Below are 63,528 nucleotides of genomic sequence, written 5' to 3'. Positions count from 1 at the left end.
TGATAGTGTCTCATGTCTATGTTGTGTCACGGGATGTGTTATGAGTTTCTAGCGTGCAGAGTGCCCGGTAGCTCTATATTTGGGTCAGTGTGTATGTGTGCTGGGATTATCCTGGAGTTTTTAGTCCTCGTCTCAGCCTGGATGACCTTCTCTCTCCGGTAGAGTGACACACTAATCCAGACAGCAGGGTCTGACAAACATGTGAACTCATCAGCCTTCAGCATCATGCACAAACTTGACACCGTACATATGGTAAAAACAGTTGCGGTGTTGATTCAGAAATCACGCTTGAAGGGACAGTTAACATAAAAATAGAAAGTCTGTCATCATTCACTCTACCTCATGTCGTACCAAACCTGCATGACACTTATTTTTTTCTGTGGAACACGAAAGAATATGTATTAAAGAATGCTGCGACGCAAATGACATTGGACCCCATGTATGGACAGTTTTTCCCCAAAATATCTTCTTTTGTGTCCTGCAGTCAAAAGAATGTCTTACAGATGTGCAATGGACATAATAGCATGTAAATGATGACATAATTTCAATTTTTGGGTTAACTATCCATTTCCGCTGTTGTGCACAAAGATCATGGTCTTTACTTTAAAACTTTCTTAAAAAAAACGTTCAACTTTAAGACCGCAAATGTGGAGCTATTGTCAACCCAGCTAACATGGAACTTGGCTAACATTCTGTCTCTTTGGCTAAAGTTCCCTCAAAGTTATGAATGAACAAATGTTCTTCCAGTAACGTTAATACAATGTTCGTTCATAGTTATCTGGTCTAATGTTCTCAAATCGTTAGCAAAAACGTTATTTGGTCGGTGCCAATAGCGCCGTGGGCAGCACGACCACATATAGCGCAGTTGCTTCGGGCGTCCCGAGTTCGAGTCCTGGCTCGTGGACTTTTCCCGATCCTGTCCCCCTCTCTCTCTCTCTCCAACTTTGCTTCCTGTCAACTAACCATCCTATCATAATAAAAGGCAAAAAAAATAATATTTTTTTTTTTAAGATTTATGGAACATTTTAGGTTTTTCTTTGACATCTTAATCTCAAATGTAACGCAAACCGCTGAAAAACATGTAAGTCGCTGAAAAACAGATGCAACTGTCAAAGACCAGCTTGAAGCAAATTTTTTTGGTAAACAAACCATTTAAAAAGCAGCACAGTGAAATTAATTTTTTTGGGGGAATGTGACAGTTATCTATAAGAAGATAGAAAGAAATCTGTAGTAGAGGCAAAGGCTGACCTTCAAATTGGGGATATCGTGGGACAGGTACAGCATGGAAGAGGGGGTTTTGGGCTCGATTTAGCTCCTCCTAAATGGCACAAGGCAGGCCCAGCCCAAAGGAGGAAGCTGGTAGTCAACGAGGTGCGAAAGCAGGAGGAGAGGATGAGATGTATAAAGGCCATTTCCCAGGCCAAGCAGGGAGACGGGATGAGATGGGAGAGTGTGGAACAACGCAAAATGGACTGGCAAGACCTTTGGTCAATGGAAGAGAGTAGGATCAGTTTCCTTATTAGGTCAACATATGATGTTCTCCCATCACCGCAGAACCTAAACCTCTGGGTAGGAGAGGATCCATCTTGTCCTTTGTGTTCATCACCTGCCACATTAAGGCACATTTTGACAGGATGTAAGGTGGCTCTTAGCCAGGGTCGGTTTACTTGGCGCCATGACCAAGTATTGCGATGTTTGGCTTTAGCATTGGAAGGCAAGCGTAGTATGACCAATAAATTGCCGCCTGTTCTAGCAAAACATTACACGCAGAAGACAATATTCCTCCGCCCAGGCGAGCAACCACCAAGAAAAGGTGCTAACACCAATTCTCGCCCAGGACAACTGGAAGCTGCTAGGGACTGGAAGATGCTGGTTGATCTTGATCAACGGCTTATTTTTCCACCTGAGATTGCCACCACTAACCTAAGACCAGATATTGTTTTGTGGTCTGGATCAGCACGCATTGTTCAACTGATAGAGTTAACAGTGCCATGGGAGGATGCGGTAGATGAGGCATATGAGAGGAAGAAACTGCGGTATGCTCATCTGGCCACTGAAGCAGAACAGCGAGGATGGAGAGTCCAGGTTTATCCAGTGGAAGTGGGTTGTCGTGGTTTTGTGGCACACTCTACAACCCGGTTCCTCAGAGACGTCGGATTCAGTGGCCAAGAGTTGCGTCGTACAGCAAAGAACTTATCTGAAGCAGCAGAAAGGAGCAGCAACTGGCTGTGGTTGAGACGGAAAGATTCTAGCTGGCTGTGTACAGGCCGCCATGCTACGGTTTCGTAGAATTCTTGAAAACTTGAAAGGTCTGTTGGTTTATTTGTATAGGTTGTATAGTATTTACAGTCATTACGTTCCTGTGTATATTGCGTGAATGACGGGTGGTTGGGCAGATATTGTGTTTTGCGGTAGGTGGTATGCCATACGGAACCGTTGCCACTGAAACTGCATATTAACGCACCAGTGGGGCTCGACAGCCTTAGTCAAACGGGTTGGCGCGTATGGTTGGGTTGCGGAGAGATTGTGAGATTATGGTTAGGTCTCAGCAGCAACTGTTGGTTTATTTGTATAGGTTGTATAGTATTTACAGTCATTACGTTCCTGTATATATTGCGTGAATGACGGGTGGTTGGGCAGATATTGTGTTTTGTGGTAGGTGGTATGCCATACGGAACCGTTGCCACTGAAACTGCATATTAGCGCACCGGTGGGGCTCGACAGCCTTAGTCAAACGGGTTGGCGCGTATGGTTGGGTTGCGGTGAGATTGTGGTTAGGTCTCAGCAGCAACTGTTGGTTTATTCGTATAGGTTGTATAGTATTCACAGTCATTACGTTCCTGTGTATATTGCGTGGATGACGGGTGGTTGGGCAGATATTGTGTTTTGTGGTAGGTGGTATGCCATACGGAACCGTTGCCACTGAAACTGCATATTAACGCACCAGTGGGGCTCGACAGCCTTAGTCAAACGGGTTGGCGCGTATGGTTGGGTTGCGGAGAGATTGTGAGATTGTGGTTAGGTCTCAGCAGCAAGAGGGAAGTAGAGGTCAGTAAGCTGGGCTGAGTTGAGTGGGGGACGGAGGGGGGTGACTCTGGGACGCCAGAGTCACTGTCGAGCCCTCTTGAGGTGTCGTGGGCTAGTCGACGAAACACTGAGGACGGAAGGTGCCCACTTGAAGACCCTAGAGATGTTCCCTACTCCGCTCAATCCAGAGGGTTGTTATGGGGGGACCGCACTGTGGTTGCAGCCGTTGTGTGTGCTGACGCGCAATACACTGTATTAACACCAGACTGAAAATTCACGTCACCAGATGGAAAGAATGGATGGAGAAGCATAGGTTACTGTAAAGCTACGTCTTAGTTGGTGATTATCTTGGCGAAAGCCGAGTACAAATCAGCATGAAGTTTTAACATCTACTCTCGTGTAATGGAAACAGTCCAATCAACTAATGCTCTGTATCTGTGCAGTAGTTTGACCTATTTGTTAATGTTCCTGAAAATCCTGCAGGGAAATTAATAGGAGGACATGATTTTAAACAAGAGCTTTTCAAGCTTTACAAGCATTTCAAGTGAGTATTTGAGTTTACTGTAGTGTAAGTACTTCTCTCAGTACAGACTATTGTACTGTACAAGTACTGTACTATTTCAGTCTAGAAACAAAATTTCAAAGTATTGAGAGTTCCACAGGGTCATGTGGCCGAATCATTGTCTGGGACAACATCATTACGTAACATTGTTCATGGCATGCAGCTATCAGAGTGGAAGCACATTACAGCACAGGCATTGTATTAATCTCTCTTAAGAAAAGGAAATGTCTATGAAATACGAGAGAATCAAATATGACTTTTTGTACCTAACATTCTGCTTTATGAATCAGTGTTATTTGTTCTGTAAATAGCAGCATAAAAACAAAGTGTTAATAAGTAACAAAGTGTTACTAGGAACTGACCGTTTAATTTAGCAGCTTTAATCCTTAGTCAGATAAATGACACAGGCATGAACTTTTCTAAACCAATTAGAGTCTTTTAAAGTATACAGTGTATTCAATGAAGCTGTAATCTCTCCCTCGGGGGAAAAACAGAGAATGACTGGAAGTCTTTTCACTCCATAATTAGGGGCCTTGTGTGAGAGAAGGACACTAGCACACTGTTCGAACAAAAGCAGAATGTACAATGCAAATCACTCAGCAAGCTCCATGAGAAACATCTGATCTATGTTATTTAATGGGCTTTAGAAGGAATGATGGAAAACAATCATCCACAAATACACACATAGAGGTGTTGTTCTACAATCTGCTCTACAATTACTGGTAGAACATTTGTTCATAACTTTGATAGAATCTTGCCAGAACGTTAGCCAAAAGATTCTGAGAACGTCCCTGTTTGCAGGGTTAATGCCTATCTTTACTTTGAGTTTCATGTTCTGAAAAACATCTAGTTTTTTTTTATGTTTCAAAAACTTTTTTCTTGGTTATGTGAATGTTGAAGGAATACAAACATTCCATTTTATAATTTTAGGAACAATAATAACAATAATAATAATTCATTACATTTATATAGCGCTTTTCTCTTCACTCAAAGCGCTTTACATGGAAGGGGGGAATCTCCTCTACCACCACCAATGTGTAGCATCCACCTGGATGATGCGACTGCAGCCATTTTGCACCAAACGCTCACCACACACCAGCTTACTGGTGGAGAGGAGACAGTGATGAAGCCAATGAGGATATATGGGGATGATTAGGAGGCCATGATGGATAGAGGCCACTGGGCAAATTTGGCCCAAATTTGGGGTTACACCCCTACTCGTTTCGAAAGACATCCTGGGATTTTTAATGACCACACAGAGTCAGGACCTCGATTTAACATCTCATCCAAAGGACGGTGCTCTTTGACAGTATACAGGTCCTTCTCAAAAAATTAGCATATTGTGATAAAAGTTCATTATTTTCCATAATGTCATGATAAAATTTAAACTTTCATATATTTTAGATTCATTGCACACCAACTGAAATATTTCAGGTCTTTTATTGTTTTAATACTGATGATTTTGGCATACAGCTCATGAAAACCCAAAATTCATATCTCAAAAAATTAGCATATTTAATCCGACCAATAAAAGAAGTGTTTTTAATACAAAAAAAGTCAACCTTCAAATAATTATGTTCAGTTATGCACTCAATACTTGGTTGGGAATCCTTTTGCAGAAATGACTGTTTCAATGCGGCGTGGCATGGAGGCAATCAGCCTGTGGCACTGCTGAGGTGTTATGGAGGCCCAGGATGCTTCGATAGCGGCCTTAAGCTCATCCAGAGTGTTGGGTCTTGCGTCTCTCAACTTTCTCTTCACAATATCCCACAGATTCTCTATGGGGTTCAGGTCAGGAGAGTTGGCAGGCCAATTGAGCACAGTAATACCATGGTCAGTAAACCATTTTCCAGTGGTTTTGGCACTGTGAGCAGGTGCCAGGTCGTGCTGAAAAATTAAATCTTCATCTCCATAAAGCTTTTCAGCAGATGGAAGCATGAAGTGCTCCAAAATCTCCTGATAGCTAGCTGCATTGGCCCTGCCCTTGATAAAACACAGTGGACCAACACCAGCAGCTGACATGGCACCCCAGACCATCACTGACTGTGGGTACTTGACACTGGACTTCAGGCATTTTGGCATTTCCTTCTCCCCGGTCTTCCTCCAGACTCTGGCACCTTGATTTCCGAATGACAAGCAAAATTTGCTTTCATCTGAAAAAAGTACTTTGTACCACTGAGCAACAGTCCAGTGCTGCTTCTCTGTAGCCCAGGTCAGGCGCTTCTGCCACTGTTTCTGGTTCAAAAGTGGCTTGACCTGGGGAATGCGGCACCTGTAGCCCATTTCCTGCACACGCCTGTGCACGGTGGCTCTGGATGTTTCTAAGATTGTCCTTCTCCACAATCTTCCTGAGGGTCCGGTCACCTCTTCTCGTTGTGCAGCGTTTTTTGCCACACTTTTCCTTCCCACAGACTTCCCACTGATGTGCCTTGATTCAGCACTCTGGGAACAGCCTTTTTGTTCAGAAATTTCTTTGTGTCTTAGCCTCTTGCTTGAGGGTGTCAATGATGGCCTCCTGGACAGCATTCAGGTCGGCAGTCTTACCCATGATTGCGGTTTTGAGTAATGAAACAGGCTGGGAGTTTTTAAAAGCCTCAGGAATCTTTTGCAGGTGTTTCGAGTTAATTAGTTGATTCAAATGATTAGGTTAATAGCTCGTTTAGAGACCCTTTTCATGACATGCTATTTTTTTGAGATGGGAATTTTGGGTTTTCATGAGCTGTGTGCCAAAATCATCAGTATTCAAACAATAAAAAACCTGAAATATTTCAGTTGGTGTGCAATGAATCTAAAATATCTGAAAGTTTAATTTTTATCATTACATTATGGAAAATAATTAACTTTATCACAATATGCTAATTTTTTGAGAAGGACCTGTATACTGGGGTGTTGGGACCCACAGAGACCACAGGGTGAGCGCCCCCTGCTGGCCTCACTAACACCTCTTCCAGCAGCAACCTGGTTTTCTCAGGTGGTCTCCCTTCCAGGTACTAACCAGGCTCAGCCCTGCTTAGCTTCAGCGGGCGACCAGTCTTGGGCTACAGGGTGATATGGCTGCTGGCAACATTACTTCTTAATGTTCTAACAACATTCTGAAACTAAAAATGTTATATACGAATATCCAACTACATCGTTACAGAACAAACGTTCCATGAATGATGCATGCATAATGTTTTTGTGCTTACATTTTGAGAACATTTTTAAAGCTCAGATAACTGTGAACAAATGTTCTATTAACATTATTGGAGGCACATTTGTTCATAACCTTGCCAGAATGTTAGCCAAAGTTCTAAGAGAGTTCCCTGTTTGGAGGGTTAATCACTTTTACTTGTGTTTCATGTTTTAGCACATCATCAGATGGAACAGAAGTAATCCAGCAAAAATATTTGGAGAAAATATCATAATTTAAAAAACAACATATTATATGTACAGAATTAATGTGCTCGGTAAAAAAAAAAAAATCATATAAATCATGAAGGGATGATTAATTCCAAATTTTTTCATCATAGACACAGTAGAAGAGCCAACACTTTCCAAAAAACTTGACCTCTATTCACTAATTTGATAGCCACAGCTCAATCCCATCCGCACTGATGTGTGCTTCCCTACTAAATGATAAAATTTTAGTAGGGATTTTAGGTCACAACATTTTAGGTCAATCTCTAAATGCTAAAGCTCACACAGTGCTATACCATCACATGCAGGAAAGCTTACTTGTGCCCAGCAACAGCGACAACGCATCACTTCCCACACTTGATCCAGCTGTCAGAGGAAATCTCCAAGTCAGAGATCAATCGTACAGTAGAATAAATAGACTGGTAATGATGGGGAAAGGCTTCCTATGAAACCTTTGTAACATTCCTCAAAGATTGTAAACATATTCGACAGAGAACAGCAGAAGAGAAGAGCAGGTGTGCTCTGAAAAGGCGTCCTTTTTGTTAAGCTGATTATAAGTTGAGGAGGTGGAAAACCCACGTGGATGAGAAAGGCTCGTAGTAACAGTGTTGCTTTAAGTATTTGTCACTGGTAAACCTATTAAGGGACAAAAATAGTGAGGTGAAAGCTTTGGAACCTAAACAACATCTGTCTGTTTATAAGCGGCTGTTTAATTGTGTGCATGGTTTTATGTCAGAACTGAAGTCTGGATGCTTACGATTTGGAACTAATTGAACTATTTTATGGCATCTCATACCCATAATCATCTTCAGCCTTGTGGGTGACTGTAATAATAAAAATAAAAAAAATCAACATTTTAAATCAATATAATTTTTTTTCAGAGATAACAAAAACTGTAATTTTATCTCTCTAAAAAAGCTCAGCATTGTACATACTAGTCAAAGGTTGAATTTGTCTCATGAAACGTTTAATATAAACTAATCCTAATGCTTAAAGTCTGCATGAAACGCAAGTTACAAGTATTTTGTTTCTATTGTAACACATCCCCAAAAAAAAAAAATGTAGGGCAGGATTTTTTTTTCCCTTTGGGAATTGATTGGATCATTGGATCAGAATTGATTGGATTTGCTATAGACCTTATTCACAACAGCGCTATTTTTGATTTTTTACAGGAATGAAAGCGAGGATGTGAGGGATAGACATACATCTCTTCCGTGGGTTGTACTGTTATTTTACGTGTTTCTGAATTGTTCTGCTGATGAAACACTGCGAATATATATTTCCAAGAAATTTCAGACCCACAAAAATCTCCAGAAAACATGAGTTATGGAAAATTATAAGTGATCTAGGAGCTTATGCATCTTTTTACAGCGGATGCCATTGAAAACACAGCAAGTCTCCCTCACAGCCTCACTTTCATGCCTATGGCGCTGCTCTGAATAAGGTCTATTGCTCATGTGAGTGACAGCTTGCCCTGCCCTCCCCCGTAACACATCATCAGAGAAGACTGCAAGTGGGAGGGTGAGTAAAAAGTTTTTTTTTATTAAAGGGGTGGTTGATTATGATTTCACTTTTCTAACTTTAGATAGTGTGTAATGTTGCTGTTTGAGAATAAACAACATCTGCAAAGTTACGACGTTCAAAGTTCAAAGCAAAGGGAGATATTTTATTTTACAGAAACTGCTTTTTAAGAACTACAACAAACGGCTGGGGACTACACGACATTCCTCACGGGTTAGTGACATCACTAACCCTAAAATTTACATAAACCCCACCCCCGGAACAAGATTTACAGATTATCAAGACAGAATAGGCTAGTTGCACGTGGCCGCCATGTTGGATTTACAATCAGCGAGTGTGCGGTTGGACACTTCCGGTTTCGCTTTACGCCGGTGCAGGGTGCCGGAGAAAGACGAAAATGATCTCTTATAGTTGTTTTATAGAATCAATTATATCACTTAAAATACTACTAAGATATATATTACTATCACACGAGCAAATGGCAATTAAATGCACAGATGCAGTCAGATTAATGAATGAAATACAACTGTTCACGAACAAAAGATTGTCTTGGACTCATGCTGCACTCGCTATACGCATCACGCTATATGCTAACCAATGACTAAAAGATAACTACACAAGTTACATAAATTCATCAACTAACCATTCAGAAATGTTGTCTACATGTTGTCACTTCTTCTTGAGTCTCTCCAACTTTCTGACTCCAGATTGAACATAAAAGGCTATTTTTTTTTAAATTTTCAGTGCATGTGTGTCATAGCTGCTGACACACACAAGCTCTTTAAGCTCCGCCCTCTGTGCCGGGAGCAGCAGCTCATTTACATTTAAAGGGACATACACACAAACGGTGCGTTTGCTCACCCTCAAAAAGTGACAATTTTAACATGCTATATAAAAATATCTGTGGGTTATTTTGAGCTAAAACTTCACATACACACTCTGGGGACATCAGAGATTTATTTTACATCTTGTGAAAGGGGCATTATACCACCCCTTTAAAGATTACAAGGGTGCGTAATTGCACGGAAAAATAGTGTGCATGGAAAATAATTAATACTACAATAATCCATAAAAAGGAAATTTGGATTTCATAGTGACTGTAAAAGATTGTGAGGGAAAAGCGGCCAACAAGTGTCCAGCTACTTGAGGACTTTTCATATTGTTAAAAATAATTAAGAAATGGTTTCACTGTTGATTTGTGTTTTAAAGTAGATTTTTAAAAGACTTCTCCTAACTTGTTATTATGTAGAGATTTAGAGTTTTAGAGAGTATTTATACTTTGTTATTATACTTAATAGAGTACACACACACGCGCGCGCGCGCACGGACCCGCAAACACACACACACACGCACGCACGCACGCACGCACGCACGCACACACACACACACACACACACACACACACACACACACACACACACACACACACACACACACACACACACACACACACACACACACACACACACACACACACACACACACACACACGTGTTACATTAATCTCAGTCCGGGTTTTTTCATAACTGTTTTGTGTTCCGGCTGCGTGTAGAAGCAAACATGGCGGCTGAGGGAGATGTGGATTTGGACCTGGAAGCTGATGAGAACTGCACGGGAAAACCAACAGAAAAGCCCCGAAAACATGATAGTGGAGCTGCTGATTTGGAAAAGGTTACCGACTATGCGGAGGAAAAAGAAATATCCAGCTCGGATTTGGAAACGGTGAGTTCACCGAAGTATCAGCAGCGAATGAAGATAACCTGGCTAGCTGAGTAAATTCACCATGTGCGGCAGGAGTGGGCAGTAGATTTCCGTATTAACACATAACTATGGTGCATCCTCTGCAATCACACAAATTATGATTAAGTTTTAGTATTGTCATTTTTCAGCAGTGCTCAGCCGGGTTTGTTGGTTTGCTACCAAGTGAGCACTGAAGTTAGACCTAACTTACCCTTTCAAAATGACCATTAAAGCATTATGTGTTCCTTAAAAGGAGATGCTCAAAAATCTTAAGTAGTATGAGGAATAAATGAGTTATGTTATGAATTTTAATGCGTATTTGACGTGCTTTTTTAAAGGCCATGTCCGTGATTGGAGACAGAAGATCCAGAGAGCAAAAGGCGAAACAGGAACGGTGGGAAATTTTGATCCCTCATCATCTTGTTTCAACAATAAAATAAATATTTTAGCAACAGAGGTTAATAAATGACCGTTACGACAAACCTCCTTTCTGTCACTTCCACAGAGAAAAAGAACTGGCCAAAGTAACAATAAAGAAGGAAGATGTGGAGCTCATTGTAAGTAAACAGAAGTGTATTTTTATCCGAGATTCATGAACCTGTTTACTTTAACATTGAAATAAAGAAACATGATAATGTCATCCTGATAGATGGGAGAGATGGAGATTCCCCGATCAGTGGCGGAGCGCAGTCTGAGGGAACACATGGGAAATGTGGTGGAGGCTTTGATTGCTCTGACCAATTGAGTGGATGAGACTGCTTTGAGATGTATGGACACATTGGACTGCCTTCTTCGTGCTCATGATCAACCCCTTTTCACACTGTATTTAGTCTCTAATAAAGGAACCTTTTTAAAAAAGTGTTAAACAGTACAACTTACCTCTTTTCATTTCTTAGAAGCTCCAGCCTCCTTTTTGGTCATGCATTCCAGATGAATAAATTGGATCAGGGTTTCTGCACAGTTTTTAAAGTCAAATTTAAGGCTTTATAAGACCTGAAGAAATAAAAATTAATACTGTACATTAGGGGTGTGCAATATTGACAAAACAAATTTTATTGTGATATTTCCAAAGTTTTGTTGATTATAATGTGTTTTTGTGCTGGTACCATGGCTGGTTTGGAACTGTTGTTGATAGCTGACTCACGAAGATATTCATATTCTATGCACTGGTCAGTTTACAGCAGTGACAGAAATTAACATTTTTATTAAGGGGCAATATTTGCCACCTTAAATTGATTTTCACGGGCATTTTTACCTATATAAGGGCATTTTTTCTAAATGTAGTAGATGAATGCGTCATCTTTTATTTCAAATTCTAACATTAAAATTACATTATATCAGAATAACAGTATACGGCTGTTCCCAGTCAATTTATATTATCAACAAAATCCATCTTTGCAGTGAAGAGGTGACACAGAAGCTGCATCAGAAGTGGCATTACTATATGTACACAGCATTTACAATTAACAAGATTTTTTTATTCAATATTTAAATATGAAATTATTTCTAATTTGAACTTTACAATTTATGGGTATTTTAAATATGAAACTAAAACCGCCAGTTGGTGGCAGCAAGTCCCTGTCTAAAGAGAGTTGAGGGAGTCATTCATTCAAATGATTTGTTCAAACGGCTGATTCATTCGGGAAAGAAGCAAGTGATGAGCCATTGAATCATTAATTAAACTGATTCGTTCAAAACGCAGAATCAGTCAGTAAAAAATAAATAAATAATCGCTGTCTTTTGCAAGGTTCTGTAGCGTGCAACTGTTTCATTTTTATTTTTTCTGTCGGCAAAATAAAGGAACAACAAACAATATGGAGTCCAAAATGTAACACAATATTAACTTGATCACTTAACTGTAGTATAAATATCACATTTCACAATTGTGCAGGGGAAAATGGCACCTCTGCTCGTGATATTGTAATATAACTACATAATATTAAATAAATATAAGACAAAAACTCTTTTGGGGACATAACTGCACGCATCACATAGTGAAAGCACGAGTGACAAATGCAGACATCAAAAGTCTCCCGGAAGTTCCGGGAGTCTCCCGCATATTGATAGCGGCTCCCTGATGCTTGCAAATTAGTTCGAATCAACCCGAGCAAGAGCGCGCACATACTGGGCACCAAACCGTGTAGCACGCGCACGGCAGAGAGGAAGAGAGCGAGAGACCTTCTGTGTGTGCCTCATGAAGCGCATGTAAGCGTGCATAAGATGTAAGCGTGCCTAAGTCAAAGTGTCATCCAAAGTGTAAGACCCCTCACAAGTAAAAATATGCCTTTTTATGGCCTTAAATATTTCAAATCTAATTTAAGACTTAAGGAAACCTGGAGATCAGTGTCATAGTAATTTATTACCATAAAACAAAGTAATTTTTTTTTCCATTAGAAACAAAGAAACTAAAGAGTACGAATTCTGTACACATGAAACATCTAGATGTACACAATCTAAATGCAATAAAGATTTAATGGATTTATGAGGTTTCTCCAACACTTGCATGTAAAATAAATGTGATGTGGGGGAAGGGGAGTTTAAAAGTGTCCTTGTTTGAGCTGAATTTGCTCTTCTAGCATTAATAACAGGATTATGTCTTCCTCTTATGCACTGTTGGCCGATCGAACACGTCCCTCACGCCCCCTGCCTTCTGTTTGAAGAACTTGCTGTTCTGAGCGCTCTCCTGAGCCCAAGCAGAGTCAAATGAAGTGGTGTCCTGATCCACCAGATGTGTGTATTTAGTGCGTCCAGAACGTCCAAAGTTTTTGACCTACAAAGTACATTGAATAATCAGTTATAATAGTATAAACACGGATGCTAGACTACTAAAGTTATGGGCCCAAAATGTGACAAAGCAGGTTTGCTAGAAGGTAGTACTACATTTAACTGCTAACTACTAAATTGAACAGACAATATCCCACATGATTTAGTCTGCTTTAACCACCTCTTTTTTTTCTTTTTTACAATTGACCACAAACTCGCATTCCAATCAACAACCATGGGAATTAACGGTCTTTTCCTTTTTCGATAATCCTTTTCACTCAGATGTATGTCAGAATACATCAGAAAAGATCTGCCGCTACTTCAATTTCATTGCAACTGCAAAATCTGAGATCTGATTGGCAGTGGTACTAATTTCCAAAATCTGATTAAGTATTTAACATTGCTACCTTTGGAAAACTAATAGCGCTTTTCCAATGCATGGTACGGTACGGTTCGGTACGGCATGCTTTGCCGCTTTTCCACTGCATGGTACGGTACGTACGGCTCGCTTTAAATGGTACCACCTCTGTTGAGGTTCCAAGCGTACCGTACCAATACTAAAATGTGACGTGGAAGCACTGTAGATCACTGATTGGTCAGACAGACAGAGTAATTACTGGCGGCATTGTATTTGCGAGACATCAAACCCGCTAGATTTAAATATCCAGTAACAGCCTCCAGTGTTTTAAAACTACTTGCTTGACTTGCTTGAAGAAGAAAAACTTCCAAAAAAGAAATGGCTGAAACGTGGTCAGTGGACGAGAAGCGCAGACGTTCCTCTTGTTGGTTGCAGAGGAGCGGATAAACTATAACGATCAGTCATAATCCCACCCACTTTGAAGCGGTACTAACTGCAGCGGAAAAGCAACCGAGCTAAAGCGAACTGAGCCGTGCCGCGCGGTACCACACAGTGGAAAAGTGAAGCGAGCCGAACCATGCCGAGCCGATCCGTACTGAGCCGTACCATGCAGTGGAAAAGCGCCATAACCCAACTCCGAAAATAAACTGATCTGAGGAATAAACTATACAGCTATAGAATGGCATTTATTTCTAAACCAGTATGATGCATTCAAAGACATGGCACTGACCTGCATGACTTTGGGTAAGATTGTTTTGTTGAAATGGTCCTCAAGAGTTGGAGCACTAAAGTCTCTCCTGAAGACATCTTGCTCTTCATCCTGCAGAAAAGATGAAATGTATATCAGACAAAACAACAAATTATAGCAATCTGGTAATGATGATCTGCTTATCACTCACCATGAAGAAAGCTCCTCTGTGATAATACTTCTGCAGAAACTTGTATTTGCCCTTTGATGCTTTGTTAGTGACAACTTTTCCATTTGTACGCAGTTCTGCTCTGCGCTCTTCCTCGGTAAGACTGTGAAACCTCTCGATTTCTGCTTTCTCTTTCTCCATTCTGTAATTTAAAGAAATGCCAATGTCAAATTTTGAACGACTTTTTTTTTTTTTAAATAATGTAATGTTTATGTTGTTGTTGTGAAAATGATGAGTACTCACGCTTCTCTGCATTCTCTGTCCCTCTTAATACGCTTCAGTTCTCTCACTTTCCAGGCCTCATATTCCTCCTCTTCATTTTCTCCATCTGTATCCAGTGCATCAAGAGCAGCCAGCGTACGTTTGTTCTCCTCAAACTCTTTCTTGGCCTCTTCCTCTACAATCTTCAGTGTGTAGCGGCGTCTCTCTTCAACTTGTTTTTTGGCTTCGACTTCCAGTTCCTTCTGTTTCTGCTCCTCTGCTTCTCGTTCTGCGACTGTCACCCTGTCCTTCCTAAAATGTCACATTGATGAAAAATTTTAGTATCATTAAAATTTAGTAATTTTAGTATAAGCTTTTATTATATTTTCATTTATCAAGGGTCAGCTGTCAACTGTCTAGCTTTATATATCTCAGTGTTAGACAGCACAAGATTAAAATAACATTCACCGGCACTGTAAAGCATGTAATGTAACAGCTGCCTGTTTGCTGAATAAACAGCCCCAATATACTTCAAGCGCAAATCGAAGAACGAACCGATGTGACGTCATTTCCAACAAAATCAGACAAAAAGAAACTTCGTTTGGAGTTCGAAACAGCTAAGGTAAACGCCTTTGTACTATCATTGGTCTTTTGCGATTACGTAATAGGTAGGTGTGAGTGGAGGCTCCGCCTTCATTCAAGTGAATATCTTTTCCAATTAATTTCTCCTCACGAATCCGTTGCGATCAGACATGACTCGCAAGTGAACAGACACACTGGAGAGCTGCTTTATAGAAAATGAAATTGTACTTCTGATGAAACGAGATACTGACACTACTTTTCATGTTTAATATGGTAATGCAAATTGATTTTAAGCAATCTCTTGTATAAAGTGCTATATAAATAAACGTGACTTCACTAGAGTGCTGAATTGCAGAGCTCATGCAAACATTCACATTGCTATAATAATATGCTTTTCTTATACTTTATTTAAAATGCTTGCGGTTTTCTCAATTTTCTTGTGTGTTTATTTTGTTATTGAGAGGAAAGCACACAGCACATATTTACATATTCATCTAAACGCTGCTCTCAGCAAAGTGGGCGGTGTCAAATGTTCGATATCAGTACATTGCTGCTTACGTATTTCAAATTTAGTTTTACCCATAAACGAAGAACGAAAAAGAACTTCGCCGTGAGTATATTGGGGCATTTAGAGAGGGGCACATATTGTGCCCTTTTACAAAATCTTGATTTTGCTTCTGGAGTCTACTAGAATAGGATTTTATGCTTGAATGTTCAAAAACAATTTTTTCACATTATTGCAGCACCTCTCTTCCCAGTCTGTCAGTAAAGCTCCGTTTAGTTCCTGTATCTATGAAGCCCCTCCTTCCAATAAGCACTATGTGCTCTGATTGGTCAGCTGGATCAGTGTGTTGTGATTGGTCAACTGCTTTAAACATTTTGGAAAAGTCACACCCCTTACCATAACCGTAAATTTCAACACAACTAACTATCTCAACCAGGGGCCTGTACCATGATGGTAGTTGAACAAACTCAGGGTTACAGGATTAGTTTAGAGTTGACAAAACCAAACCAATCCAACCAGGCTTTGTTGGTACCATGATGCCGATCATCAACTTTCTCTGTCAACTCAGGCTTTGATCCTGAGTTTAGGAGTTTAAGTGTGACATCAGTAGCGAACAGCCAATCACATGTTGAGAAAGAGTGAAACTGAGATTAATTTCTCGCGAGAGAGGCAGCGCAATTCACTTATTAAATTAAAGTATTAAAATTGGAAGAATTTAAACAAATTTACAGAGCAAGAAGAAAACTGTTCTCTATGAAAGAGGACAACTAAAAGAAAAAATCTCGCTACTGTATATCAGTGCAATTAAAAGTTGTGAAATTTTTTTTACATGTAGTCATTTTATAGCTTCATCTATTGATGCTAAAGCGTATTTATATTACACCTTTATATATTTATTAATTTAAACCGCGTAATAATAATTGATGAACTAAAATTGTACATGTGTGATTGATAAAGGGTATAATAATTACATAAATAATATCTAAATCATACAAATTTATTATTCTAAATAAGCATCACTAAAAACTAGGGATGGGCATGATTAATCGACGATCGATTATTGATCATTAAGAATTTCGTCGATCAGGTTAATTTGTTATCGATTATCATTTAACTAATGCTGCTGCGTTGCGTAGTGTGAGTGGAAAGTGAACGTGTTCCCCGGGCTGGTCAAGTTAGTGCGGAGGTACCTGTGCATCCGGCAACGTCAGTCCCCTCAGACCGGGTGTTTTCAGCGGCTGGACAGAAGTCTTGTTTACACTCGACGCGTCCGCACGAGCGCGAAGGTGAGCGCGGCAAAAATGACGTCATTGCGGTATTCGGTGTTTCACAGACGAGGCGCGTCGAGTATAAACGCCTCGTCTGTTTGGGGAGGTGCGCGAGCAGTCTGCGGAGACTCGCGCTGCAGAGCCAGGCGAAAGTGTAAACGAGGCTTGACGGTCAGGTTGCGGTCGCGTCTGACCCCAGATCATGTCATCAATGATGCAATGCAATGATCTTTCTCAACAAAAATCAGTAGACTGGTGTAGAAGTTGTATGTGAGTTACTAGTTATTTTTTATGAGGCTTTGTTAAGTGGCCTAGCCTAATTGATTGTTACTGTAGGTAGGCTAATCTCTCACCCTCTTTCTCGACTCCGTTCTCGGATAGTTTTGAGTTACATTTTGACAAAACCTGTCAGATCTAAGAATTATTATGTTTTTGGTTAAGTTATTGTTTAACATGATTTTTTTTTATTATTTATTATTTTGGAACAAACGAGGGTCTCTGTTTAAGAACGCCAACTCGCAGCTGCGGGTTCCGTTGCTTTCGAGCACCGCCGCGCATATATCTTCAAGTTTAGCCTAACCGAACGTCCAGTTTTACTGCCACAAGTTGATCATCTTGTAATAAAGATCTAATCGAGGAAAAACACACTGTATGTTTGTATTTTCATTGCATTTTTTAATTTATAAAAAGTTAAATAAATAATGAATTTGAATATAAAAATATTAATGATTAATCGATAGTCGATCGTTAATTCTCCCGACGATCGACTAAGAAAATTTAATCGAATGCCCATCCCTACTAAAAACCAGACGATTTTGTCTTTAAAATCATTTGCTATGTAGTGACCTTTAATTTGGAGTAGAAACAGGTGGAGTGACTTTATCGCATCAGTCATGTGACACTTTGCTCACAGCTGATTGGTCCAAGTTCAGTTTGCAACCTCTTAACTAGAACATAACCTGCCCCAGACCAGGTTAGCCGTGGAGCGCAAGTTACTATGGCGATGAACACTACTAAAAATCAAACCACTGTCATGGTCCCTAAAACCCAGGGTTGACGCAAACTAAACTGAAACATAGCTGGCTAGCCACCTAAACCGGCTTCATGGTATAGGCCCCAGGCCTCGTCCCCTTTATTTGCGTATTCCTTGGGCAGGAATTATTTAAATGAGGATTATTATGACGTGCTCCTTCGCCAGAAGAAAACTCAAGACTACAATCAAGGCATTTCAGGGAGTTCAGAAACAGTGCTTACTGATATAGAGAATAACTTCTTTTGGAGGGGAAATTGTGCTTTGTAGTTTTGCAGTATTTTTTCAAGCTCAAACGGAAACATTACACACATTGAATATGTTAAAAAAAACTAAAAACAAAACCCATAATAGGTTCTTTTTAAGATTAATTAAGAGAAACTCACTTGCGAATGAACACCGGTTTTAACCGAGGCTCAGCTTCATCCTCGCTGTCTGTGTATTCCTCATACTCTGACTCGGATTCAGACTCCTCACCAGACTTCCCCTCCTCCTCCACCTCCATGATCTCCATCTCCTCATTCTTCTTCTCTTGTGCACGCTGACGCATCATTGCTCTCCTCCTCTCAATTTCCTATACAGAAGAAATAACACCACTTATTTGTAACCTCATTTAATGCATATACAAGTCTTTTGTTTTCCTAAATATTTTGTTCAATTGACCCACTTCATCATCAACTTCCTCCTCCTCTTCATCTTCGCTGCTCTCCTCTCGCTCCGGGTGCCAGGTTCCTTCATCCGAGTCATCACTGCTTTGAACAATCAGCTCTGGCTCTGCTATCTGCCTGTGTCTAGCAAGCCTGTGGAAGTCATAACAGTGCATTTCACATTTACCGGTCCCCAGTACAAGAATAATATTTTATATAACATATATTGTTTTGCACAGATAGATAAGCTAGTATACCTTTCTTCAACATCTTCGGAGACTCGATTCAAGAGACGTCGAAGACGAGGATCAGATTTCTCCTCCTCTTCAACTTCCATTTCTGCTTCAGCCTCTTTACCTTTCTTAACAAACTGGAAATCCTCCTCTTCTTCATCTGAGGACTCCATTGGGGCATAATCTGGACGCTTACCCGACACATATCGCTTCACCTTCACCTTCTCCATAGAAAGCTCACCTGAAATTAAATAAAAACAAAACAATGATGATATTGTCATAAGCTGTGTGTCAAGTTATTGTGCAAAATGTTATTTGCTTTTCGCTTCATGCTCTCTCAGACATGAGTAACATTTAGAGCATGTTTCCACAACCACCACTAGACTCAATATACGAAAATACTCAGAATATGGGGTTACAGGTCTAATTACAGGGGTTTTATTATGTTTGAGACGAATATTTCCATTATAATGATTTCGTAAATTACATGCTAATAGTCAAAGCTAACTGTTTCTCAGTTTCTCCGAGAAATACCTTTTTCATTGCGGATCGGCACAGCTCCTGCCGTCGACTGAATCGGCGGCTGCTTGGAATTTAATGCGTTTGGTCCAGACATTTTGGACAGTTCAAGTATGTCCCTTTACACGTGAAGAATAAACGGTCGATGGAAGTCTGCGTAAAAATCCTGTTTACAGTTCTTTATCCACTAACATGGACGTCCCGGAAATATGAAGGTAACTGGCGGACGTAAAGTTCCCCCGCGGAAACACTGACCTTTTTAGTAGTTCCTACCTTTATTCACTTTTAATATAAACGACACAGTATTATTCATTTTCTCCTGTCCTTTTCTTTTGGTGGTGACTGATAAGTTATCAGATGTATAATAATAATCAGGTAAAAGTGATGCATTTTGTAAATATAATTGTATTTAGTAATTATTATACATATTCATATTGATATTAACTTTTATTTATTCTTTATCGAACATTTACTATGGAAACCAGTTACATGTTTGAAGCAGTTTTTTATTCTAAAATCATACAGTAATTATACTCTCTTCTTGCTCAAAATAATATCTCCTTCAAACAGTGCTAGAAGCTTATAGGATGGTTTAATCATCTCATTATTATTTTAAATTGAATTTAAAACCCACTGTGGTTGTTTTCACAAAGATACCAAGTCTAAAAGACTCTTGTACAGTTTTATTGTAGAAACAATAACTGTATATTTATAACAGTAACTATCTGAAAACTAAACTATATATATATATACATATATATATATATATGTATATATATATATTACAATACATATTGATACATTTCTGAAATAATACACAACACTTATCACATTTAACAAAACTTTAATTGAATTTCATAACTGTGCAAGTATTGTACACATTATTATTGTAATTATTATTAAATAATAAAATGATCTAATTGAAAAAAAAAATCTAACAATCTTTATATTAAAGGGACAGTTAAAAATTTTAATTCAGTCATCCTTTACCTACGCGGATGTTATTCTAACTCTGTATGACTTAACTAAGTGGAACACAAAAGGAAATTTCATTCTTCCTTTGTATAAATACACAAGAATCTCATACAGGTTTGGAGCAACCTCAGGGCAGGTAATGGTGACAGAATGATCATTTTTGCTGAACTGTCCCTTTAGGTTAAAGAGCATTCCATGTTGAGCAGTTGCGTCAAAAACACATCAGAACTGCACTCCTCTCTCCAAAAACAGCTGCTGCATTTTCTCCTCAAGTGCTGGATTGGTGCCACGAAGCCCTTTTGCCACCTGAGATGCCCATACAAAGTATTCTTGAACCCTTTCTGCCGTCCAACCTGTCAACATAGATGCAAGGCAGCCTTTTTACACTAACGGTAAAATTACATATTTAGAATATACTCATGCTTACGCAAATCTCCTGAGCAGTAGTTTCAATTTCTCACTTGTGGGAGTGCAACGATTGAGGTCCCGTAAATTATACAACTTGTCAGCTAGTTTAACCAGCTTGGCCTGATGACTGCGATGTGGCGCATGCACCACTTGCAGGCGTTTTCTTTCCTCTTTTGGCAGCGACTTGTCGTCTGTCACCTCCTGGACAATTCTTGCCACTGTTGTTCCAAACACACACTCCAGCTCATCAAAAGTTGTGTCAGTGTCCTCTACTGTGTCATGAAGCAATGCTGCCTGTATCAAAAGTGCACAGTTCAATCACATCAGTGCATTTGCAAACTTCCATTAGCCTCTGTAATAATCATTGCATGGCTCATGAAATAAACCTCTTGTTATTTCTCTAAAGATTACATTTATTTATAGATGAAGCACAAACGGTACCTTAAAAGTCACACAGAACATATATCTGACTCACTTGTAAAACTTCGATATCTGTGATTCCACCCTCATGACTTAAAATCCTTGCCACCCCTGTAAAGATAAGAAGAGCAGCTTATTTTCTGGAGTGAGACGTATTATACATAATTTGAAGTGAAGTGCCCCAGTTTATAGTACCTATGGGGTGATTGATATATGGTGTGGCATCAGGATCCTTACGGCGCTGATTACGATGTTTCTCTGCAGCAAAGTTGACCGTTTCCAGCAGCAATGCAGTCGACGATGAATTCATAGTTACTTTAAAGAAGAATAAGAGAGTGCACAGTCTGATAATTGTGTCTATAAATAGATTGGCCAGAATATACAGGTAACATATGTATTAAAACCGTGGACAATGTTACATTACACCTATGATGTTTGTGTATTGACTGCTGGTGTATTGTGTCCGCAAATCTAAGATGTCCGTACTGGAACAAGCGTCGCGATATTCGATTCGTGAAAGAATGGTTCGTTTGAGTCAAATCTTTTCAATGAATCAGTTCACCGGTTTACAATTGTGTACCGAATATTTGACAGGTGGTTCAAAAAACAAGTCATTTAACATGTTATTGTATTAATTTTATCAACAATAATTATATTTTTTAAAGAGTGCAAAAAGATTTTTAGCCAAGTGATGAGTATCATCGTAAAGAAGAAACATAAGTGATGTCATCACCTGAAACGCCAAAAGTACGTTTAACAAAGAATATTTTGTTTATTGTAAACAAATTAAGGTTGTAACTTGTAAATAACTTTTATGGTAAATTATGGCTACAACTGGACCAGATCGAATGAAATTACAACAAACATCGAAAAACGTAAAGGTGCAGCACATGCCACATCGGAAGACCACGGAACTGAGAAAAGGAATCACTGAATTGGTTTTGCTGTTCGAAAGAATCGATTTGGGGAATTGAATCGGACTTTCACTAAGCGAGCGTCATATAGCAAAAGCACTTCCGGAAAAAGGTAGACGAGGTATTATACGAATTCTCTGCCCTTTGTGTACATGCTAATTAAACGGAATTCGGATAACTACAAAAATGCTATTATTGTAGATAAGTTGGGATGTGGGGTTGGACGTTCCGATCGGTTTATAAACTGTGGAAACAAATGACAGTTTGAGCTGCTGGATAAAAAATCAGCTTTAAAATTCAGTCTCCACAGATCTAAGTGCCATTAATGTTATCCTGAAATGTTTGACAGGTTTATCCAGCTGCGGATAGTGTGGTAGGATCTCTCCATATGGCACAGACAGAGAGGAGAGATGCTCCTGAGCTGCCTGATTTCTCTCTGCTCAAAAGACTAGCCAGAGACCAGCTCATCTTCCTCCTTGAACAGGTGACATGGCCACCACCATTCGTTTCTTTAAATGCAAAGAAGTACTTTTCATTTAATAATTCTATTGTATGTTCCGCAGTTGCCAGGGAAGAAGGATTTATTTATCGATGCAGATTTAATGAGCCCTCTTGATCGAATAGCAAATGTCACAATCTTGAAGGTATGATAACATGTATGAAATTTTGGTTAAAAATTTGGCACTCTGTCTTTCTAAATGACTAGTAATTTATATCCTCTTGAAATATGATTGATATACAAATATGTAGTTGCAGCCTTATAATTCTAACAAGTCTACGCTTGATTTTTCCTTTTAGCAACATGAAGTCGACAAATTGTACAAAGTTGAGCGCAAGCCAATTGTCAGCAGTTCAGACCAGTAAGTAAACTTTAGTTCTTAACAATTGAAAAGAGTTTTGGTTTTATACATGCCTTATACATAATCAATAATTTTCACAGGCTGTGCTTCCTGATACGTCCTCGAATACAAACTGTGAAGTGGATTTCAGGTTGGCACTGTTTGCTGTTACATAGTGATAAATAATCTATTTAAAAAAAGCAGGAGTATAGTTTAATAGTTTGTCTTAACTCCGTTACAGAGTTAGTCAATTCAGATAAGACGGCCGGAAGATTCAGAAGATATAAGATCATATTTACTCCACAAAAGGTAACCAGTGATCTGAGATTTATGTTAAATTTTGCAAATACTTTATTTTGTTGTCCGATTCTAATGTTATCATACAACTTTACAGTTTTATGCATGTGATACGGTTTTGGAGGAGCAGGGAGTCTATGGAGGTGGGTTAAGTGTGCTTAGTTTTTCTAGCTTTGTTAACGCATCTCCTAAAACAGACATTAACTATGTTGTTCTTTTAATAGACGTTACAACCGATGAGTGGAATTTCTACATTCTTCCTCTGGATGATGATATCCTGAGTTTAGAGCTGCCTGAGTTCTTCAGAGATAACTTTCTGGTAATGCTGTTCTGGATGCTATGTACATATCTTTAGAGCTAAGAAAATCTTTTGTTTTGTAATGTTTCCTCAGTTTTAGTGCGATTTTTACCTCTTTTGAGATTTCTAGTATGAATGACAAGTATTCTTGATATTATTCTTGAAGGAATATTATTGATTTACGACACCAGAATTCAAAAGTTTGGTGGCAGAAAGATTTTTTAAAATGTTTTATTGGCAGTTATTTGATGAACAAAAGCAAAAATCATTAATCTTTTGAAATATTGAAATAAATATTTTCCTGTAATTGCAAAGCCATGGTCTTCAGTGTCACACGATCCTTCAGAAATCATTCTAGTATGCTGATTTGCTGCTCAAGAAACATTTCATATTAGTATTAGTGCTGCACTGATTATTTAATGAATAGAAAGTTCATTTATATGAAATCAGCATCATATTTTATAACATTATAAGTGTCTTCACTGTCACTTCTTATTCATTTATTGTGCCCTTGCTGAATAAAAGTATTAATTTCTTTAAAAATTATAATAATTAACCCAAACTTTTGACCAGTAGTGCAATTTTTGATAAATGATCATTGATATTTATGTGATTTGTCAGGAGGGAGACCAGCGCTGGGTGACCACTGCAGGAAGTGCTCTAAATCTTTTACAGTCTGTCTATGGTTCATTTTCAAAGATTTATGGGATTGGTAGATGTGCCAAGGTGAGGATTTGCTACAAAACCCAAAGATTAAGAGATTTTGGTGAATGAAAATCAAGGTAGTCTTTCGTTTCATATGTCTCTTGTTATGTAGATGGTGTATGAATCCTGGAGGGAGCTAATGGAGGAGGGGGAACAGAGAACAAGGCAACCTGAATTCGCAAAAGTCTTTCTTATTGACAGAGGTCAGTTATTTAAAATGAAAATAAATGTACCCATTTGATGTATTCTTATAGTTTTTTGAAACTTGAAAATAAAGCTTTTATCCTGTCCACTGGGTTTTACTGTTTTAGATGTGGACTTTGTTACTCCTCTCTGCTCTCAAGTTGTTTATGAGGGATTAGTAGATGACATTTTCAGAATAAAATGTGGTAAGTAGCCATTGTTTTTATTATGGAGTCTTCGTGTCTTAATAAGAAATTGTTCAAAGCATATTTAATGAAAACATCACCAGCTGAACAGTTAGTTCTGACATCTGCAAGTTCATCCTTTGTCACGTCATTTTTTATTTTGTTACTAGGTAGTGTGGAGTTTGGACCTGATGTCACTTCCTCTGACAAGAGTATAAAAGTGATGCTTAACTCTCAAGATAAAGTAAGAGTCATATAGACTTTATTAAATTGAAAGTGGTTAGAAACTTCTATTTAAAAAAAAATGACCCTGCTTGTTTTAATTCATCAGGTGTTCAATGAAATAAGGAACGAGCATTTCTCTAATGTGTTTGGCTTTTTAAGTCAGAAGGCCAAAAATCTTCAAACAGCATATGATGTAAGTGTCTACTGCAGTTGGCATGTGTTTCAGAGCGCATTAGTGTAAAGAAAACAGGATACATTTCAGCATATTCTGAGTGTGACGATTATCAACAAAATGTGTGTGAATTGGTAACAGAAACGGCGTGGGATGGACATCCAGCAGATGAAGGCGTTTGTTGCAGATGAACTGAAAGGCCTGAAACAGGAACATCGTCTTCTCAGTTTGCGTAAGTTTTGTATACACTACTGCTCAAAAGTTTGGGGTCAATGACATTTTTTAGAAAATAATAATTATTACGTATTTCAGCAAGTATGCGTTAAATTGATTGAAAGTAGCAGTAAAGTTACAAAAGATTTCTATTTCAAATGGTTTTCTTTTGAACTGTCTATTCATCATAGAATCCTGAAAACAATTTCACAGTTTTCCACAAAAATATATATTATATGTATTAAGCAGCATGACTGTTTTCAACATTGATAGTAATAAGATATGTGTCTTGAGCAGCAAATCATCATATTAGAATGATTTCTGAAGGATTATGTGACACTGAAGACTGGAGTGATGATGCTGAGAATTATGCGTCGCTATCACAGGAATACATTCTAATAAAATAGAAACAGTTATTTTAAATTGTCATATTATTTCACAATTGTACTGCATTTTTTTAAAAATCAAAGTTAAATATTTCCTCTGGCCTCATTCATAGAGCAAATCTTGTTAGTTAAGTAGCATTGCTTGAAAACAGTTTCTTAGTAATAAATAAAAGAACATGCTTTCATGTTCTTCCACTAGATATTGGTGCTAGTGAATCGATGATGAAGAAGAAAACAAAGCAAGACTTCCAGGAATTGTTGAAGACAGAACATTGTAAGTTGTCTTGATAAATGGGAGCTCATGATGTACAATTTCTACATAAAAATCTACACCACGGCACTGTAACCTCACCCATTTCTATATTTCCGCCCTTTATAAAAATCCAGCTTTACTTGAAGGTTTTGAGATCCGTGAATGCATCACCTGCATTGAAGAACATATCAACAGACAGGTATAAAAAAATAAAGATTTATTTTTATAAGACACTGGCAGGGCTTGACATTAACACCCGGCAACCCTCCAAATGTTTAATGCAGTCACTTCTACTAGCCACTTTGGCGGATTGAATTTTATATATATATACATTTTTCAATTGTAGTCTTTTAAAAAGGCATTTGAAATAAAAAAACTAAGTGCAAAGTAGTGTTGACAAAAATATCCATTTTTCAATAAATATCGATACTGAAATATCTGAAATGCTTCCAATACTCATTTTCCACCGAATAGATACACGATACCAGCTGTGCTTTCTCGCTCTCGCATCTCTCCGACGGCGAGTCACACACAACCCAATCTCCCCTCACTCACTTTATTCATTTGCTCCGGGTGAATGTTGTTGCTGTCACAGGGCTTGAATTACGGTGGGCGATTGCACGTATTGTGTTTTCACAACGTAATTTGTTCTCACACCCAAAGTGTGCGCACATAAAGCTATCTCTCATTATTGAGTTAGTATCACTTAAACAGTCAAATACGCACAACATAATGTCAAAATGCTTGGCGAGTATTCACATATGTTTTAAGTGAACGTAAACAGTTGAGAAAAAAAAACGCAGGTGTAACAGTATAATGGATCCGTGTTTCAGGTCTTAAAGTGACAGCAGCCTAATAAACCTGCTGCCACATTATGAGATAATATTAAAAATATCTATATGGGAGTTTTCTCCATGTTATTGATGTCAAAATGGTGGCCAGTGAAAATGCTGAGTGGCTAGTAACTTTGGAAAACCACTAGGCACAGTGGCTGGTGAGCAAAAAAGTTAATGTCAAGCCCTGGTATAATAACACTACTACAATCATATTGATGCTTGATTTAAAGAATGAGAAAACTCTGTCTATCAGGTGTCAATGATTGAAAGCCTTAGACTCCTTTGCCTGTTGTCCATCACAGAAAATGGTGAGACAGACTTACTCTTGAATGAAAGTTTTATGGCTCAAGTTGTTTATTCCAACAATTGCTTTTAAATATTGCATTTAATTATCCAACAGGCCTTCTGTCTAAAGACTATCGATCTCTTAAAGCTCAGTACCTTCAGGTATGTTATGATTTGGAATTGTACATTTGTGAACTTTTCATTTACATGACCCTTTATAAAGCCATATTTTTACTTAATAACAATGTCTCTAAAGTAAGCGTTTAAGTGAATCATAGGAAATTATTGAAGATGTTTTTGAGATTTTGGTTTATTTGTTGTTACTATATGTTGTCTCTTGTTCAGAGTTATGGTATAGAGCACCTGCTGACGTTTGCAAACCTGAAGCAGCTGGGTCTACTGGAAGAACAGCAAGCTGGAGAAACACTGACAGTCATGGAGAGTAAAGTAGGGAAACTTGTCAATGACAAGACTGCAGGTGAGAATCTTGAGAATCTCACTCTCTCCATCTCCCTCGCTCTCATATTTATTACATTGGCTATAATGTGCACATATTGTACATGCACTGGATAGTTACTTATGGTTTCTGTCCAGGGAAGCTGACAGATGCTTTCTCCTCACTGGCTAAGAAGAGCAATTTTCGAGCTCTGAGTAAAAAACTGACTCTGGTTAGTAAATATGTCCAGTTTTTTTAATTACTAAAAAATAAATTTATACAAAATTATCATAATCATCCGATCTACGTGTACAGGTACCAAAGTCTGGGGAGGAATATGATCTTCGCGTTCCACGAGACATGGCATATATTTTTAGTGGTGCTTATATTCCACTGAGCTGCAAACTTATCGAACAGGTTAGCTTTCCAAAAAGGCTTTGACTGATTGGCCAATATTTTTTTCTCTGTCTTGCTGAAAAACTTACAGTGTTTGCTTCTGGACTGTGCTCCTCGCAGGTGTTGGAGAGAGATGGTTGGACTGGTCTAGAGGAGGTCTCCCGTATGCTAAATGGACAGGAATTTGCTGTAACAGGTTTGAACAAAGTATTTGTTTGTATAAAGCTTTAAGAGTCAAAGGCCCACCTATTTAGGCTGATATGTATATCTAGTGAAATATGTCAGTTTAATATTTATCTTTATTTCTTTTTTAACATTTTAATTAAGATTATTTTAATATAACTGAATATAAATAATCCTCATAAGACGTATTGGGGGCTTAGAAATTGAGTTTTTTGCTCCTATCAAGCTTGCCTTTTACCCCTCTTTTCCCCATTTTTGTTTCAGGTGGCAGTAGTAGTTCAGAAGCCAGGACCAAAACTGATGCTCAAAGGATCGTTCTAGTGATGTTCCTTGGTGGCTGCACCTTCTCTGAGATCTCTGCACTACGGTTCCTTGGCAAAGAAAGAGGTGAAATACTCCTGAATGTTTTTTTTTGTGTTTTTATAGTTACTTATTAGTAAGTAATATTATATTTAAGTTTATATATTAGTATGCCTATAATTTATTAGTATTATTGATATATTATATATACATAAATATATAAGTAAGTGAACAAATTGAATATTTGATTAACAAAATTGTCCATTTGAAAGGTTGCAGATTCATAGTGCTAACTACAGCCATCACAAACAGTGCGCGGCTTCTGGAAGCATTACTGGATAACCACCCTTGAGTCTGTGACAACATTCAACAAGAGGACACTTTATGACTGATCCTAGGACAGCAAAAAGGACAAAATGTGTACTAATCATCCTGGCCATTTATATCTCCCAAAAACAAATGGATTGTTAAAAGGGGATGACAATAAAATGTGTTCAGGTATAGTTCACCCAAAAACTTTCATGTTCCAAACCTGGATGACTTCCCTTTTTTGCAGAACATTATAGAAGATATTTTGAACATTATTCATAACCAAAATGCTTTGGTTACCATTGACGTTTATACTATGGACAAAAAAACAGTGAGACATTTCTCAAAATTCTTTTATGATTTCACAGAAAAAAAGGGGAATAAATGATGACAGAATTGTCGGTTTGAGTGAACTATCCCCATTGTCTAGGAAGGTATATGAATTATGAACGGAGAAGTGGCAAACATAGGATACTAAATTGCACTTTTTAAAGTTTTTAAAAAAACTTTGTTTAGACTGTGGCAAGAACTGTAATAACTGATTTAAGACTGAACAATAAACAGTTACTGGTGTCAAGTGAATCTTTTATCTCCAGTTAACTATTAGTGAAGTGGCCCTGTTTAGCTGTGTATTTTGAAGTCAAAATTAATTAGTTTATTGTTTCAAAAGCACAAAAATATGGCATACAATAATGATTGGCACACTTCACAGATATGGATGGTACTTGTACACTTTGTTGTGAGACAATAGATATGCTTAATATTATCTATTATTTAACATAACATTTACCAAACTGAAAAAACCCCACCAAATGTCGGTACAGTTAATCAGAAAACGAATATAGAAATTTAATGCAAATAGTGCATAAACAATTAAACAATATATTTCTTATACAATATCGTGAATAAATGGAAAAATCAGGAGCGGTCACTTGAAAATGTTTCTGAGCTCATGGTGAAACAATCCGCGTCTGTTGTGTGACAAATCTTCACGCATGCGCAGGTATGCTCTAACCAGCCAATCATACGAGCGGCGCTGTTTTGATGCATATTTGAATCAGACAAACGGAAACGGTTACGAGTGCGAGGATTGTACAGTCATTCCTTTATAAAATAAAAATAAACAAGCGAAAAGCCTTGTATTGGGGTTCTAGGATGAGGAAGAGGTAAGTATGTTTACTGATATGTTATATTTTTGGAGTGTTTTTCTACGAATATGGAGACAGATTTTAGCATTTGTGTGACTTAAATTGATCAATTGAAGTTTGAGCAGTAACGTTAACGTTAGATAGTTTTGAATATGACATCCATTGTATGTTAACTTAATCAAAACACGCGATCAAAATGGCATTTGACTCCTGAGATTAACGCGGTAACGTTAATGTTATTGACAGCAGGTGTTTTTAGGACATTTGACTGACTTAGCTCGTATGGGTGGGTCTCTATTCGTACGTTAAGTTAACTTTAATGCCTTTAGCAAACATTATATATAAGTTAACGTTAATGCTCAGTAGAGCAGTATAATGTTAGTACATGTGCACAAAACGTTTTACATTTTGTAACCACCTGAAATTACAAAACGAAAGATTTGTGAAGTTAACGTTATATATAAAAATGATTTAAGTAATAACTTCTGTTACTGAATGTTTTGAATTAATGTTATCACTCTTGGATCATAGCACATATCTGTCAATTAATGGATGTTTATCAATAATTTATTCTTATGTTCTTTCTCTCTGTGATTTTAGTGAGGTGATTGCTGCAGAATCAGTGGCATGTCTGAATAAAGCTCTCTGCCATCTGAAGGATATCTGGGAGGAAATTGGCATCCCTGAGGATCAGCGGTTAGAAAGAACAAATGTGGTTAAGAATCATATCAAAGTGAGTGTTGAATGTACTTGTGCAACATGGATCCTATGAAATATTTTTCAGTTATAAACTAATAAAAGATGTACTGTAGGGTCTCCTTGACATGATGATTGCCGAGGAAGAGAGTCTGCGTACACGTCTAATGACCAGTATTGACATGTGTCATAAAGAGCTGAGTAAATTGTGCTCGGAACTGCAGCTTCCCCCATTTCAGGCAAGTAGGCTATTTCACATGGATACAATCTTTAGATGAGCCCATGTTAACCTCAAAGATCTCATGAAATTGCCTGACTAGATTTCTTTCTTGTGTTAATGTATTTCCTATTGAAATGGAAATTTTGAGAGACAAAAAGGAGTTCTTTTTATTTTTTACAAAATCTACAGAACGGCGTAACAGAAATGTCTTAAAAAAACTTTTTTTGTGGTTCCTAATCATTTTAGGAGGAGAGGAGTAGCACTGTGCTCCAGCAGGAAAAAGACCTCCGGACCCGCGTTGAAGTGTTGTTAGAAGAGAAAAATCAGAGAATGCAAGCGCTCAAAGCCTTAACCGAGCAGGATCAGGATCTCTGTGACCTTCTCTGCTCACAGACGTTTTCTATCTCTGACAATTCTGTTCCTTCTCTGGAACAGCTGGAGAATTTCCGTCAGCACATCTCCTGTCTCACTGCTGAGAAAGTATAACATTAAGTCTTTGTTTTAAACACTAGACTTTTTATTTATAAAAGTCATTGTGATTTATGAAAGTATTGTAATGTAAAAATTTTTTTTTTTATCTTTTAAGGAGCGGAGACATAACGAATTTGTCACATTGAAGAAGAAGATAATACTTTGCATGGATGATCTGGATCAGTTGCCTGAGACTAGTTTTGAAAAGGATGTTGTATGTGAAGATGAGGAGAGTTTTTGCCTGTCTAAAGAAAACATTGATTCGCTCAAAGTCCTTCTTCACCAGGTAACAATATAAACCTAGTCTAGCAAACTATAAACTTAAGCATTAACAACTGTATAATAGATTATTTTGATATTTTAGTTGGAGAGCAGAAAGGCTGAGAATGAACATGTCTGTGGCTCCTATCGGGAGAAGATCCAGGAACTGTGGGAAAGGTTGCAGATTCCACAGGAAGAGCGTGATGCGATTTCTGAACACATGACCCTGTCAAGGAAAAGGAATATGGAAGCTGTTAGTAACCGTTTTGATTTTCTGCTTTTCTTTTTCCTTTCTTCAGTTATACAATGCTGCATTAATTAAGGCTTTTAAATCGCTAACCATTGCATTGAACACACAAGTTAAATTTTAATGTCCTCTACTTCCAGTTACTAGCTGAGGTCCAACGTCTTGAAGAACTGAAGTTTAAAAATATGCGAAATGTTACCGAGGCCATCCGGAAGGAGATCGCTGTGCTCTGGGATAAGTGCTTTTATAGTGCTGACCAGCGGCAAGCTTTTGTGCCTTATTATGTTGGTAAGTTGTAAATTACACCATTGACTGTTCGAAATCTGCCTGTCATTTTCTGAAAATTTAAAGATTTAAGGGCTGCCTTTTCTCTCAGATGATTTTAGTGAGGAACTCTTGAGCTTACATGATGCAGAAAATGTGGGACTAAAACAGTATTACGAGGATCATAAAGAACTCTTTGAAGGTGTTCACAAATGGGATGAGAGCTGGAGACTTTTCTTAGAGCTTGAAGTAAGTTAAACTGGCTGAAAATCTTTGTCAAATGTGTTTGCATTAACTAACACTGCACGTTTTGTGGTAGGAAAAGGCCAAAGATCCATCCAGATTCACCAACAGAGGAGGAAACCTTCTAAAGGAGGAGAAACAACGGGCTGATCTGGTCAAAGGTCTCCCCAAGGTAATTATATACACACTACCGTGCAAAAGTTTGGGGTCAGTTTTAAAGAAATTAATACTTGCATTCAGGATGCATTAAATGTAATGTTTCACATTGTTACAAAGACTTCTATTTCAATGAAATGCTGTTCTTTTAAACTTTCTTTTCATCCAAGAATCCTGAAAATGTTTCACAGTTTCCACAAAATTAAGCAGCACAATTTTTTTCATTGATAATTGTAAGAAATGTTTTTAATAAGATATGTCTTACAAGATATTAAATATGTTCTTAATAAGAGTGATTTCTGAAGGACCATGAGACACTAAAGACTGGAGTAATGACTTCTGAAAACTCAGACTTGACATCACAGGAATAAATGACATTTTAAAGCATTAAAATAGTAAACAGTTATTTTAAGTTGTAATTATATTTCATATATATAACTGTTTTACTGTATTTTGATCAAATAAATAAACCCATGGTAAGCATTAGAGTCTTCTTTCAAAATTCTAAAAAAAATCTTGCCGTCCCCAAATGTTTGAATAGTAGTGTACATTTTACATTATAAAGCTAAGTAACGGAGTATCTCTTATTTAGCTTGAAAAGAAACTGAAGGCTGAGATTGAACAGTGGGAACAAGAACAGAACAGAGAGTTCCTGGTGAATGGCCAGAAGTTCATGCAGTTTGTTACTGATCAATGGGAGACTTACCGGCAGGAGAAGGAACGGGAAAAGCAGGAGCGGGTATGTACTTCACATTACTGGGCATAAGAAAATATGTACTCTAGACTAGAGCTGTGAATCCGCATCAACCAAATCTACAGAGTCGTTTGTACTTGTGAATGAATACATTACTAGGGAATGACCGGTTTAAACATTAAACCCATGAGAGAGATTTAGTTGTAGATTTTAGTAACACAAGAACTGTCTTGCAGCAACTGAAGAAGAGCAAGCAGACAGAGGAGGACATGGTCTATGGCACTGTGGTCCGGACACCGACTAAACGAAGATTTCTGGGCAACACAACACCTTGCAAAGCTCGAAAGGCAAGTACAATGGGAATTTATTTCCTGATGAAAACAGCATATTTAAAGTCCATGTGAAACCTAGTTCACAGTCCACTTTACTTGTAATGTGACATTTCTGAGTGAAAAAAAGTATTGCATTAGAAAACGTACTGAAAAATGCGTGTTTATACTGACTTTAAGTAATATTCTCATTACACAACACACCGTGGTGCACTGTACATTTTAAATGAATGCATGGCATTTGCAGTATTAACTGCAGTCTTTTCCTCAGCTAAATGCTACCTCCAGTACTGGCACTTCTAACAGCACTATCCGATCTGTCTTTGGGGGTACCGTCTGTAATTCTCCTATATCGCGCCCTCCAATATCTGCTAGCAAGGTCAGTGCATGCATGGCTATAATAAAACTATTGTTCTCAAGCTTTTAATTAACTAATTCGTACAATCATTTACTGATTAACTTGGGTAGTGTTACATTTCCTCTTCCCTTATATGTCTTATTTCAAAGCAGGGTAATGCAGTGAGGACTCCAGGCCAAAGCAAACCTCCTCATCAAGGTTTGATAGAACGCAATAAGGAAAATATCTGTCATCTAACTAGCGCCAGGACTGGGATGATGAAGGTGCCAGCTAGTCCACAGCGTAACTTCAGCATTAACTCTGTTGCAAGCACCTATTCAGAATTTCAGGTAAACTCCTGATCTTCTTCAGTAACTCAGTCTGGTCAAAGAGAGCAAGAGCTTGAACTTAAATGTCTTTTAAGTTGTATAAATTCCTATATAAATATTGGTGTTACTGGCACAATGTTTTACTAATTAAAAAAACTTGTTTCTAAAGCAAGTTGTCAAGGCTGAATCCATATAATCAAGGTTTGTTTGAGATGATGTATTTCCAAACAACCTAAATTTGGCAACTGCATGGTTTAAACAATGCACCACTTAAACAACAGTTTATTGGCTAACACTGTTTAAACTTTATTCTGTACTGTATAATATTAATAACACCTCTTTTAAAAAGTATGTAAGGGATAATGTGCATTCAGATTATTGAAAAATAAACCCTGACAGGGTGATCAGGACTCTTACAGTCTTGTAATGACTTGCTAACTGTATTATGTTAACTGAATATTTACCAAATTTGATCTAATATTGTATCTTTTATACAATATTGTCAAATTTTATTTATTATATTTACATTACCTCTGACTTTTGTAATGTTTTAATTTGCGGTGGGACATGCTTTATATGTTAAATGGCCAATTCATTATTTTATATCCTGAGATGTATCATAGGACGGCATTGTGTAAATAAAACCAAAATAAATAAGTAAATAAAATAAAAAACAACAATGAATGCATTTGCCTCTACAGTGGTGGATATATTAATATATGATTACTTAGTTTTCTCTTTTACATCCTCTTGTCCTCTCTTTGAACTGGACTGTTTTCTCCTAATCCACACTCACACTAACCAAGATTAGCTTTATTTACAAATCAGTCTAATGCCTTTCTGCCATTATCTGTCGCTCTTTTTGTTACAGTATATGACAGTTTTCATATTGTTTTCTAGGCTGTAAATATAATCAGTATCTATTATGAATACCCACTGTTCAAATCCACATTCAGAACATATTAACCAGTTAAAAATCTCTTAATGTGTGATTTTCTTGTCACAGCGAGACCTCTCCAAGTCATCTAAAGCAAAACACGTGCCTGAAATCCTGAACTCAACCATCATTCAACTTTAACTCTACCGCATGCAACACTTTGTGTTATTAGGACTGGGATCTTTACATGATGTTTGTGGGTTCTTGTTCTGTATAGCTATAGCTATGCATTTTATATGTAAATGAAGGTAATATATATTTAAATGTTTATGAGGGATTCTACATGTATGTTCACTTTAACACTAGAACAAGCCCTGCTTTATTTGTACTTGTACTTTAACAAATGAATGTGCATTTTAATGTTACAACTGGTCCGCTATCTCAAACCAATTAAGACATTAAAAAATGAAATACTTTATAGTTCTTTCTCAGTATTAGCTACTTTGTCAAAATCACAGTTTTTATGCTTTTGAATGTTTTGCACAATGTAAAAAAAATAATAATCTTTATTGGATTCTTTATAGTATTGTACATTTTACTACATAAAAATTCACATTTGAACATTCTGTGAATCCTGTCATTATCTTATTCAAACTATTCCTTATGTTCGCAATATCTAGGATTTTTTTCATCTTAAATTGTGGTTTTCTTCCAAACAAGTTACTATTTAATTTATGGACTTAAGTTATTATATTTCTCAAGCATGTAAATTCACATCCAGTTGTTCTTTATCTATTTGTTAGCAACTTACATAAAAAAAAGCAAATTCAGAAAATGCATAATAATAATCTTTCCTTTTTCAAAAAGTTATTGCTATGACTTTTCTATTTGTATTTTTTGTGCAGAAAACTGGTTAGTTGGGGGTTAAGTGTGGTTACTATCCATAAATATTCGAAATAAAATTAAAGAGCAGTCTTTTGAACTACTTTGTTGATTTTAAACTTCTGTATGTGTGTATATATTTATATTTATACACACAAATATATAATTGTGTATGTAAATTTACAAATATGAACCCCAACTCTATTTCTAATATGTGAAATTACTGGATACATTATGGACTCTTTAAAATAAAAATGCTTCCAATATTTGTGTGGTTAATTTGTACATGCAATTATTTATTATTTACTTTTTTTCTATTCTTAGTCTTAAGTAACGTTAGGTTATAAAAAAGGACTAAAACGGACTAAAATGGAATAAAATATAGAATGCATATAGTAGTTTGAAAACGAGAAGCGTTTTACCTAAATAAAATAACATTTGCCATGTTTATTTTATTGTTATGATGACATATTCTTTAATAATTGCGGGAAAAAATAAAATCAGTTAGTCAAATATTTACGTCCTGGGGAGAGGCGGAGTCACTCTGTAACCCGGAAGCAGATTGAGGTGAATGACGCGAACCTTTAGGGTCGAATGGACAGACGGTAGAAATATGGCGGGTGTCAAGAGCAATAGCTTAGGCAATCATTCCAGTAATAAAATCTTCTGGATCACGTCCGTCCAAGGACCTGCGTTCATTTTTATCTGTGTACTGTTGGCCGAGCCCGGGCGAGCTACGACGCACTGGGTGGTGACGGAGGACGGCAAAATCCAACAGCAGGTAAGCAACTGTGTCGTGTTTAGTCACTCCATCGCTCTCTAGATCATATTTACAAGACAAGAAAGACGAGAGAGCCTCAACAATCACTTTCTGATCTGATTGTTACCCACTAACACAGCTTTACACAGCTGTCAGACTGATGCGTGCGTTGACAGCTGTTGTCTGCTGCTTATCATGATATCACAGCGCTCTCTTGTGTACTGATTCAATAACACTGTTCTAATCATCAGCCTGATTTGGCTGCCTGATGTCATCTAACCTGTGACCTAATATCTATCAGATAGTGACTCTTGCTCTAAAGCATGTGTGTGCATTGATTCTGCCTTTGCCTTTCACACGCTCTTTCGTTTTCAGGTGGACTCTCCTCTTAACTTGAAACATCCCCATCATTTAGTTCTTTTCATGCAACAAGAGACTCGTGTGAACTACCTCAAGAAGTTAGAGGTGATGTTAAGCCTCACATTCAACATAGCCTAAAAGGATCTTTTATAATGTGCCTGTGCTCTAAAGTAAGCATGCTTCCCTAAACTATTAGCCTGACAGTGAATCATTGTACATTTTGCAGAAGCAACTAGTTGCTCAGAAGATTCATATTGAAGAGAACGAGGACCGGGATACTGGTTTAGAGCAGCGGCATTACAAAGAAGATGCTGACTGTGTCACAGCTAAGGTTCCTCTGGGAGACTTAGATCTCTATGATGGCACTTTTATATCCCTGGAAAGCAAAGACATAAAGTAAGTGTTTGCTTATGGAGGAAAGGTTTCCTCAGGTTTTTTTGATTTTTATTATTTTTTTTAATGTAATGAACATTTCAGTTGTTGTTATCACATACGTCATTCCATTTTGATTGTTGTGGTTTTCTAGTCCAGAGGATTTTTTGGATCCGATGTCAGCTCTACCTACAGACCTGGAAAAACCTGACTGCGCAAAAATTCTCGATCTCCCTTACAGCATTCATGCATTTCAGCACCTCAGGGTGAGTGTTTTGAATGTTTTAAGCCGGACCCTCACACATATCTTTCTCTTATTCTCTCACATCTACACTCATTGTCTTTGTCGCTCTGGTTTTTCTCTCTAAGGGTGTCCAAGAGAAGGTAAACCTAACATCACCCTTGCTTTCAAAGGATGACCCAATCTTTGCCTCCCTGCCTCTTAAGCTAGGGCAGAGTATGGATGAGGTTGGGCATCAGATACACCAGGCCCTATTAAAAGTAAGTTGATTTGCTTGATTTCTATTCTTCTGGGTTTCCACAATCATGGAAATCCTTGAAATGTTACAGTTATTTCTAAGCCTAGAAAAGTCTGGAATTTTTGGTCCCACTTTATATAATGTGTCTTTAACTACTATGTACTAACAATGAAATGAATCATTTGATACAATTAAATTGTGCGCATGCATGTTTTTACATTGTACTTCTATCTAAACAAATACATGCATGTAATTACAGCTGTAATTAATTTCTGTAAATGCATATATAGCCTAATTACACTGTTGACCTTCCCTTACCATTTAATACAGCCTTAAACTTACCCATACCACCAAACCTGTCCTTAGCCTTACCCGTATCCCACCTCAGCAAAAGTTTTTAATTACAATACAATATGAACACTATAAGTAATTTGTACTTATTTTTTGATGTAAGTACATAGTAGTTAAGGACACCTAGTATAAGTGTGACCAAATTTTATATAGTGACTGGAAATCTTTGTTGTTATGTTCTCCTCTAATGTAATATGATGATTCTTCTTAAAATGCAAGCAGCATCAATATGCGAGAATGAGGGAAGCAGCCTTTGTGACACAAAGCTAATAGTTTCTTTTGGCAGTGGTTCTAAACCGGTTTGGCCATGTTTTTAGGAATTTAAACCAAGAAAATGTATTTCTCAAAAATGACACACACACACACACACGCGCACACACACGCACACACACACACACACACACACACCCACCCACCCACCGTCCCAGTTTAATTAACATGCACATACATTGAAAGAGTATCACTAACACTGATAAAAAAGAAAAGGAAAAACAGTATAATAAGGTCAGGCTATTAAATGGCAGTCACAAACTAATTTATGTTGTGTTAGTAAGTATGTAAAGTTAGTAAGCTACCACAATCATTAAAAATATAGAAAATAACCAAAAATACCACTTTATTTTACATTTTTGTTGAGGTTACAGAAAATACAGTTACTATGGTACATACACAACACTTACACAAACTGTTTATGAAACATATGGACACTAATCCTGATGAATTGAATGAACATCATACCTGCATGCAAATCTCTCCCAGCTAGCTAACACACAACATACCAGTTATGTAATTTATTGGTACTTTTTGGTAATTTTGTAAGTACCACGTTGCATGCTCGTAATTTCATTCCCTGTTAATATATGATATATATATGAAGTGATATACAGCACGCCATTTGAAGATTGCGCACCGTGAGCACAGTGCAACGTCTGACAGGACAGGAAAGTTAGTTTTTCTGAGGTGAGAATTTTTATTGAAGTTACGAAAATAACATTAGAATAATGACAATGTCATATAGCCTGACAACATCTCATCAGATACTGAATCAGGACAACGCATTTTTCTCAGGCACACTTTACTTAAACTGCGTCTGACAGAAGAGTCAAGAGCTTTCACGCACGTCTTTTAAAATAAAAGTCTTGCATCAGTGAAACATTTGAATTAGGTTGTTTTTGTTTCTTTGACTACACACCCTCTCAAAATGGTCTTGCGACAATCCGGTCTTATGGTACACAAAGTGCTTTACTTTACACTTCGGTTATTAGAAAGTTGCTCTTCCAACCACATTAAATTATTAAATATTGGTACAATACTTTTTAATGGACAGTATTAGGGGTTTTAGTTTATTTATATCGGTTTTGGTTAATATTGGATATTTAATTGTGCATTCTCAATTTCTCATATCCCTAATTTTTACATTTAACCAACTCAAATTTTCATAAAGTTCATCTTTAATAACACTAATAATTTAATAACATTGTGAAATGTAATTTTTAGCAGATCTCAAAATGAATTCCCCTTTTTTATAATGTAAATTATAATGATGTGATGCTCTTATAGTGTTTGAAATTATTCATTTTGATTATTTATTTAGACAGAATAGTAGATCATTTTAATATCGGCCATTTATCAGCCAACTACTTGCTTTATTGAAGACATTAATAAAAAATTTTTTTTTAACTTATTTATTCTTAGGATTGGTACCTGAAATACAAATGTAAATCTATGAAAATGTACTCATAAGTGGAGAAGTTATTGAAATTCTTTAGTGGAAACTGGAATCTCTTCATTTTCCTCTATGATTGCAGTCTATAAACTTTCACAGATAACAGCAGAAGTCATCTGAAATTGTCATCCCTGAAGATTAATGATGACCGTCTTGCTTTTCTTTTTCAAGAATTCCTCTTCATGGGTGCTTTATAACTTGGCCTCTTTCTACTGGCGGATAAAGAATGAACCCAGGCGAACTGTGGACTGTGTGGTCCGTGCCCTCCATTTTTCTCCAAGGTAACTGGAAATGACACATTGATACAAATGGCAGATGTATCGCGTGCATAGCGTATCGACAGTGAAATGGGTCTTTCGTCACCTGCACAAAGAACTGCACAAATTGTGTCATCTTGTTTTGCATAAATTTTCATGTATTTCCACTTTTTTTTGTTTTTTTTTTGCAGGCAGCACAAAGACGTTGCTCTCATCAATATGGCGAACGTGCTTCACAGAGCACACTTCTCAGCTGACGCAGCCATCCTTGCCCACGCGGCTCTGGATCTCACCACTGATCTGCTAACCAGCCATTACACCCTGGGCAACATTTACGCTGTGAGTGCAGCGTTGTGAAGAAGAGGGATAGCTTCGTGAAAATGCATTTTAAAAATGTTTTTGAACTTCCTCATAATCCTCTGTGCTCACACTTTCTGCTGGACAGGAAATGGCAGTTTTGGTTTAGTATCTGATTTCCTTGTTTTGTATCAAATGCCACTCAGTCCCTTTTACATCTCTCTCCTTCCTCCTGTGTCTCTGGTAGATGTTGGGGGAGTATAATCACTCGGTGCTGTGCTATGAGCAGGCCCTGCAGGCTCAGCCAGGCTTTGAACAGGCCCTGAGGAGGAAACATGCCGTTCTCTGTCAGCAGAAGCTGGAGCAGCGGCTTGAGGCTCAACACCGGTAACATTTGTTTTCTCATGGACTGTCACTCTTTTTCTATGCAATCTCATTAGTAAAACCTTCAGAGTATGAAGTAGCCTTGTTACTGCTAATGAGTGGCTCCTCATACACTGTTTATAATGAGGAATTGATTTTGGATCATCGCAGAGCCGTTCAACAGGGGATCCGTGACCTCTAGGGTTGTACTGCAGGTCTCAAACCAGTGATCTATATCTGATTGTTAAATGACTGGATTGATCATGCCGTCATAAAAATTGAATCCACCGCGCTTCTGAATTGGTATTCCCCAGTATTCCTTTGCATTCTATTGAATTAAAAAGAAATCATCTGATTTTAATGAGAAAACCTTACCTAACGAATCAGCGCTTTTAAGTCTGAAGACTCCCTGTACATTCTTACAAGGCAAATGTCCTAAACAATGAATGGTTTAAAAGTGCTGTATGTGACTTTTTCACTCTACTAAAGCAGATATTTAGAAAACATGCGGAATTCACATACTCGTTTCTCTAAAAAACGCTTATACAGCCAGTTATTTTACTTTGAAATGTGCTTTCCGTGTCAGAATGTCTGGTTTTTTTGTTGTGGTCTGTGTGATCTCGCCACACTGCCACTTTTGACACCCAGTTGGCAGGAAACACAGCGTATTGCAACCAGCAAACAAACTGGGTCAGAGATTGTAGATTCTACCCAACCTAAAAAGCCTCTGTGTCCATCCAAAAATCTCTATGAAGGAGAGCATATTAAAAAGCGGATAAATCAACTCAACAACTTACAGTCTGTAAGTCTCCTCGACTTTCATTGTAAATTGCGCTCGTTCCTGTTGCGTGTCCTCAAACTGGCAACCCGCGTGAGCACCAAGTCTGAGGTGGAAACAACAAACTCTGATACCTTTAATTCCCAACTTTAATTTGCTTAAAGTAGGGCATTTTCCCCACTTATTAAAAGTTACGTTCATTTTCATTACAGTAGCGAACATCAGATCTGCTGATGGACGAGACACCTCAACATTTGTATTACAAATGTCAAAATGATTCTTCTGAAATCCGATTACAGATTTATGCTTTGTAAGGCTTCTGCATACAGTTATTCACTGTGGTTATGTAGATGTTGTGTTATATAATATTGTTTTTATTTGTATAGTAACTGTAAACAGTTTTCAATAACATGTATTTCGAAGCAGTAAAGATAATGACGTAAACATTGGTTAAATGAATTATTAGCTCAACAATATATACAAATAACACTGAATTCATATGATTGAGCATAAAGTTACTTGTTTCTTGTAGATGTTGTCTTACAAACTAAAAACCACATATTCGGTAGTAGATATTTTGTCAATATTGACACAATATTTTTTGTTTCAGTCAATATTTTGGTAGTTGCAACAAATAAACGGACTAGAATGACTACTGTTCTGCATTTCTTAAATTCAAATTTTAACATTTGGAGTGATAAAAGTAACTTATAAATGTTCTCATGTTGATGACAAGGAAGGGAGCACAAGTGAATTTGAGTTTGTGCTAAAACAAAAAAAAAACACTGTGCAAGTGTGAAATGAACGCACATCTTCTTTCACTGTTTGTGCAGGTCTTTACAACGCACCCTGAATGAACTGAAGGAGTACCAGAAGCAACACGATCATTACCTGCGGCAGCAGGAGATGCTGGACAAGCACAAGCTCATTCAGGAGGAGCAAATCCTGAGAAACATCATCCACGAGACCCAGATGGCTAAAGAAGCACAACTCGGTTAGACGGCTTATCTTCACCTTTCAGTTCCATTCATACAGTTTCTGTTACATAGATCCACAAACTCAAGGTCCTATATAAGATTGCGCAATATACTGGATAAACAACTTTCGCAAGCCTGCCAGATCTTGTTGACGCCAGGTTTATTGTCTCTCCTTGTTGCTCGCATGAATGTGCATAAGAGGAATGTGATTTTTTTTGTTTCAGGGAATCACCAAATGTGTCATATGGGCCAGCAGAAGTTCACCCTGCACTGCCCATTTGATTTGCCTGTACGGTATCACCGTGGAGAAGTGTTTGAAAATGTCCACTACATTCAGGTGAGATTGAAAACATGTCACAATACTGATATAATGTTGGTTGTAACTTCCGGTTCACGTGCACTTTTAATAGTGATACTACATATTAAGCAATTTTCTGACTCTTAAACATCATCACTGCACAGCTGTCTAGAGCAGTGGTTCTCAACCTTTTTGGTGTCTGATTAGCTGAAATAAAAAATTTTATAAACGTTTTATAAACAAGTTCATGAAAGCAATATCTCCTGCTTGTGCGATATTACTTTAGATGCATTCTCTGACATGTTGTGTGTGTTTGTAGTTCGGTGAGGAGGTGTCGATAGCCAACAGTGTTGCTCTGGTGTCCGAGTTGAGTGTGAATGAGAGTCACAGTCCTCAGCAGTCCTACACTGTGTCTTTAGGCCGGGAACCTGCAGCCCACTGGGACAAGGAGATCACCTCTACTGATGTAAGATCTGATGAAAGTTTGAAAGAAAGATGAAAATTCTGTGAAATGGGTTTAAATATAGTCCAGAGCTGATAAGCACTCTTATGGTTAGTTTATTTTATATATATATATATATATATATATATATATATGTACCCTGATCAGCCACAACTTTAAAACCACTGAGAGGTAAAGTGAATTATCTTGATTATATTGTTACAATGGCATAGGGATGGGATTGATTAAGCAAATTATTGAATTCCATGTATTAGAAACAGGAAAAATAAACTGAGTGATTTTGACAAGGGCCAAATAGTGATGGTTAGCTAGACGACTAGGGCAGAGCATCTCCAAAACGGCATCCAACCAAAAGTGCATCCAACCAAAAGTGGTGCAAGGAAGGACAACCGGTGAACTAGCGTCAAGGCTATTAGTAGTGAACTAGTGAAGGCTAGCCCGTCTGGTCTGATCACACAGAAGACCTCCTATAGGCCAAAAACTTAATGTTGCCCATAATAGTTGCCCATGATAGAAAGATGTAAGAACACACAGTGCATCGTAGTTTTCTGTATATGGATCACCGTAGCCACAGACCAAATTCCCCAGATCTCAATCCAATCGAGCACCTGTGTGATGTGCTGGACCAAAAAATCTGATCAGTAGGAGCCCCACATCGCTACTTGTCGGACATAAAGGATCTGCTGCTAATGTATTGGTACCAGATAACACAGGACACATTCAGAGGTCTTGTGGAGTACATGCCTCAATGAATTAGAGCTGTTCTGGCAGTACGAGGGGGACTTGCACAATATTAGGGAGGTGGTTTTATGCTGTGGCTGATCAGTGTATGTTAGAAAACAATATAAAGGTGTGTTCACACTATGTTTGGAGTTATTACATTACAATTACATTATTCTGTTTTTTTCTGTCATTATTCATTATTGACCATTGTAACGCCATGTGAAGACAAATTGTGGTAGCTTCAGCAGTAAAATGTAGTTCAGTAGTTATCTCTGAATTTTTCTGTTTAACAATTCCAACAATTGGTAATGTCTTAATAATGCAAGCATAATCTGAAAAATAAACGAAAAACAGTTGATAACTAACTAATTTCCTACTAAAGACAAATGAACAATAGCATTTTAAGACATTTGCATAACTTCATTTTGCCTATTGATTACTTAAATTTTGCTAATTAATTTTGTGTTGATAATGTTGCCACAGAAACGCATAATCCCCATTTCTGAGGAAGTAAAGCTCAGTGTAGAAAGTCCAGGTTGTCATGTAATCTAGTAATTACTGTAATTGGTGTGAAAGCACCATTTTTCTGTACTGTCCTGTATATCTAGAGGTCACATTCTCTCTGGTTGTTGTGTGTGAACAGGAGAGTCAGACGGTGCTGTGGCCCAGGAGGTCTGACTGTGCACAACGATTCCCCACAATTCCTCCTGTGCACCTACTTCCCACCTATTACCTGGTCCCCGAGTCCCGCAACATTAAGTAAGACACGTGGAACTCTTATGTTACATTTCATCAGTATAAACCACTGACACAATGTATAGTAGCATAACCTTTCCAGATGTTACATCATTTATTATAATTGATGATTTATTATGACGCTATTTTAAGGGCAGAAAGCTTTAGAGTTTTGGCTGGATTTGGAAGCTGGAAACCAGGTCTGGTGTATTTTTATTTCTCTGAATTGTATTAATTAGCTTTTTATCGTTGTTACCAGGGCTCTGAATATCCTCTTGGACAGCAAAAGTCCTCCACTACCAGAAAAGACACCAGACTGTAGCTTTAAAAGTCTTGTCACCGCTAGAGACCCGCTGGACTCTCTGGCCTGGGCATTGCAGAAGGAGCTGCCAGACAAACATGCTGCCGAGGTATAGGCCGCTGGCAACACGTTCCGTGTAAAAGAAGTTCTGTACCACACCCTTAGTTTAGCTGAGCTATTTGTGTGGGTAGATGTTTGTGTGGGTATTTAGGAGTGTTGTGTTTTCTCAGGTGAGTCATTCTGTGTATGTGTGTGTGTGTGTTTTGTGCAGGTGCTGCTGAAGCGCAGTGGTGGGAGGAGTTTGGAGCAAACCGGAGCACTCATTGCTCAGGCCCTGGACAAGGTAAAGGAATCAAGGTTGCATATGGCTAATGTCGAGTGCATTAGCAGTTGCACAATTTGCTTTGTGTCGATAATTGGAGACCAAATTACTCCATTGAAATGTAAATTAAAGATTTAAACATTTGATTTAAAAAAATGTGTAAAAAAGATTTGGTAACACTTTATTTCGATAGTCTACTTTAGACATTCTACTAACTATAAGTAACTTTTCAGCTACATGTCAACTAACTGTCATTAGAGTATTAGTAGACTGTCTGCTTAATATCTGCTAACACTTTATTTTGTTGGTCCCCCAGTAGATATTCTACTGACTATAAGTAACTTAGCAACTACAAGTCAACTTGTTCTCCTAACCCGAACCCTAACACCTAACCCTAACCTAACAATCTACTACACTCTTCTAATACTCTAATGAGAGTTAGTTGACATGTAGTTGAAAAGTTACTTATAGTTAGTAGAATGTCTAAAGTGACTTTCGAAATAAAGTGTATCCAAAGATTAGACTAATAGTGTAAGGATGGACAGTGTGGAGCTGTACAGATAGAATTGAAGAATCAATCAATTTAAAATGAAAATGTAGAAAGTAATAGATATATACCCTAATGTCATTCCACACCCATATACTGTTCATTTTTTTCATAGTTACAATTGACTGTTCAGCTAGAACAGCTACTGTTCATTAATTTATTAAAAAAAAATCTTATTAACCCAAGCATTTAAATGGTGGTATATATGGTACACACATAGGTGGTGAATGGTGTTTTTATGGTGATGAATTGGCCTTTTAGGAACTGAACAGCAATCTTGATAGGGAACATTTCAATGTGAAGAGCCTTTAAAAACATTTGTGTATGTGTGTTCCACTGAATAAATATTGGAACCTAATGCAGGTGAGTAAATAATGACAGACGTTTCATTTTTGGTTGGATTAACATCTTAGAAATTGTTATCAATTGGAAAGTCTCTTTCTCTCAGATGAGTGGACCACTGTGGTTGATGCAGAATGAGGCAGGTCTTTTCTGGCGTGCTAAAGGAAATGGCTCACAAGCATTGCTGTGTCTGCGTCAGGCGCTCCATTCTACCCCTCCTCAGCACAGAGACATGCCTCTGGTCAACACTGCCAACCTGCTGCTGCACTACGGCCTGCATGAAGAGGCTCATGAACTGCTGCAACAAGCCCTGCAGATCAACCGCTCTGAGGTACGTACTGACACTGACCTACAATGGAGACCGTTGAACAACACGCCTGTTATAGTGCAGACTTCAACCACCCACTTCACACTGTAAGTGATTACATTACTAGATTTCAGTGTAGACAGCTTGTTGATTATCTTATTTTGACATGACACCAAAGACTATAGATATGCAAAGACGGTTCACTCATATCACAATGAATGGAGGAAACGGCAACATGCTGTAAGGGGATTTACAGTTTAGGACCCATGGACCAGATGTTTGAAAGAAGATCCGGAGTCATAATTATTATAAATTGAAGAAAAATTATACTGAAGATCAGTGTTGGGAACGTTACTTTAAAAAAGTAATTAGTTATAGTTACTCACTACTTGTTCCAAAAAGTCACTGAGTTAGTAACCGAATTACTCTATAATAAAAGTAACTCGTTACCAGGGAAAGTAACTATTTGCGTTACTGTTAAAAAAAAGTTGCTATATGTCAAAGACTTTGGATTTTTTTGAGCAGTTTTCAAAAGTCAGTTGAAATGAGTAGAACAGACAGGTGTTTGTACATAACTTTTGATATTTATTGCACGTCGACAGACAGCAAGAGGTTTATCCTGCACTTCAAGTATTATCTATGTAAGATAAGTAAACAGTTACACCATATAAAGTGTTAAATGCACTTTATATGGTGTAGCTGTTTACTTATCTTACATATATAATACTTGAAGTGCAGGATAAACACTTTATATGGTGTAACTGTTTACTTATCTTACATATATAATACTTGAAGTGCAGGATAAACTTCTTGCTGTCTGTCGACGTGCAATAAATATCGAAAGTTATGGAAATTAAAAGTTAGCAAATTAAATCAAACTCTCTCAACCTGAGACAACTGGTCAAGTAAACAACCTGTACTTCCAAGTGTTTTGTTCACAACAAAAGTAAACTTTTAAACAACACAAAAGTGTGTTTAGCTCTGTAGTCTTATTCTTAATTAAATAAATCAAACTCCCAATGTCAGACAACTGGTCTGGTAGACATTCTGTACTTCAAGTATTTTCTTCAAAAGTTTACAGTTAAATAATATAAAGCGTGTTTGCACTAACTGTAGCAAATTAAATAAATCAAACTCTAACAACGCCATGTGTTGCCTTTTAATTCTTTATTAAATAAGAGATCTAGCGCTAAAATGAGTAGTTTCTGAAATCAAGCTGAGCGCTCGTTACCTAACGCTGTTCTTTTAAACGGCGTTATTTCAAACACTGCTGAAGATAGTTTACAGTTTCATCAGCAGAAGTCAGCTTCAAGACTCCCACATGAGTTCGTAGGCCGCCCCGCTTACAGTTACAAAGATCACAGCAGTTATACCCTACACCAAGGTCTAAGATACGTCCTTGCTTCAGTTTGCAGTTTGTGATTGGCTAAGAAATAGATAAACATAGTAATGTTCCACACATATACAGATAGACTGAAGCATATCTCCATCAATTATGCAGCTGACACTCAGAACCTGAAGTTAGGCACAACGTGACCAATCCAATTTGGATTGCTGGGCGCCAACATGTCCAGAACAACAACTCAGTCAATCTTCAATAATGCCAGTGGTTCCTTAACCTGTAAGCAAGAAGACTAACACACACACCGACACACAGCTTTTCCAAGGTTGGATTTGGCCAGGCTCTAACTATAAATAGGAGGGTCATCTCAAAACATCAAGATAACGCGTTCTTTCTCTCAAGGAGAGCTACACTTTAGTCTAACTGGAAAGTAAGGCTTTAACAAAGAAATGGTCCCTTAAACAATTGGCTTCAATGTTTTAACGTGTTGAAGACCTCTCTCAAACACAAAACAAGTCCATATCTCATTTCTGGAAGCCGGGCTAAATAAGCACCGTTACTGCATTCAGATATCAAATACAGACATTAAAGAAAATATGAAAAGAACATTTCAGCGATCACACTGGTAACTTCTATAACAAAGTAAAATCTCCAGAGAAGTCATTCAACTCATTTGATATTTAGAAGGAAACATTGATTAATACCTTGATTATTATCACTCATTACATGTACATTGAAGCAGCAGTGGATTCCAATCCACCCCCTTCAGTGCAATATGGCAGATTACACCGTCCATGATCTCCCATGTTTCCTCTCCATCTCTGTACATCTCTGTTGGTGGCATTGTTTGTGAAAATGTACATAAGTCTATTTACTTCTTCTAACTATCATTGGTTGCGTTAATTTACAGTGTCACATGCCTGCACGTTGAGCGTGATTTTTCTCCAATGAGGGGTCTACAGCACTTGTATTATTGCACTGATATTGGCTATTAGCTGTGAGCAGACAGTGTTGATCAATGTATTGGAGGAAACAGCGACCATAAATGTAAAGAGAAAAAGTTGCTTGTCAGATTTAACTAACAAGCAACCATATTTTTAAAATAGGCCCAAAAAAACAGCCCATGATTAAAAAAAAAAAAAAAAAAGACTTACCAAAAAAGGAAGCCCACAGTCACCTATTACAAGAGGACTTGGCATCTCTGGTCTAGTTCATGGCTGAACTAATTAGTGCAAAAAAGTTGTGAAAATAAGTGCATGTGTTAGGTGGCCACATAGTCTGCATAGTTAGAAAAAGTGAGTAGGGTATTCCTGCAATTCTGGAGGCTGCAGTTTCAGAACTGCAGTCCTAGGAAAGCATTTCTCTAGGAACCTAATTTTAATAATTTAATAATTTATGTACATTTAAATTTAGAATAGCTGCTCCCGCCGGCTCTTATGTTCGTGAATGTGCATAGCTGCTTTTAGTAAGTGTGGCTTGTTGATTGTTAGCTTATCCGCGGACATGCATGTGTCACTTCAAACTTGAATTGAAATTTTAGTATTTTGAAGTCAGAGGGCATTCATTTTTTTCATCATTTTCTTTGGAATCATTCCCACCAAAATGTTTAATTGACAACCCTATTATAAATGTATTTTATAAATTCAACATTTTTAATGAAAGAAATTTGGATGTACGCTTTCTTTTCTTACTTGTGAGTCTTTCAGTAGATGCCACAACATAAGCTTTATAAAAAAAAAGTTTATCATCTGTTTCTATCTCTCTCTCTCTCTCTCTACATCAGCCTCACACTCTGTTAAGTCTGGTCAACGTTCACCTCTGTCAGGGTAACCTGTCTGGCGCTCTGGCAGTGTTTCGTCGGGCCCTGACTCTCACGGTTCACTGTCCCCAGTGTCGTGCCAGCCTGCCTCTAATGCGCTGTCTCCAGTTTTACCCCTTCCTTTACAATCTCCAGCACCAGGCCTGTCCATGTAAGTATCCTGCTATGTAAACCCATAGGACCCTCCCATCACCGATCCAAGAGTTTTCCCCCTGGACAGCTACCCCCCTTCATCACTTACTCCTTCCTTCTCCCTGATGTTGCAACCTCAGCGGCAGGGCGCTCAACACTCTTTTTATAGCCCAGGCACTGTAATCTTTGAGCCAATTTTAGACTTTACCGTTGCATCTTCTATTCTGGGTTTGCTCCATTCCCTCTCCTGCTCCCCTTTTCTCTTCTCCTCAGCATCCTGTGCTGCTCCCCTTCTCTAGCTCAGCTCTCTCTCCCCCGGCACTCATCTTAGTGAGACGCTTTGAAATAGCGAAATCGTGTCCTCAATAATTCAGGGCACTAAAAATAGCACAGGCTTTATTTAGATGCCGCTGCGCTCTGCAGACAAAAATGAACTCATTGTCCTCTTCTCATTTGGGGGAACTCTGAGCTATTGATTTAGGGATTAATTTGGCAACCCTCGTTTATTCAACAGTCCAAATGATAAAAATGTGTCCAAGTATCCAGTTTTTCTACATTTTTGTTACTTTTTTGTATAAATAATGCAGTTATATTGATTTGAATGCAAGTTAAGCAACGTTTGTGTGTGTGTGTGTGCGTGTGTGTGTGTGTGTGTGTGTGTGTATAGCTGGCTCTGGCTGTGAGGCAGAAGAAGACTCTGAGCTGGAGGACTGGGACTCGGGCAGCAGCGGCAGGCAGGAGGCCTGGGACACTGATGCCATGCCTGTGTCTGCTTTAGAAGACTCTCTCCTCTTTGAGAGTAAGATTAATAATGGAGCTTATGTGGCTTCTTTCTTTGTGTTTGATGTTCACATAAGATGCAGTGGACTCCATCCAACAGTCTTGAGACCACTAGCAAAAATGTTTTTATTTTTCATTTTTGTAATTTAGTTTAAAAAAATAAAATAAAATATATATGTGTATGTGTGTATATATATATATATATATATATATATATATATATATATATATATATATATATATATATGCGTGTGTATATAGATAGATAGTGTGTGTATATATATATATGTACATACAATATATAATATATATATATATATTACAAATTATGATATTAGTATAACAATTTAAGTGCGTTCACATGCTCATTCACAAATGTATTTATTCCTTTAGTGACTTATGAATAGCAATGAATCTTAAATATCTCCTATTCATTTTTATGTTGTAGTATTTCCTTTTGACATCCTAAATCTCTCTTTCCAGGTTTAAATTTATTGTGTAAATTGAGGTTAAATTGGTCCATTGTCTTTTGTGAATAGTGTAGCAATGTAAGAAGCACAACACACACGAAAGTCTTTTTCAAACCAAGCAGCTTTTTGTTCAAATTTGCTCAACCAACTTGAACACATTGAATTAACTACGTGGTTAACTATATGTTATATGTAAATATAAAAATATTTTGCTCTCACATGAAATTCCTGGTCTTTTAGATTCCTGTTAAAATGCCTGGATTCCGTACACTAAACTTCATTACAAAATAGACGTGACTGCATCTTTAGGGTCTTAAATTGGCTCTTTGCAGGAAAGGATAGTACCATAGTAAGCATACTATATCTGTGATCTTTATTATCTTTCTCGACACATTTAGATTATTTTATCAAAAATCAAGACTGCCTCAAGAGACTGCATTGAAATATTTAAATGTGATTTTCAAACAAAAAAACAACAGATTCTATATTTCTTAAACTGCATCAAAACGCATTGAAAATGCAAACATGGATCTCAGTGTAATAGTTTTGTAATACAACAACTTTCCCCATGCTTCATGGACATTTTACTCAAGATTCAATTTAAAAGTGTGAAAAACAGTATCTGAGGTGCTAACTGTCCTGTCCTTGATAAATTAAACATACACTGTTGTCAGGTCATGTGATACAGCAGTATAGCACACTACTATTTTAAAAACGTATGGTTGCATAATTTATACTGTTACATATTTCATGCTGTTTCACTTACTATTTTTAAACAATAGCTGGCAGGACATGTGGCGTACAATAGTATTTTATTTCAAATAGCCATTATCACATTGCTGATGTCAATCCACATGGAAATAAATGAATTAAATCATCTGAATAAGGACTTCTGCTTAACTCTTGATTCTAATACAGTGTGCTTCTAAACAATAGCTTTCCTCTTTACTTTTATTCTCTTGTCTTGTGCAGAGGTGGTGGTGGACAGTAACGGCTCAGGGGAGGCGAGTGGGCAGGAGAGGGGCCGAGAGCAAAAGGCTGAGGGGGTGGAGGAAGAGGAACAGGACTGGCGTCTGAGAGAAGAGCTGATAGGAGCGTTTGAGGGGGCTCTGGACATGAACGGGAAGACAGGGGACCTACGGGGCATCCGCGTGCTGAAAAACGACAGGGTCATGGGGCCGAGAGGGGGAGGACCCTGCTTTGGCAACTGTGAGGATGATGAGGGAGCTGAATGGGTACGTCTGTCTGTTGTAAAGTTCAGGAACGTTTTGCATTCGAAATCGAAGTGTATTCGACTCCTGTTCTTTTCTATCTCTTCAGATAACATTCCAGGTGAAACGTGTGAAAAAGCCCAAAACTGATACCTCAGAGGGTTGGGTGGGAGATGGAGATGTTCGTCAGAGTGAACCAACATCAAGCAACTCCATCCTTGAGATCAGTGGTCCCACAATCCCCTCACCTGGACCCTCAGGTGCTGAGAATGAACTGAATGTGTGACTATCAACGCAGAGCAGTGCTATTTTAGTATTATTTCGATACAATTATTGTGTTTATTCATATTTTGAATATTCTTACTTATATTTTATATTATTATCAGCATTTTTATTAATTTTTTCTTATTAATTTGAGTGATTTTGTTATTTTACTTTGTTTTATTCGTTTTGTTTTTAATACTTCTGTTTAACTTTATTTTTGTTTTGTTTTTTAGTATTTCCACTTCAGCTTAAAATTCAGTTAGTTGTTTTAAAATCATTTTTGTTAACAAAAAATCTTTTTTTCTTGACAAGATAAAAAAAAGATAAGAAAAAAAATCTTAAACTTAAAACGTAAAGATTAAAAGTGTTGCTTTGGAAACTCTGAAAAGTTGGTTTCCAAGGCAACACTTTTAATCTTTATGTTTTAAGTTTAAGATTTTCATCTAATGTTTTTATTTTTGGTTGCAAAAGGTATTGAGACAACATTAATGTTTTGTGTTTATAGAGCGATGGAAGGACTACAGCAGCCTGGGTTGGCCCGGTCCTGAGGAATGTCAGCGCACACGTCGTGTGGACCTCACAACTGTGGCTAGTACCTGGTTGGCTGTGTCTGCCAAGAACATAGAGTAGGATATCATTCCTAGGGTCATTCTGTACTCTTAAAACACAATTGGGATGCTTTCACATTTGGCTCTTTTCCACTAACATATGATTCTGAACTCCTCACAGTATCACAGAGCATATAGATTTTGCCACTCCACTTCAGGAACCTGCGATGGAGCCGGTGTGCAATGCCAACCTCCCTGCCAGTATGCACACACTGGACCATCTGAGCGGTGTGGCCAACCGCGGAGGCATTCACTATACTGGAGAGAGTCAGCTCAGAGAGGTGCTTTTTTTCCTCCGGTTTACATCCGTGACTGATTCTGCTGATCTGAAAGCTTCTGATGTTTGTGGATGGCTGCCTTGTCTTGTCTCACTCTCGTTCTTCTGTCACAGGTGTTGCAGAATCTGGGAAAAGAGAAATTTCCCTCACTGTCCTTTGAACAAGTGGGAACACGTATTGCTAAGGTGTTGGAAAAGGTATGACACGGAGTGTTGTCTGCTATGGGAATGTAACCAAGTGCGGTCACATGCAATTTAAAAGTTGCCTTCAGTTCGATTAAAACTATTTGTTTTTTTATAATGTCATGTAAATGCCTTTGTCTGAATGATGTCTGAAATGATTTATACCAGTCTGGTTTTTGCAAAGTATATGACCTACACTGCCATTTAAAAGTTTGAGTTTGGTAAGATTTTGGTTACCAAGGCTGCATTTATTTAAAATCATGAAATATCATTACTATTAAAATATATTTATATTATAAAACTATCTATTTAAAAAAAAAATTTAATATTTAATTTATTCCTGTGATGCAAAGCTGAATTTTCAGCATCATTACTCCAGTCTTCAGTGACACATGATCCTTCAGAAATCATTCTAATATGATGATTTGGTGCCCAAGAAACACATTATTATTATGATTAATGTTGAAAACAGTGTTAATTTTTGTGGTTGTTGTGGAAATAGTTTTTTTTTTTCAGGATTCTTTGATGAATAGAAAGTTCAAAAGAACAGGATCTATCCTAAATTTAAATCTTTTGTAACATTATAAATATTTTTGCTCTTTAAAATTCAATTCTTTTCAAAAAAGGAAAATCTTACTGACCCCAAACTTTTTGAACAGTGGTATAGATAATGTGATAGTGTGGCTTGGTTTTTATCCATCATGTATAATCGGACAAAAATTGTCCTTACAAACAGACAGGACAGTAGCTCAACTGTGCAAAAAAACACTCGATAACAACTGCGTGTAAATATATTTCATGACTGTTTGTATTTCTAGCTGAGAACAACTTAATGGAAAGTTTATCAGTGAAAAAGATTTTGTTATATTTCGTGATCTGGTTGTTTGTATATCCATTAGAATCAGACGTCCTGGGTTCTGTCCAGCATGGCAGCATTGTACTGGAGGGTGAAAGGTCAGGGAAAGAGAGCCATCGACTGCCTCCGCCAGGCCCTCAACTACGCTCCTCACCAAATGAAGGTTCTGCTCATTCACTTACTATTAAGGCCCCGACATACTTCAGGCAAAATCAAAGAATGAACTGGTGTGTCGTCATTTCGAACAATATCAGGCCAAAACGAAGTTCATTTGGTATTTGTGTTCTGGCTTCAGTTTAAAGCCTGTGCAGACCTCTACTCTGTGGCTCCACCTTCTTTGAAGTGGAAACATTCCAGTTCATATATTCTGTTGATCTGTTCAGTTTGTTGAGGTCAGACGTTCACGAGGAAAAACATGAACACATAGGAGAGTTGCTTTATAGTAGGAATTGAAGTCGTAATTCTAATTGAAAGAGACCCTGACACTTTTTTTTTCATGTTTAATATTGTAAAGCTGCTTGATTTTAAGCAATCTATTGTATGAAGTGTTATATAAATAAATTTGATGTGACCTGGCGATGGCTAAATTACGGAGCTTGTACAAATATATCTACATCGCTGTGATCAGATGCTTTCTAAACTGCTGTTTTCTTGCCGCTGTTATTTTGTTGTGCGCTTTTTTTGTTTTGTTATTGAGAGTAAAGTGCGCAGCACATATTTACATAATGATCTAAATGCTCTCAGCAGTGTGGGCAGCGTTGGGATGTTTGCTAACAGTATATTGCTGCAAAGGTATTTCAAAATTCTTTTGACAGCTAAGAGAATAACAAAAAAGAACTTTGCCGCGAGTATATCGGGGCCTTTGCAGTCTCTTGTCCATTGGTTGGCTTGACATAAATATTTATTCCTGTTCTTTTAGGATGTGCCTCTCATCAGCCTTGCCAACATCTTCCAAAATGCGAGGCTATGGGAGGACGCCTTGACTGTGGCGCGCATGGCAGTGGAAATTGCTCCTCACTTTGTTGTTAATCATTTTACTCTGGCAAACGTCTATATAGCTATGGTCAGTGATTTTGTTTTGTTTTTTGAGACCTACTATTATGAAGTATTTTATTGTTGTTAAATGATGACTGTTTCTAATAAATACTTAAATGATATCTTCATAGGAGGAGTTTGAGAAGGCCATGCAGTGGTACGAGTCAACCCTAAAACTCCAGCCAGAATTTGGGCCAGCCAAAGACCGTCTGCATACCATCCAGTGTTACCTCCTCTCCAAGAGGGACCGGCGAGCTCCCTGAGAACACACACACACACACACACACACACACATGCACACACACACACACAACTTGAACATGCTCCTTAATCTTAGCTATCAGTGAGGAACAGAGAGTTTGTCTATTTGTTGTCTTAATTTCATACATATAAACCATTACTGTCTATAAGGTTGGCTTTCAATTGAGCAATGAAAACGGTTTAATTTTTTCAGATATTTAAGAACATTTTATGTTTTATGGCTTAAGGGTTGTTGGTTTTTTTTAGTGAAACATCCTGATATTTCTAAAAAGGGATTTTTTTTTCTGGGGTTGAGATTCAACGTGCCTGACATGTGCCAGACTGTATTTGAATGCGAATGTTTTTTTTTTTTTTTTTTGCAATAGCACAAATAATACAATGAATCTTTTAGTCCCACCATATCCATATGTCCCTCTCTAAGCAATAGCTGCTAGGTGTATAAAGGGTGTATTAAAATGTTTTTCAGAATACAGATTGTTAAAAGAAACACTATAATCCTTTATTTTACACATCCATTTAGTTATTGCTAATGTTAACAGTTCAGACCCTTACATCTTGCTGATATCTAGGCTTGTATGCTCTGAGGATTTCCTTGTATCTACCATCAAAGCAGGGTGAAGCATCTTGTATGTCCTCCTGTTGCTTTATCTTAGCTAAAAATATCCACTACTGCAAACATGTGGAGAGGAGAATTTCCCCTGATCGTTTACTGCACTGCTTTCAAACTACTGTTATAGCTGACATGGAAACAATCTTTAGCGTTCAGGCTGAAGACAGAGCCACTGACAATATTTAAACTAAGCAAAAGATTAATAACAATGTGGTTTGTGTTTTTAACAACCTATTTATTGTCGTTTTTTTGAAAGGGACCTTCAGTAAGGAGATTTTGCTCAAAGTTCTATAATACACTTCCAATCACTTTACTTTTCACAGCTGAGCTGTTAAGTTTTGAACTGTATTTTTCTATGTAAAATGCTTGAAAAGTCGAGATAAACTTCTTTTTTTTTTGGTCCATAGTCTGTGAAAGCATACAAGTTAATCAAAAATTAAATTGGAAATGGACATGAGGTTTTTAAAGATATGTTTATGATTGTTTTCTGATTAATGACCTAAATTAAACTTGAATCTCACGTTCAGTATTGTTAAGCAACAAAGAGAATATCATTCATGCTAGTGTGTCTCTTGTAAAGCGTTTACCCCAACAATCTTGTGAATGGGTCACATTATAAAATGTTCCACCAAATCAAACCCCTTGGAAACGTCTAGCTTTAAATGAATTAAAAGTGTTAGTTGGGATGCAGGATGGATATGTTGTAAATATGTTTTGACTTTTTAATATGATTGCAGGCTAATTTTAACATTGGCTGCAGAGGTCGAAGCTATACATTTATGCTATCCCGAGTTTGACCAGAAGGTGGCTGTGAAGCCTCATAACATTCACTACATAAAAACATGCAATGACAATAAACATACCGATAGGTTGTTTTTCATGCTTACTACAAGGTGTATTATTGACCATTTAAAAAATAGTCTTATATTACTCCATGGTAAATAATTGCTATTTAAAATGTCAATAATATTAATTTAAGATTAGATCAAGATGCAGGCTAATCATGATAACTTACCCAATATACAGAATATTTAAGCTCCTTTGCTACAAAAAATGCTTCTAACTACACACTAACAATTGGACTTACCCACCAATAGATTTTGCTTGTCACTTCGGTAGTAACACCGTGTCTAGTTGAGTGCCACACTTTTAGGAGAGCCCCCTACTAGCCATCCCCATCAAACCCGTTTTACCCACAGTCCCGCCCCCTCTCTTTGTCAGCTGAATTAATTTGATGCTATTTTTGAATTTCTGCGTTTCCCAGGGAAACCTAATGACGCAATGACGTCAATGCGGGTCTATAGCACAGTGATAGGCTGGTGGCGGGGAAAGCTGTGCTCTCCACCAACAGAAATGACACTGCTGTATCTAAGAAGCCCCGGTGTCCATTAAATTAAGCAGACGGAGTATGCACATAAAGTAATTGAATATAAAGAATGAGAAAAAACACGTTTTAAAAATACGTGCTCTATACAGTCTGCTTTATCAGTACTCAAACTCGGGGTGAAACAATGATTCTAAAATCATTCATTTTGTTTAGCAAAACTAAGTAAATTCTTACCTTGCATGTGAAGATACACAGAACATCGTGTTCTGTCTATGCAAAACAAGCTTGTGGGATGCCTATAGCCATCCTTTAACTTATCAGGAATCAAGTTCAACCCCCCACCCCTAAATACACTGGGAAACTTGATGCTTTATCTGGGTATTTCTATTCATTCAAAAAACAACAACAAAAAAGAAGAAGAAGAGTGCTCATTCACGCAGTGAGCACTATGGTCTCACTGTGGTCCAAATGCACGCGCGCGTCCGTATAGGACATCCTCTCAGAACGCGCGCTGTTTGTAACCGCCACTTTTAACCTGGAAGACTGAGAATGCATACGGTGAGTGATATTTATTTCCGTTTCAGTTTTGAACTCATTCTGAACTTTAGCGGGGTTTATTATGACTTTGGTCGTTTTTTTAAATGATCAGGAACTGATTAGACGAGAACTACTGAGTTTGATTGCTTGTGGTTGAATTGTACAGGCATTTGGAGTATAAACAGTTCAGATCAAAACTAGATCGAAAGATGCTAACGTTACTTTTTTGTTTGTGTTCAGGATTACAGAGAATAAGCGCACGTGCCACTTAGAGTCATGCTCTTCGGTTTGCATGAGTCTTTCATTTAACTTTAAAATGAAAAGTATATAAATGAAAAATCACTTTTTATTTATCGTGATGCACGGCAGAGCAGATTATTCGTCATTGATATTATGTGGCTCTTTCACAAGTTTAAATTCACTACTGAGATGTTCTCAAAGCTGTTCTTATTGTTGCCGAGTGGTCACGATTCGCGCTGTTGTAACATTTATGAATCGCACTGATATCTCCTGTACACGTTCAGAGTCCGCTCTTACGTTTTAAAAGAGCAAACAAACGGATGAAATAATAAAACAAAGTTTAAAAAAAAAGAATGTTTTATCTCATGTCAGTGTTCCAGTCTCAAGGTTATGATACACAGGGCAACTTTTTGAGCAATGTTGCTGGGCAATGTTGCCGTCAACGGGCAACCAGCTGAGACACAGTGCACACGACCGATACAAATTATCCAGATAGAAATGTATTGCCCATTTTCAATGGGAAAGTGCCCAAACAACAATCGCTCGGCAAGATTGCCCAGTAACATTGCTCAAAAAGTTCCCCTGTGTATCATCTCCTTTAGGCTACTCCTCTTAACTTGCTACAGTATTGATAATGGTTCGCATGTCCCTCACCTGCTACATCTTAAGTCACTGAATATGTAACCTGCAATGTTTATAGACCGTACCAACTCTGTCCCCCAGTCACAACAAAGAAGGGTAAGAGAATCTGTTCTCTCGGCTGAAATGAGCGGACGGCGGATTCAGCACCACAGACAGCGACTATACCTCAGGCCTCAATGCGAGCGCCTGCGTCGGACTACATTTGACATGAAACAGTATGAAATAGCCTAGCAAGTCTATTGATGCATAAACACATTGCAACTACGGAATGCGTATTTTATTGGCTTTGTCACCAGTGATCACCTTGCAAACCATTACCCTACATTTCCATTTAAATAAATCACTTACAATCGTTTTGCGCGTTGCGTTAAGGTTTTTGCAAGGGCCGAGTAGCTAGGCTATTTTGGGCTGCGGCCTCAAATGTAGCTATTACAAAACAGAGTTTTAGAACTTGTGATTGATTGCTGTGTTTGAATGGATGCCGCCTTTAACATATTTATGATAAATTGAACAGGCTAAACTGTGGCTTTTTGCAGTCTAATCGCGATCAGATGGACGCAGTTTGGGTCTTGCATGAGGCCTTAGACCCAGAGCTGGATTTTCCTGGCAACGTCTGCTAATCATCAGCAGCCATTGGCACAACCATAACTGTCTGTGTCAGGTTTTATTACATGTAGTCTGGTTTGTACTGCGCGAATTTAAGATTATAGAAACAATCGTTTTTTACTTGGTCCTTCTGTTTTCAAGAAAGAGTTTAATGTCCATTCTTGCTCTTACACTGACAGTTTATAGGCGTGTTTATGTGGTTAGCGTGAGGAGCGTGTGTGTGTAAAAACTCCTCCTGATATAAATAGCCTAATGTTAAAATGTTTGCCTCAAGCATTTATCATACTATCGCCTTATGCGAAAAAAACAGCCACCGAATACAGCAGTAATGTCTTTCATTACGGCATCGGCAAAAGGAGGAGAAAGTGAACGTGACGTCAATTTGCAACTGACGCAGCTTTGGATAAAGGAAGAAACATAAAATACTTATTTTCCATACATACATTACATCCATCATTGTATTTATGTGCGATAATTACGAGTTTGTCTGTGATTGTATCTGTCAGGCTATTGTTAATAATTATCGTTTTGATGCCGTTAATTGGGGCGTAACAGTGGCTCAAATCAGTTCAACAGCCTGTCAAAAAAGGGAGAAAAAACATCCGCATCCATTCGAATAAAAGCAGAAATCACGATTAGTCATTTCTAAAGGATGCCGTCACGACTCACGACCCTTTACGCAAACCGCGTTAGAGAGTAGATGTGAACGCGCATGTCACGGTGATCACGTAGGCTATTGAGGAGCATTTGTGAGTGCTTTTTTCTCCAAGTGCTCTAAAAATAGTAACAGCTTGATCCAGAAATAGACAGGGGTATCACCATCATATGCAGCCTTCGTTTTAAGTCATAAAAACACACCAGGGCGGCACGTTATGTTCTCTCGTTTTGTCCTTGAGTTATTTCCGCGTGTTATTGAACGTTTCATTCAGTACTGACACGTATATTTCTCTCATCGAGGGCTCCCTCCACCGGCGAGATCTGTTGCTCTCCTGGTGACCTCAGTTGCATGGTCTGGCTTTAAAGGCTATGTATATTTTTCTTCTTCTTTACGGATCTGTATATGTCACTCAATTCAGCACGCAGAGGTTTAATATCGCACGCATCATGTCGAAGTCAGGGAATCACCCTGTCTGCATTCAGTGAATGGAGATGGAGGAGGATCTCGTTGGAGCTTGATTTAATCACGAAAACGCTCAAATAAGAAAACAACGGTTCTCTGAATAACATAATACATTTGATAAGTGTCATTCGTGGCCGATATCACATGCTGAAGTGTCTATAATGCAGCGGAGCTGTCCACCACGAGTGGTGCTGAAATTTCAGTCACAATGCTGCAGCTTGCGTCCAATCCAAAGATCCAGTCATTCCAGAAACGCATGAAACACGATTCATCATAGACATTTAGGCTATAGACCTCTCATGACCTCCGTCATGAGGGAATTGTATGTGGTAGAGTGTTTTCTGGTCTTTACAGCCTACACAGAAGACTGCTTTTGAGCATCTGACCATTTCCTCAATAATTCAGAATATCACATATATTTAATAATTAATTCCCTGCACGGGGATCCTGAGGTTAGTCTGGGAACCCTGCTGAAAACACCAGCCAGAATGTTTGCTCGTCCTAGCTGGCTTAATTATGACCAGGCAAGCTGGTCATAATTAAGATGGTCCCTCATCCGCAAACCTAAAACCAGCCTGGGATCCCTCTCACAAGAATCTGTGATAAACCATGGCACCTCAAGATCACGTCAATTGTGGCACTTTAAAAAAAAAATAGAAACAGCCATCAATGACCTGTACAGGAGCCAAAGCATCAAATCTAGCATCGCTGATTTGTAAACAGTCCGGTTTGTTTATAGACCAAAGCGTGGTCTTTGTAAATCCAGCTCGTCAGACTAAACACGTAGCTGGGAAATTTCGGTCATACATATGGTTTGTATTCATCACTTCAAAGACCAATCAATTCTGCACAATTGCCAAACGTATGAAGTGCGTAAGAGCCTAGCGCTCCTTGGTAATTCATTTTTGGCGTGCGGTTTAATCGGAAACAGCACAGATTGGCGAGTCGTGACTGCTAAAGTGAGTAATGCGCGTCGGCTGCGTCAGTAGGGGCAAAGCGCTGGGTGCCGGAGACAGATGGAGGGAATCGTGACTGACTGGAAACTTCCACAAATGAAACCACAACCTCATCATGTCTCCACGAGAGCGTTATCTGTTAAGACTGGACTTAAATGTTAGGCTCTCGCTGTTCTCCCCTTGTCACTCTCAGTCTGACCTTGGAATCCGGAAATTCTACACATTGAGAGAAAAGCGACTTTGAGTGTAGGCTCTCTGGCTAGAGAGTCTATGTGTGCGTGTGCTCGTGCTTGGATGATGAGGTTATTTTATGGTTGTGTGTGTGTGTGTGTGTGTGTGTGTGTGTGTGTGTGTGTGTGCTAAGGGCGCGCGCGCCCGTGCGCGCGTGGGGTATCCAAATATAGCCAGACTCCGAGAATGGTGTTCATTATTTTATGAGACAAGGAAAATAGGAAGCAATGTGCAAGCTTATACACAAGGATCTTGAGGAACTTGTGGTAAGTGTCCAGCTGGATCCTTTTGATATTTATCGGCGGTGGTGGTGCTTATTATTTGATATGGATAGATGCATTTTGTATTTGAATGGATCATTCCAGATGCTTTGAGTTAATACTTTTAGATTAACACCCGGTAAACAACCGAAACCCGTATATCACTATCATTATCAGATATGTGGTAGGAACGACATGATGACACATTCGGATTAAGAAAACGCGCTTTGCAAAGGCAACACTGAAGCGAATTTATTAAATGCATTTCGCACTCCGGTGGAGAATTAGTTTTCTATATTTTTCCTTTTTTCAAAAAGGGGGGTCCCTGTGTGAGAAGAGCACGGATTGGTCGAATGACGAGTTTTTGCATGCTCCAATGAAATCCTTCACTGCTCTCAATTTACTGTGAGCTGGAGCGCAGTAATTCCCCTCCTTCAACAGATCTATCGACTGACAGGAGTAGATCAGCTTTTTGCTTAACCACATCACGAACAGGATAATATGTACAGTATGGCCATAGGAACGGCATCAGAACACGGATAAAATGACGGTGCACGGGCTCGGATGGGAAGGGAGTCGTACACTAGAGCGGATTCCGTGCATTTCTCCGCGAATGTGTAGAATTGGAGTCTACTGCACACGGTCCGGCCATTGGCTACAACAACATGGACTGTCAGTAATTATGGACCAAGCCTACAACTCAGATGCCACATTCAAAGCCAATGAAAAAGTCTTTCACGAATCTTTTTGCGGTCTGGGCTTGCTGTTCTCAACTATCAATGGGAAGCCCTTACCCCAAAAAGCATTTGCGGAGGGCACACACAGCGAATAAAAGAAGAAAGCTCTCTCTTACTTCTGCTCCTCTTGGACTATCATCATACTCATTGCCAGAATGGTTATGTGATTTTTTTTTAAACTGGACAAATCCTCGGTCTTTACTATTTTCATTCCTTCTTCTTCTTCTTTTTTAACCTAAGTCTGGCACACCCTTTCAGTATCAAGTGACTCCAACCGCGCCTTATCAATTTAACATGTGATTTAATTCTGAATTTTAAGAGTAAGGGTTAGGGGCTGCATGCTTACTACAACCAACATAAACGATGCGATGCTTGACGGTTTTCCCATGTGAATAAACAACTGAATTAAAGCACAAATGCAATAAAAATAATATTACATTTGGATCGTGACATCTTATTTGGAGTTTTGCAGAGACGCAGCTGACGCGCGTGCTGGTGCTATTGCATACAGCTCGTGGAACATCAAGTGTGTTTGCAGAGTTACCATACAATTTCTAAACACGACTCGTGGCCTCCAATGAGTTTACATGGAAATATAGTCAACAGTAAACGTTGAATGGACGGA

The 63,528-nt window shown here is 38.1% G+C and overlaps 6 protein-coding genes across 10 annotated transcripts; 4 read left to right on the top strand and 2 right to left on the bottom strand.

Moving 5' to 3' along the window:
• The first annotated feature begins 10,032 nt into the window (after positions 1-10,032).
• On the top strand, positions 10,033-11,120 carry hypk (huntingtin interacting protein K). Its single transcript, XM_077229414.1, has 4 exons — positions 10,033-10,228; positions 10,585-10,640; positions 10,752-10,803; positions 10,896-11,120. The coding sequence occupies exons 1-4, from the start codon at positions 10,067-10,069 to the stop codon at positions 10,989-10,991; spliced, it is 366 nt and encodes a 121-aa protein (XP_077085529.1). The 5' UTR covers positions 10,033-10,066; the 3' UTR covers positions 10,992-11,120.
• Positions 11,121-12,586: 1,466 nt separating this feature from the next.
• On the bottom strand, positions 12,587-19,518 carry mfap1 (microfibril associated protein 1). The gene is made up of 8 exons (XM_077229413.1): positions 19,285-19,518; positions 18,775-18,991; positions 18,538-18,670; positions 18,257-18,444; positions 14,528-14,797; positions 14,267-14,426; positions 14,098-14,187; positions 12,587-13,016 (listed from the first exon to the last, which is right to left on the bottom strand). The coding sequence occupies exons 1-8, from the start codon at positions 19,364-19,366 to the stop codon at positions 12,837-12,839; spliced, it is 1,320 nt and encodes a 439-aa protein (XP_077085528.1). The 5' UTR covers positions 19,367-19,518; the 3' UTR covers positions 12,587-12,836.
• Positions 19,519-20,098: 580 nt separating this feature from the next.
• Positions 20,099-21,550, bottom strand: hddc3 (HD domain containing 3). Its single transcript, XM_077227315.1, has 4 exons — positions 21,268-21,550; positions 21,128-21,183; positions 20,706-20,946; positions 20,099-20,597 (listed from the first exon to the last, which is right to left on the bottom strand). Exons 1-4 carry the CDS (start codon positions 21,380-21,382, stop codon positions 20,467-20,469), a joined length of 543 nt encoding a protein of 180 aa, XP_077083430.1. The 5' UTR covers positions 21,383-21,550; the 3' UTR covers positions 20,099-20,466.
• Positions 21,551-22,003: 453 nt separating this feature from the next.
• vps33b (VPS33B late endosome and lysosome associated) lies at positions 22,004-29,064 on the top strand. The gene is made up of 24 exons (XM_077229412.1): positions 22,004-22,107; positions 22,336-22,470; positions 22,550-22,630; positions 22,785-22,846; positions 22,927-22,976; positions 23,067-23,134; positions 23,220-23,265; positions 23,347-23,441; positions 24,042-24,146; positions 24,238-24,328; positions 24,437-24,514; positions 24,664-24,737; positions 24,825-24,911; positions 25,032-25,122; positions 25,689-25,763; positions 25,877-25,941; positions 26,832-26,886; positions 26,979-27,025; positions 27,209-27,341; positions 27,458-27,531; positions 27,615-27,716; positions 27,816-27,891; positions 28,143-28,265; positions 28,451-29,064. The coding sequence occupies exons 2-24, from the start codon at positions 22,375-22,377 to the stop codon at positions 28,528-28,530; spliced, it is 1,854 nt and encodes a 617-aa protein (XP_077085527.1). The 5' UTR covers positions 22,004-22,107; positions 22,336-22,374; the 3' UTR covers positions 28,531-29,064.
• A 466-nt stretch (positions 29,065-29,530) lies between these two features.
• Positions 29,531-35,382, top strand: prc1b (protein regulator of cytokinesis 1b). 4 transcript variants are annotated; one of them, XM_077229410.1, is made up of 15 exons: positions 29,536-29,653; positions 30,236-30,368; positions 30,448-30,570; positions 30,798-31,031; positions 31,138-31,308; positions 31,387-31,536; positions 31,671-31,818; positions 31,907-32,043; positions 32,114-32,209; positions 32,786-32,932; positions 33,124-33,234; positions 33,488-33,595; positions 33,724-33,903; positions 34,052-34,083; positions 34,889-35,020. In XM_077229410.1, exons 1-14 carry the CDS (start codon positions 29,643-29,645, stop codon positions 34,076-34,078), a joined length of 1,776 nt encoding a protein of 591 aa, XP_077085525.1. In that variant the 5' UTR covers positions 29,536-29,642; the 3' UTR covers positions 34,079-34,083; positions 34,889-35,020. The 4 variants fall into 4 exon arrangements, with proteins under 4 accessions (XP_077085524.1, XP_077085525.1, XP_077085523.1 ...); XM_077229409.1 differs by lacking the exon at positions 34,052-34,083 and having other exon boundaries at positions 29,531-29,653; positions 33,727-33,903; positions 34,889-35,382; XM_077229408.1 differs by lacking the exon at positions 34,052-34,083 and having other exon boundaries at positions 34,889-35,382.
• Positions 35,383-36,187: 805 nt separating this feature from the next.
• Positions 36,188-56,937, top strand: ttc17 (tetratricopeptide repeat domain 17). Of its 2 annotated transcripts, XM_077229406.1 has the most exons (26): positions 36,188-36,422; positions 36,777-36,866; positions 36,988-37,157; positions 37,288-37,399; positions 37,503-37,634; positions 39,861-39,970; positions 40,138-40,285; positions 40,491-40,630; positions 42,218-42,378; positions 42,586-42,698; positions 42,979-43,125; positions 44,489-44,604; positions 44,840-44,990; positions 45,153-45,224; positions 46,199-46,423; positions 49,525-49,711; positions 50,360-50,491; positions 51,915-52,177; positions 52,263-52,413; positions 52,923-53,043; positions 53,147-53,306; positions 53,417-53,500; positions 54,385-54,504; positions 55,261-55,404; positions 55,508-55,635; positions 55,666-56,937. In XM_077229406.1, exons 1-26 carry the CDS (start codon positions 36,213-36,215, stop codon positions 55,721-55,723), a joined length of 3,645 nt encoding a protein of 1,214 aa, XP_077085521.1. In that variant the 5' UTR covers positions 36,188-36,212; the 3' UTR covers positions 55,724-56,937. The 2 variants fall into 2 exon arrangements, with proteins under 2 accessions (XP_077085521.1, XP_077085522.1); XM_077229407.1 differs by having other exon boundaries at positions 36,204-36,422; positions 55,508-55,725.
• The last annotated feature ends 6,591 nt before the right edge of the window (positions 56,938-63,528 follow it).

Source organism: Siphateles boraxobius, unplaced genomic scaffold, assembly GCF_051911475.1.
Source record: "Siphateles boraxobius isolate OS27281-9 unplaced genomic scaffold, OSU_SipBor_1 130, whole genome shotgun sequence".
NCBI classification, from domain to species: domain Eukaryota; kingdom Metazoa; phylum Chordata; class Actinopteri; order Cypriniformes; family Leuciscidae; genus Siphateles; species Siphateles boraxobius.
The sequence above is the reverse complement of the archived record's forward strand: the minus strand, read 5'-3'. Positions and strand labels throughout refer to the sequence as shown.

Bases quoted from the DNA above. Each gene is read 5' to 3' on its own strand.
- prc1b (XM_077229408.1), top strand. The intron at 30,571-30,797 runs GCAAGTAGGCTA...TAATCATTTTAG, and splicing joins TGCAGCTTCCCCCATTTCAG to GAGGAGAGGAGTAGCACTGT. The intron at 32,044-32,113 runs GTAAGTTAAACT...GTTTTGTGGTAG, and splicing joins GACTTTTCTTAGAGCTTGAA to GAAAAGGCCAAAGATCCATC.
- hddc3 (XM_077227315.1), bottom strand. From the start codon at position 21,382: ATGAATTCATCGTCGACTGCATTGCTGCTGGAAACGGTCAACTTTGCT. The intron at 20,947-21,127 runs GTGAGTCAGATA...CTTTTGATACAG, and splicing joins CAGATATCGAAGTTTTACAA to GCAGCATTGCTTCATGACAC. The intron at 20,598-20,705 runs GTGAGAAATTGA...CTATGTTGACAG, and splicing joins CAATCGTTGCACTCCCACAA to GTTGGACGGCAGAAAGGGTT.
- ttc17 (XM_077229406.1), top strand. From the start codon at position 36,213: ATGACGCGAACCTTTAGGGTCGAATGGACAGACGGTAGAAATATGGCG. The intron at 36,867-36,987 runs GTGATGTTAAGC...TACATTTTGCAG, and splicing joins ACTACCTCAAGAAGTTAGAG to AAGCAACTAGTTGCTCAGAA. The intron at 45,225-46,198 runs GTAAAGGAATCA...TCTTTCTCTCAG, and splicing joins TTGCTCAGGCCCTGGACAAG to ATGAGTGGACCACTGTGGTT.
- mfap1 (XM_077229413.1), bottom strand. From the start codon at position 19,366: ATGTCTGGACCAAACGCATTAAATTCCAAGCAGCCGCCGATTCAGTCG. The intron at 18,671-18,774 runs GTATACTAGCTT...TGACTTCCACAG, and splicing joins TCCGAAGATGTTGAAGAAAG to GCTTGCTAGACACAGGCAGA. The intron at 18,445-18,537 runs GTGGGTCAATTG...TCTTCTGTATAG, and splicing joins AGGAGGAAGTTGATGATGAA to GAAATTGAGAGGAGGAGAGC.
- vps33b (XM_077229412.1), top strand. From the start codon at position 22,375: ATGGCACAGACAGAGAGGAGAGATGCTCCTGAGCTGCCTGATTTCTCT. The intron at 24,738-24,824 runs GTAAGAGTCATA...TTAATTCATCAG, and splicing joins TGCTTAACTCTCAAGATAAA to GTGTTCAATGAAATAAGGAA. The intron at 25,123-25,688 runs GTAAGTTTTGTA...TTCTTCCACTAG, and splicing joins ACATCGTCTTCTCAGTTTGC to ATATTGGTGCTAGTGAATCG.
- hypk (XM_077229414.1), top strand. From the start codon at position 10,067: ATGGCGGCTGAGGGAGATGTGGATTTGGACCTGGAAGCTGATGAGAAC. The intron at 10,229-10,584 runs GTGAGTTCACCG...GCTTTTTTAAAG, and splicing joins CCAGCTCGGATTTGGAAACG to GCCATGTCCGTGATTGGAGA. The intron at 10,804-10,895 runs GTAAGTAAACAG...TCATCCTGATAG, and splicing joins AGGAAGATGTGGAGCTCATT to ATGGGAGAGATGGAGATTCC.